Here is a 72,089-nt window from a genome sequence, read left to right as displayed (position 1 = left end):
GGACTAGGCAACTAGGAAATAACTGAACCAGCTTTAAACCCAGATTTGTCTGACTTCCAAGACCCATGTTCTTAATTACTAAGATATCTGAGAAGATGGACTCCAGTGGAATGCATTTCTCTCTTCTAGGGAGAAGAAAAAGCCATCCTGAATGTTGTGACTTGTTGTCTGTCATGATAATGTCATCTTCATTTGTTTGACACGATATTTTGCAGGTCCTTTCATACGCATTTTCTCTTTGGATCTCTGCAACAACCCAGTGAGGGAGCTGGGGAAAGGTATGATTATGCGTTTTTAAACAGCCCTATCTATAACTGCTGGGTATCAGTAAGTACCCGATCAACTCCAGAGGCTAAACAAATAGAAGATCAAAATCTGTATGATTTCTGTATGATGAATGTTCAGGGTAATCTGAGTGACCAGCTGGGTGTGAGGCAGCCTGGGGATGTGGGAAACACACTATTGGGAGTCTGGCTGGCTGTGATAGGGACCTATCTCTCTGTATCTGTCTGGTGACTTAGAGACTTACTAACCTGCCCACATGCACACAGGTAATGAACCCAAACCATCTGTCTCTACAGACCCTGCTATTCCCCATTCCCTTACTTCAGTTATCTTTCATGTTCTAATAACTCTGTAGTCTATATCTCTCTAGCTCAGATCTTTCTCTTGAACTCCAAATCAGTTTTCCCTGTTTTTAGAATATCTAGATGTTCCACTCAAAATCAGTTAAAATTGATTTTTAAATATTTAAATTAAAATCAAGTCTAAAATTGAGTTGACTTTATCACCGCTTCACCCCACTTCAATTTTCTCCACTTTTTTACCTTCCTCCTTCTCTCCCATCCTTTCTCTCTTTCATTATGCAACATGAAATAAGCACCTACTATAGGCCAACCACTATGCTGATGGCTTGGGACACAATTATGTGCAGTAACAGACAATATCTCATCTCGTGGATGAGATAGACATCAATCAGGCAAAGCAAGCATGGATACTAGGGGGGCTAATTAATTAAGGGTTTGCATATTTGGGAAGTCAGGGAAGGCTAGTCTGAGGGAGTGACACTTAGTCTGAAAGTTGAAGGGAGTAGGAGAAAACAGGTGGGAAGAACAGTCTATGAAAAGGGAACACCAGGTGCACAGACCTTGTGACAAGTACACAGAGTGAGAGTTGGCAGGTGGGACTGTAGCACAAAGGTTGAGAGGGAGAGCGATGGAGGCCATGGAGAGCCTGGCTGAAAACCTTCAAGGATTCCAGCAGCTTTTAGAATAAAAGGAGGATATACAGCACCACTTCATTCCCTTTTTCTCATCATGATACCACAGGGCCTTTGCATATACTGTTCCCTCTTTGCACTTGGATCTTCATTCTTTGTTCTTTCTTTAGTATTATCTCTGAATATTTGCTATATATATATTAGGCACTATGCTAAATTTTTTTCATATTACCTACTTTAATCCTCATAATCATATAAATTAGAAAATCTATTATTTCCATTTTACAGGTGAGGTCACTGGGACAGAGAGATTGAGTGACAAGCCCAGAATCACAACAACTTGTGGCGGGTAGAGTAAGGTTTGCAACGGCACTGGGCTTAGTCCAGATTCAACGCGCTGAACTGTTATGTTCACTGCTGTCAGTTCACCTCCATCTCAGCTGGTCACCACCTCTTCATCCTTCTGTCTCTGCTAAACTTCAATTTCCTTAGGAAATTTTCCTGCCCTTCCTGACTAGATCAAATCCTACTATTGCAAGCTCTCGTTACCCTCTTCCTCTCTGGTATCAAAGCTGGGATTTTAAACTCAATTGGTCACAATCAGTCACCAGTAGTAGACTGTGAACTCCATGAAGACAGGGTCTAATTTTTAATCTCATTATTGTAGTCCCTTTTCCTAACAAAGTGCTTGTCAGTTATTAAATGCTCAATAGATATATAGCTACTGGGTGGATATATGGATCCATATATCTTTGACAAGAGTGTCATAGTACTGTACGTTCTTTTTTAACCTAACAACTTAGTTCAGGCTGCTATAACAAAGCACCAGAGTCTGAGTGGTTTATAAACAACAGAAATTTATTTCTTAAGTTCTGGAGGATAGGACGTTCAAGGTCAGGGTGTTGGGACAATCAGGTTCCAGCAAGGGCCCCCTTCCAGGTTGCAGACAGCCGATGTCTTGTTGTGTCCTCACATGGAGGAAAGAGAGCTCTGGCATCTTCTTATAAGGAGACTTATCCCATTCATGAGGGCTCCACCCTCATGACCTAATCACCTCCCAAAGGTCCTACTTCCAAATACCATCACATTAGGATTAGGGTCTCAACATATGATTTTTGAGGGAACACAAACATTCAGCCCATAACATCTAACAATGTCTTTTTAAAGTCAGTAGTACCACTTTTAAGCTTCAGTTATCTCTACATGCCAATCTCATTGCTAAGTGCTCTGTGTTCATGATCTCCTTTGATTCTACATATGAAGGAACTGAGGGTCTGAATGAGGTCCAATAAATTGCCCCAGGACACCCAATTGGTCAATGGTACAACAGGACATGGTTCCAGGTCTGTCTATATCTAAAGCCTTTACTCTACAGCACTGCCATGTTACCTCCACTCCTATAACCATTTTTCCAAGTCACCAATCTACTGCAATATCAGTGCTGACGGCACCATTGTATTCGCTCTAGGGATATAATAACTGTTTAACAGATCCATATTTATTTGCTTTTAGGTTGTTTTGATTTTTTAACATCATAAAGAAAGCTGTGATGCACATTCTTGTATGTTTGTACTCTTGCGTGATTATTTCCTCAGGATAGTTGGTGGTAAAAAAGTCAGAAGTTTTGATTCATATGGCCAAATTGGCAGCAGTAGAATTTGAGATTTTAGTAGTGGATTCTAATACCTGCCTATTTGCCAAGAGGGTATGTTTTGCCATTGGCCAACAAAGAAAAACATGACATAAAAATATTCTTTGCATTTTCATTAATTTATCCTGGAGTACAGAGAAAAAGGATAAAATCCACTGCGGCCCTTTCTTTGTACCTAATTCTCAAGGCTTTTTTTTTTCTTTTTGCGGTACGCGGGCCTCTCACTGTTGTGGCCTCTCCCGTTGCGGAGCACAGGCTCCGGACGCGCAGGCTCAGCGGCCATGGCTCACAGGCCCAGCCGCTCCGCGACATGTGGGATCTTCCCGGACCGGGGCACGAACCCGTGTCCCCTGCATCGGCAGGCGGACTCTCAACCACTGCGCCACCAGGGAAGCCCACAAGGCATATTTTTTAAGTACAGAATTTAGTATGTGCTCCAACTTAAGACAGATAAATAGGAGTACTTGTAGCAAAAACAGGCTGCTTTTGATTTGTTTAGTGTTTACTATGTATCCTGAACACATTTTTCTCTAATGTATCTCTATAAACCTTTAATTGTTTTGCGTAATCAAATTCTTAATGCTGATGAAATTCTATACCTAAAATAACTTTTATGACCAGCATCTCAACTGCATTTTTCATCTTTAAGACCTTTGGGAAGGGGTTAGAGAACATGAATAAACTTGCTACAGAAAAGATTAGATAGATAGACAAGAAACAGAATGACGCCTTTTTATTCCCAAAGATTTAGGAAACTGCTATGTTCTTGGATCTTTCCCCTTTAAAGCAGGTGGATAGTTTTAATTTTTCTGGAATGCTCTTTTTGACCCTGATGAAAAGTAGCTGACTGGAAGAGCAGCAGAAGGTTAACATTTGGTTTCACGACCGATATAATGCTCTAAGTGACAACATTCTGTCTACCAAACAAGCCAAGATTTGTGTTTCTCTGGAGAGGTCAAGAAAGGGCATATTTTCTCATATGATAACCTTTAAAACCCTCTTGCTTTTCACTGAATTTTAAGGTTTGCCTTGTGCCTTATAGATGTGAGTGCTCCTAGGAATTGGAAGAGTTTTCAAAAATATTTTTTTCCTGGAAGTGTGATATTCTAACAAAGGCCAGGCTGCTGATTCCCTGAAGTGCTAGGAATCCTCGTAGGGACAGAAGTTCAAATGTTTGTCCTCTGGCTTGGAGCCAGTGAACACAATGGCAGGGAACTTTGATGGAGACCTTGAAAATGCTTGATGGGGTGGATGCAGTTTAAGAAGCAGGATATGGGGGTTACAGCCTATGGCGGAAATGGCCATCCTTGTCATTCCTCCCTAGGATAGGGCCTAAACATCCTGGAGCACTGACAATCAAAAGTGGAGATATATTGGTCATTCCAGAAACTACATCTTTTTTCCCTAGAGACACTTTTAGATAAGCCATCTAAAACCTCTGGAACTTTGGTTCCTCATATATAGAAAATGGGACTGAGGTATGTGATTTTAAAGGCATTTTCAACTATAAAACTAGGCTACTCTTCAAATTCAGAAACAGAGAATAAGCAAGTCTTCTAGTAACAATACCGTATTTTATTGCTGCTGGAAAGTTGTCAGTATGATAAGCAACCTCTACTCAACTATTACAGATTTTTTCTTTTCCCTCCTGCCCCAACCACTTTAAACACACACACGCACACACACACACACACACACACACACACACACACACACATATACACACACACACGGTCTCTCTCTCTCTCTCTCATAAACTGTTTAAAGCATATTTAATTTTATCGTAGTAAGTCAAGAATCTTAAAACAGGACTTCCCTGGTGGTGCAGTGGTTAAGAATCTGCCTGCCAATGCAGGGGACACGGGTTCAATCCCTGGTCCAGGAAGATCCCACATGCTGCGAAGCAACTAAGCCCGTGCACCACAACTACTGAGCCTGTGTTCTGGAGCCCGCGAGCCACAACTACTGAAGCCCATGCACCTAGAGCCCATGCTCCGCAACAAGAGAAACCACCGCAATGAGAAGCCCGCGCACCGCAACGAAGAGTAGCCCCTGCTCGCCGCAACTAGAGAAAGCCCGCGCCCAGCAATGAAGACCCAACGCAGCCAAAAATAAATAAATAAATAAATAAATAAATTTATTAAAAAAAAAACAATCTTAGAACAGAAAGGGATATAGGGAGATAGAAGAAAGAGATGCCTTGATTGTGGTATCTGAGTTGGGGTTTATAAGACTGTTTCTTTTCTTCTCTCTTCTGATCTTCCTCTTATCATCACTTTTCTCTTTTCTATACTCCCTTCCCTTCTTTCTGCATTCAAAACCTCCAACATGTTGACTGAGATTCTTAATTTAAAAAAGCTACTGGTATTTAGCCAAATCTTTCTACTGCATTTTTCAATGAGGAGAGCTTTGGCTTTTGGCCTAAGTTGACCACAGTCTTTGTCAATAGTTTAGAATTAAAGAGATTTTTGCTTTCTGATGTCAGGGCCTTTCTGGAAACACCAAAAAATAAAGTCTCAGCTGGTACTTGGACCAATTCTAACAGGTCCAAGTTTTTCCCTCCTCTCCTGCTAGTAAGGGAAAGAGTGATGGGAATAATAATGAAAGCTTTGTGGTATTGGAAATCTCCCCAGTTTTAACCTCAAAAGTTTTAGTCAAGTGTAACTTGCTTTTATGTAAGAAAATGTCATTATTATTAAAAATATACACACTGAAAAATTAGAAGTGAAATGTCATAACATCTGTAATTTATATTAAAATGGTCAATAATATTATAATAGCTTTGTACAGGGACAGATGGTTACTAGACTTACTGTGGTGATCATTTCATAATGTGTGCAAATGTCAAATTGCTGTATAGTACACCAGAAAGTAACATGATATTGTACATCAACTCCACTTCAATTTTAAAAATGAATAAAAGAAAATATTTCATAAAAACATGGAAGAGGCAAAATGTGGCAAATTGTTAATCTCGACAGTGGGTATATGGCATTTGTTATACTACTTTTTCTTATTTTCTGTACAGCTGAAATGTTTCACACATATTTCACACACATTTCAAAATTTCATACACATAACAAAAAGTGAATGAAAAAGTAACCTCATCTTCATAAATAAGAAACCAAAGACTTAACTTAATTTGGTATCCTCTCCTCCTATGCAAACTTGCTGGATCTTCAAAATCTCTCTGTTATGTTACTGGCTCCACTTACTCAGCTGATCCAAGAGAAGTAATCACTATCAAAACAAGTTTAATTTTATGAAGGCCTTGACTGCAAGTTGGAAGGCCAATTCACTGGGGGAGAGAAACAGAAACTTCTCTTCACTGTTTTTATCTTGCATTCTCCAACTGATTCTGGCACTCCTGCTGTTCTTTGGGGGAGAAGAGCAAAGGAAAGAAAGGGGAGGCAAGGGAGCATGATGACATCTCACCAGGATGTTCACTTGCCTAGGAGAAGTAAATAAAATAAACTTTTCTGAAGAAAAACAAAACACACCCAACCTAATTAAGCTTAAAAGCTTTTGTACATCAAAGAAAGCCATAAACAAAATGAAAAGACAACCTAGAGAATGGGAGAAAATATTTGCAAATGATGCAACTGACAAGGGATTAATTTCTAAAATATACAAACAGCTATACAACTCAATAACAAACAAACAAGCAAACAAAAACCAAACGACCCAATCAAAAAATGGGCAGAAGACCTAAATAGTCATTTCTCTAGACGAGATTGGGCATGTTCAGGATGGAATGGCTGTAGACAGACATTTCTCCAAAGAAGACATACAAATGGCCAACAGGCACATGAAAAGATGCTCAACATCGCTAATTATTAGAGAAATGCAAATCAAAACTACAATGAGGTATCACCTCACACCAGTCAGAATGGCCATTATCAAAAAGTCTACAAATAACAAATGCTGGAGAGGATGTGGAGAAAAAGGAACCCTCCTACACTGTAGGTGGAAATGTACATTGGAACAGTCATTATGGAGAACAGTATGGAGGTTTCTTAAAAAACTAAAAATAGAACTGCCATATGATCCAGCAATCCCACTCCCGGGCACATATCTGGAGAAAACTATAGTTTGAAAGGATACATGCACCCCAATGTTCATTGCAGCACTATTTATAATTGCCAGGACATGGAAGCAACCTAAATATCCATCAACAGGAGAAGATGTGGTATATATATATATATATATATATATATATATATATATATATATACACATACACACACAATGGAAAATTACTGAGCCATAAAAAGGAATGAAATAATGCCATTTTCAGCAACATGGATGGACCTAGAGAATATCATACTAAATAAAGTAAGTAAGGCAGAGAAAGACAAATATCATACAATTTCACTTATATGCGGAATCTAAAAAATTGATAGACGTGAACTTGTTTACAAAACAGAAATAGACTGACAGACATACAAAACAAACTTATGGTTACCAATGGGGAGAGCAGAGGTGGGGGTGGGAGGTTGGGGAGAGAGATAAATTAGGAGTTTGGGGTTAACATACACGCACTACTATATATAAAATAGGTAAACAACAAGGACCTACTGTATAGCACAGGGCACTATACTCAATATATTGTAGTAACCTATAATGGAAAAGAATCTGAAAAAGAATATATATATGTATAGCTGAATCACTTTGTTGTACACTTGAAACTAACACAACATTGTAAATTAACTCTACTTCAATAAAAAAATAAATAAATAAGATTATTAAAAAAAACAAACAAGCATCCCAAATGGCTGTGGGACAGGTCTTTCCCTATTAATGCCTTGGCACATTTGTCAAAAATCAACTGATCATAAACATAAGGGTTTATTTCTGGACACTCAGTTTACTCTGTCATTTTATGTCTATCTTTATGCCAGTGCCACATTGTATTGATTCATGTAGTTTTGTACTGAGTTCAGAAGTCATGAGGTATGAGTCTTTCAATTTTGTTCTTCTTTTTTGAGATTATTTTTTAATTCTGTATGAATTTTAGAGTCAGCTTGTCAATTTCTTCAAAGCCAGCTAGGATTTTGATGGGGATTATGTTGCAACTGTGAATCAATTTGAGGGGTGTCACTATCTTAGCAATATTAAGTCTTCTGATCCATGAACATGGGATGTCTTTCCATTTACTTAGGTCTTTAATTATTTTCAGCCATCTTTTGTGGTATTCAGTGTACAAGTCTTGCACTTCTTTGCTAAATTTATACCTAAGTAATTTGTTCTTTTTGATGATATTGTGAATGGAATTATTTTCTTCATTCTATTTTCAGAATTTTCATTGCTAGTCTATAGAAATAGAATTGATTTTTTTTTTTTTTTTTGCAGTACGCGGGCCTCTCACTGCTATGGCCTCTCCCATTGCGGAGCACAGGCCTGGATGCACAGGCTCAGCGGCCATGGCTCACAGGCCCAGCCGCTCTGCGGCATGTGGGATCCCCCCAGACCGGGGCACGAACCCGTGTCTCCTGCATCGGCAGGCAGACTCTCAACCACTGCACCACCAGGGAAGCCCTAGAATTGATTTTTGTATATTGATCTTGTATTCTGAAATTTTCTTGTACTCTTTTATTAGTTCTAATAATTTTTTAGTGGATTCCTTAGGATTTTTTATATACATGATCATGTCATCTATAAATAGAGATAGTATTACTTCCGCCTTTCCAATCTAGATGTTTTTACTTATTTTCTTGCCTAATTGCCCTGGATGTAACCTCCAGTACAATGTTAAATAGAAGTGAGAAGTGTAGATATCCTTTTCTTTCTTGTTCCTGATTTAAGGGAAAGTATTTAGTCTTTCACTGTTGTATATAAATGTCTTAGCTGTGGATAGTTGAGGAAGGTCCTTTCTATTTCTATTAGATTGGCCTAAAGTTCATTCGGGTTGTTCTGTAACATCTTACAGAAAAACCCAAACGAACTTTTTGGCCAACCAATAGTTGAATGTTTTTATCAAGAAAGGGTGTTGTAGATCAGTGGAATAGGATAGCAAGTCCAGAAATAAAACCATGTACTTATGGTCAATCTATGACACAGGAGGCAAGAATACACAATGGAGAAAAGACAGTCTCTTTAATAAGCAGTGCTGGGAAAACTGGACAGCTATATGTAAAACAATGAAATTAGAACATTCTCTAGCACCATATACAAAAAGTAAACTCAAAATGGATTAAAGACCTAAATGTAAGGCTGGATACTATAAAATTCCTAGAGGAAAACATAGGCAGAACAGTCTTTGACATAAATCACAGCAATATTTTTTTGGATATGTCTTCTAGAGTAACGGAAACAAAAGCAAAAATAAACAAATGGGACCTTATTAAACTTAAAAACTTTTGTACAGCAAAGAAAACCATAAGCAAAACAAAAAGACAACCTACAGAGTGGGAGAAAATATTTGCAAATGATGCAATCCACAAGGAATTAATTTCCAAAATATACAAACAGCTCATACAGCTCAATATCAAAAAACCAAACAATCCAATCAAAAAATGATCAGAAGACCAAAACAGACATTTCTCCAAAGAAGACATACAGGAGACCAACAGGCACATGAAAAGATGTTCTACATCGCTAATTATTAGAAAAATGCAAATCAAAACTACAATGAGGTATCACCTCACACGAGTCAGAATGGCCATCATAAAAAGTCTAAAAATAATAAATGCTGGAGAGGGTGTGGAGAAGAGGGAACCTTCCTACACTTTTGGTAGGAATGCAAATTGGTGCAGCCACTATGGAGAACAGTATGGAGATTCCTTAAAAAACTAAAATAGAGTTACCATATGACCCAGCAAAGCTCCTTGGCATATATTCAGAAAAGACAAAAACTCAAATTCAAAAGGATACATGCACCCCAGTGTTCACTGCAGCACTATGTACAATAGCCAAGACAGGGAAGCAACCTAAATGTCCATTGATAGATCGATAGATGAATGGATAAAGATGTGGTATATATGTGGTACACACACACACACACACACACACACACACACACAATGGAATATTACTCAGCCATAAAAAAGAATGAAATAATGCCATTTACAGCAATGAGGATGGACCTAGAGCTTGTCATACTAAGTGAGATAAATTAGACAGAGAAAGACAAATATATGGCATCACTTATATGTGGAATCTAAAAAAGTAATACAAATGAGTTTGCTTACAAAAGAGAAATAGATTCACAGACATAGAAAACAAATTTAGTTACCAAAGGGTAAAGGGGGGAGGGATAAATTAGGAGTTTGGGATTAACATATACACACTACTATATATAAAATAGATAAACAGCAGGGACTTACTGTATAGCACAGGGAACTATACTCAATATCTTGTAATAGCCTATAATGGAAAAGAATCTGGAAAAGAACATATATATATATATTATATTATATATTTACAATTTATGTATGAATCACTTTGCTGTACACTTGAAATTAACACAACATTTGTAAATCAATAGAAAAAAAAGTGTTGGATTTTTCAAATGTCTTTTCTTTTTTTAAAATTAATTTATTATTTATTTTTGGTTGCATTGGGTCTTTGTTGCTGCGCACGGGCTTTCTCTAGTTGATGTGAGCGGGGGCTACTCTTCGTTGTGGTGCGCGGGCTTCTCATTGCGGTGGCTTCTCTTGTTGCGGAGCACAGGCTCTAGATGCGCGAGCTTCAGTAGTTGTGGCAAGTGGGCTCAATAGTTGTGGCTCACGGGCTCTAGAGCGCAGGCTCAGTAGTTGTGGCTTAGTTGCTCCTCAGCATGTGGGATCTTCCCGGACCAGGGATCGAACCCGTGTCCCCTGCATTGGCAGGCGGATTCTTAACCACTGTGCCACCAGGAAAGTCCTCAAATGTCTTTTCTTCATCTACTGAGATTATCGTTTCTTTGTCCTTTATTCTATTTTATAGTGTATTATACTAATTGATATTCATGTATTAAACCACCCTGAAATTCCTGGGATAAATCTCATTTGGTCATGGTATATAATATTTTTGTAGATTACTGAATTCAGTTTGCTAGTATTTTGTTGGGAATTTTTTTGCACAGATATTCATAAGGGATATTGGTCTGTATATTTTTCTTCTGATATCTTTTTCTGGTTTTCAGAGTAATTCTGGCCTCATAAAATGAGTTGGAAAGTTTTCCTGTCTCTCCTATCTTTTGGAAGAGTTCGTAAAAAATTAATATTAATTTTCCTTGAAATGTTTAGCCGACTTCACCAGTAAAATCATCTGAACCTGGTCTTTTATTGGTGGGAAGATTTTAAATTACTAATGTGATCTCTTTTCTTATTATAGGCTTATTTTCTACTTTTTCTTGAGTCAGTTTTGGTAGTTTGTGCCTTTCTAGGAATTTGTCCATTTCCTCTAAGTTATCTAATTTTCTGGTATACAGTTGTTCATAGCTTTCCTTATAATCCATTTTATTACATTAAGGTTGGTAGTAATGTGCCCTCTTTCATTCCTGATTTTCGTAATTTTCTTTTTCTCTCTTTTTTTCTTGGTCAATCTAGCTAAAGGTGTGTCAATTTTGTTTATTTTGTCAAAGAACCAACTTTTGGTTTCATTGATTATCGTTTTCCTGTTCTCTATTTCTATTTCTCTATTTCTGCTTTAATCCTCATTACTTCCTTTATTCTGCTAGCTTTGGGCTTAGTATGCTCTTCTTATTCTACTTCGTTAAGGTATAAAGTTAGCTATTGATTTGAAATCTTTTTTTAATGTAGGCATTCACAGTTATATTTTTAGGGAAGGAATGTGGACTATTTTGGGCCTGAAGAAGATGTAATAGTTTGACAGAAACCTACCAGTAAAACTGAATTATAATTTTACTTGGATGTTTTTGCTTAGCCTCTGATTCCATGGCAGACAATCATCCAAAATGCACAGGTTAAATACATACAGCAGTGAGCTTTTGTTTTAGCAGTTACAATTATTGAAAGAGTTCATATAATTTTTAATTTTGAAGGGTGATTTACTTGATGAATATTGTGAAACATTCTCAAACCTGTCACGTGTAGTAATTCTGCAGTCTGAGAAATTGTTACTGGCTTTTGCAAGCATGGCAGAAATTTAATAAACTGTCGCCAAACCATTTGCTTGTTTGAATGCCAAGGTTTCCTTCCCCACATCACATGCAGTGTCCTGCTGCCAACAGTTATCAAAATACTCCCACAGTTGTCACAGAAAGAAATGTTCAGGGAGTTACTATTTCTTTATTCTTGTTGTCCCTGTATTTCATTGCTTTTGCCACGTCTACTTGGAGAGTTATTTGAATAACTCGAGTAATGTCAGTATAGAGCAGTTAGACACTAAGTAATGGACTGAAAAAATAAGAATGTCTGAGACATAGCTATAGATATATAGATACAGAGTGCAGCAAGATCTGGAAGGATGGCTTTCATACTTTACTCTCTATATGTTCCTAATGTTTGGATTTTCATAGAGAGACTATCGTTTGTGTAATGTAAAACAGCAATAAAAAATGTCAAAGTAGTTGAGAGGGAGTCCAGAGGAAAACACTAAGAAAAGTCTAATTAGATCAACTCATTCTAATCAAAGATATGCAATCATTTGACACAAGCCTTTATAATAGGATTTAGAGATACAATCCAGCTCTCTGAACTACAGATTGACAGAAGCTGAAATTATTGGCTCTGAGTTTGCATTTTCTTTGATGACTCCAGCAAATAAATGCCAGACTCGAACAGGCGAATGCCTGGCCAGGTTAAGAAAGCTCTTGCATCTGAAGCACGAAAGGTGCAAGATTGGAGGGTGTGACCTTGGACCTCAGTTGCAAATTCAAAGATTTGGGGAAAGTGTAGCTTTTTACCACTATGATAATATTCGAAACTATCATCTGGAATAAACGTATCTCTGCTTTGTCTTGTATGTTAATGGCTTTGGTGGACACTTTGGAAGCACTTATCAATATTTCAAATGATATACATTTGACCAAGCAATTCCACTGCTAGGAAGCTCTTCTATAGGAATACTTATACCAGTGCGCAGATTTTTAGATACATAGATACTCATTGCTGCAAAATATTTCAAATATCCTAAGTGTATCTCAAAGAAAGTATGGTTATGTAAGTTATGGTCCAACTGGCCCAAGGCCACAGGGCTAAGAAGTGGAGATCTGGGATCTAACTGATGCTTTTACTCCTCACGATACTGTATTTCCTGAGTTAGTCTGTGGGTGAAGGTGGCTTTGGGTGATCAGGACTCAGCTTGTGTGTTTTTCCCAGGGAAGGTCAAGATTGGATGGTGGGCAGAGGAGAAAGGACAGGCAGATGTCATAGCCAAGGGATAAGGAATAAGACGGGGGGAGTCAAGAGTTTCAAACAACAATAAAGAGTGGAAAAAAAGGCTATGTATAATTAAGGGAAAGCGATTCTGGAGGAAAGTATTCTGTTTCATCAAAAGAGCATTGCCTTAGTTAATTTTCACCCCACCACCCCAAGAGCATGAACCCTTCACTCTGAAAAGCTCTGAATTTGTAGGTGAGCTTTCTCACTCTGAAACAGGATGGATGGGTGGTGCTGAAGGAGGAGCTTACTTTTGGAGACGCAAGCTTTTATCTGTCCCTCTTCATCAAAGAAAACACATATATTAACATGTGTTTGAGGGATTAGTACCTCTTTGAAACCCTAAGCAAATGGGAGAATTCTTGCAGTGTCCACAACACTATGCAATGAAGGATTTGGTGTGGCTGCTGCAGGGTGGGATGATCCAGAGCATTCTAAAGAACACATGCCAATTTCAGGAGTCCTGGCATTTTTCACATGCCCTGGTGTTCCCCGTCATCCCAGATGCTACGCTAGCATTCTGTATGACCTTGAGCCAAACACTAGCCTTTCTGTAACTTACTTTCTCTATTAAACGAGCTGGGGGTGAGTCGAGTAAATGATCCTTACTATCTCTTCAACTTGTGATTTAATTTATAGTTTTCAAGACTTACTGAATCATTAGTATTTTAAATAAACATTATCTGGTATCTATTAATAAGAGTCAGAAACAAAAACATTGTGTTACTTTCTTAACACAATTTGTATACACACATGCACATACATACATGCATATTTTTTAAAAATGAAAAAGAAAATAATATTACGTACGAGAACTCTATGGCTTGATGATCTGTATCCTTGGTTCTCTCTTTACTATTAGGAAAAGCACTGAAATGATTTTCTTGTGGTATAAAGAAGAAAGGGATGGTTTAAGGAGGAATGGTAGTGGACTATATGTACATCTTTATATTCAACTGCATTTCATTTCTCCAGAAACCCACCAACACATACAGGCACACAGTCAACCCCCCCCCCCCCGCCTGCCACACACCCTCCGCTGCCACCTCAGCCCATTAGAGAGTTGGTAAGGACTGATGTTGAAGTTTAGCTATGGGTTGCACCTGTTTTTTCTCTCTCGTTATTTCTTAGGGGTAGATTGTCTGTCCTCACCTGTCAGGCCAGGTGCAAGCAGAGGGTATTGTGCCCTGATGTGAGATAACTGTTAGAAATGTGCATGTGTGTGTGTGTGTGTGTGTGTGTGTGTGTGTGTGTGTTTAACACGTAGGAAATGTAAAATGCATAGCAAGTGCTTCTTTAACTTCTTAAACACAGCTTATTTTGTATGCTTCACAGACCTCCAAGTACAGGGAGCGTCACTGACTGAGAGTCCCAGCTGCTGACTCTGAAATCCATGGCCGTGTTTGCAGCCACACCCCCAAAGTCTGCTCCCAGCCAAAGACTGGGTGTGGTCAGGACACTACGGCAGGTCCACTCCTGCGAGACTGGGACCCCTCTGGTGGTGGGCTTTGGCTCAAGGACACCCCTCAAAGCCTTGATGACCCCTCTTTAGCCTCCTCTCTACCCTCCTTCCTTCTCTATTTTATGAGGGGTTAGCTTTACCAGGCTCCTCCCCCTTTTCTCTCATAGTTGTTTCCCCTAATAAAACCCTTGCTTGATTAACTCTGTCTTGGTGGTTCTTAGGGGAAGCAGATGAACACAAACTGATAAAAAGTACAGCTTTTCAAGGTAAAGAACCACATGTTTGCTTGCTTGCATTTTGAGTCAAAAAGGGTGGAAAATAAGATTATTTGTTTGGGTTAGCAGACTGAGGCCTCAAGAACTCTCAAGGGTACATAAGAAATTAACAACAGTGGTAACCCCTGTCAGGTTTTGGTTAAGAACTTGTGAATGGGGAAAGAAGCTGGGAGGAAATTTTCCATGGTATGATATTTTTTTTGATTTTCCAAGTGAGTAAATGTATAATAATTTGAAGATGTGAAATCAACTATTTGGATTTAAAAAAAAAACATGTAAATTTGAGAAACAAGAAAGCATCGGCTTTGGAGGTCGATCTGCATTTAAGTCTCAGCTCATCTCGTGATTGTGGGAGAATAACTGTGTTACTGGATTCTAGATTTCAGTGTTCTGTTTCTCGATGGAGACTTTTATAACCTCATTTCCTGGCTCCCTGCAGAAGGCAGACACCTCCTGCCGGACTCCACTGGGCTTGGCTGTGGGACTTGCTGGGGTTAGGGGACTCGGAGGCTGAGTACCAGCTGGATCTGAGCAGAAGCTCTGAAGGGTCCTGATGAGTCCTTGCTCTCTTTTCTTTTTGCCACAGAATCACAAGTCCCAAGCAGGGGCTGCTTTTACAGCGTGGATTCTGGGATAATATTGCAGAGCCCCAGCGGGCGTGTAGCTGCTGCCCCTGACAGGCAGTGTGCGCAAACCCGACTTTTGTGGTTGAAAACTACTGTGGTTATTCCCCCAACTTTTTATTTGGAAAAATTTGAGAATAAAGTTGAAAGAGGGGGACCATCAGCACCTCACTTAGCTTCACCAATTGGTAACATTTTGCCACATTTGCTTCCTTTCTCTTGCTCCCTCTCTATGCTTACTGGACTGTTTGAGAGTTACTTACAGGTGTGAAGATACTGCATCCCTAAATATTTCAACATTATATCCTAAGAACAAAGCCTTTTTCCTATATCAATACAATAATCATATCCAAGAAATATAACATTGATACAATAATATTAATTAGCATACAGTTTATATTCAAATTTCTTTCATAATAATCTCCTTTGTACATTTTTTTCTTTCTGATCCATAACCCAAGCAAGGAGCATACACAGGTACTAGTTGTATGTTTCTTTAATCTCCTTTAATTTAGAGCAGGTCCCTGACCTTTCTTGGTCCATCTTTCACGAAACTGGTATTTTTGAAGAGTACAGGCCGGTTGCTTTATAGAATGGATCATTTTCTGGATATATCTGATTTTTCTTCCTCATAACCCTTTAGATTCAGGGTCAACATTTACGGTAGGAATACTACATGGGTTATTTGTTTATATCACAACAAGGAGGCACAAATAATGTCAAACTGTCCCATTTTGGGTGATGACAAGTTTGACCATGATGTTAAGGTGGTATCCATCAGATTTCTCCATTGAAAAGTTTCCTTTATCCCTTTATGTTTTGTCAGTAATCTGTGGGGTGATATTTGTGAATATCTTGATCCTCAACAAACTTTCCCCATTGGTTTTAGTATCCACAGATGATCCCTTCTTGAATTAAACATTACACTGGTAGTTGCAGAATGGTTGACTTTTCCCCATTCTGTTATTCCTACTCTATGTGTTACCTGGCATTCTTTTGTAAAGAAAAGGTCCTCTCCACTCTCTACTCCCATTTATTTTTGAGTATCACTATGGGCTCATGGATTTTTAGCATACATAACGTTATAATCCTTCATCATTATTCTTTTTGTAATTCAAACTAAATTTGTACAATGGGAGCCCCCTTTGAGCTGGATCCTGTGTCCTTTTAACATGTTTCTTCCTGTCTTTGAGTATTTTCTTGCCTTCTGGCACAATAAGGTGCTCCGAGTTCACCTTCGATATTTACTGTCACAGACCTGATTCTTTTTATTTGGGAGGGAAATTGAAAGAGTGAGACTAAGATTTGGGGAGAGGGATGATAAAGAAGGGGCAAGATAGGAGATTTAGGGTAAGGAAATATTTGGGGGGTTCTTGGCCAAATATCTAACTCAGGTAGGTCTCTCAAGCTCTCCCAACCTGAATTTCCTCTCCTAGAAGATGAAGATTAATAATATGCTTATTGCATGAGTAGGTTGTGAGAAAACCTGATAGATTGGCATGTTCAACATGACTGGCCATACATTCAGTATTTGTTGGACATTATCATTTCTAACATCCTTCCAGCCAAGTTAATTTCTGTGATATTTGTGACTTCCAATCACTGCTTCCTGTGCAATTCATGATTAAACTTGTTTAAATTTATGTTCTGAGGCTTTGTTTAAGTATCACTCTAAAATGTTCTGCAGGCAACTACATGAGGTTAAATGGGGATAGACTCTAAAAGGCTAGCGAAACAAAGATCACCAAGGGATCAAATTTAAGGAGGAAGCAAAAAATACACATTTTTTGCTGATATATACACATCACACATATATATTGATGTATGCATATTTCGTGTTTTGAGATAGTATCTTAATTGAGAGGTGGTCTGGTAAAATGCAGACTGGGTTTAAATCCAAGTTCGGACACTTACTTACATTCCTCATTTAAAAAGTGAAGATAGGGCTTCCCTGGTGGCGCAGTGGTTGAGAGTCCGCCTGCCGATGCAGGGGACATGGGTTCGTGCCCCGGTCCGGGAAGATCCCACATGCCGCGGAGCGGCTGGGCCCGTGAGCCATGGCCGCTAAGCCTGTGCTCCGCAACGGGAGAGGCCACAGCAGTGAGAGGCCTGCGTACCGAAAAAAAAAAAAAAAGTGACGATAATTATACTTTCCCTGTGCAGTTATTGCGAATGTACAATTTGGGTCAAGGTGACAGATCTAACAAGCACAGAGTCTTCTTTTTTTCTTGCAGTTTTATAAATAATGTACAACTCTGTTTAAGGTGTACAGCATAATGATTTGACATGTGTATATATTGCAAAATGATTGCCACAATAAGTTTAGTTAACATCCATCACCTCATAGAGTTACGAAAACAAAATACTTTTTCCTTGTGATGAGAACTTTTAGAATTTCCTCTTTTAGCAACTTTCTAATACACCATATAGCATTGTTGATTATAGTCATCATGTTGTACGTTACATCCCCAGTACTCATCTTATAACTAAGATTGTGCCTTAGGACCACGGTTCCCCAATTTCGCTGCAGGAGGTAAGTCTCACGGTGCCCATCTGTTCCTTAGCCAGTATTGCCACCTGGTGGTGGTGTCTTTCAATTGCAAGTCAAGGAGCAGAGTAGGGAAAGGCCTTGGGCTGAATTTGTCAATTTACACGATTTAAATAAAGCTATAGCAGTAAACAACTTTGAATAAGAGCATTTCCATACTAAACCTCTGGGATGCTTACTTCAATATCAGCAACATCCTAGTCGGACAAAGGAATCAGACACTGCGCTGAATGCAAAGGCATTCAGTCGTTCAACAAATAACATATTGAGCACCTACTGTGTGCCACGCTGCATTCTGGGTGCTTGGGATCCATCAGTGAACAAGAGACAAAAATTCCACCCTTTAACATGGGATTGTTTTAACGTGCTCTCTATATAGTATATAAATTAATCTAGATAATTTGTAAAACGCTCTACGGATTACAAAGTTCCCTCCAACGTCAACAGGACACGTTTTGAGGTCCATATTACTACGGCTAAATAAATGGAGAAGCCAGGCGCAGACCCACTCCAGCTACCCTAAGAACTCACCCTTGCAAAACCGAGAGTTAAGCCAAGAGCTTGAAGATGCCATCGACGTGGCCGGCCGGGCTGACCACGAAAGTAAGAGTAAACAGAAGTCAGCTTTTCTGTTTTTCTCCCCAGAAACATACTTTGAGAGAAACAAGGGTTTTGCTCAGCAGGCGGGGAATCGAACCCGCGGAGGGTGACGACGCGTGTCGGGCTCTGCGGCTCCAAAGGAGACGCTTGTCCCCCTGCAGAGCCCACCGGGTGGCCGACCGGGCGCCGTGGGGCCGAGGACCTCCGGGTCATCCTGCGCGTGCCGGGAACAAGCCGGGCTCTGGACTCCAGACATCCAGCGACTATCAGCGAGGCGCGAGCGCGTCCCCTGGTGGCGGATGCCGCCCGACAGCCCGGCCCGGAACAAAACTGTCCGACGGAACCTGGGGTGCGCGCTCGGAGTTTCCGGGGAAGAAGACGGAGAAGGACTTGCGCGCGGAGGTTCCTAGCGCCGCGGAGGAGGCAATGGCTGTGGGAGTCTGGGGCTTGCGGCTCTGGCGGGCCGCCCCCGGCGGCGGGGCCAGCTGGAGTGAGTTTTAGCGGCCATAGGGTCAGGGAGGGAGGCTTAGAGGATGGTGTCTGCCCAGATTGGGCCCGAGGCGGGTCCTGGGGGGTCCCGCGGGGTTGGAGGCCGAGGAGGGTCTTTTGAGTCCCTGCTGTGTTGGCCGCCCCTTCCCAGCCTTGGGGTACATATCTCGGGACGCGAGAGGGACGGGGAGGGCAGGGGCGGGGCCGCGGGAGGAGCTTGGGGTGCCCCTGGGAGGGAGACCACGTCCCGGTGCAAACGTGTCCTTATTTTTCCATTGGACTCGTACATGCCTTGCCAAATCCTCTGATTTGGGGTTTGGAAAATAAGCTTAGCATTTCTCTCTCTACATATGGAGAGTTTTGGTGTGGGACCTGCAGTCTCGTGGAGCTTTCTTGTCCTCAAGGCCTTTTCAAAGCGACAGTTTTGCTCACGTTTCCAATGACTGGGCTGGTTTTGACTCCACTTCCTGGTTACTTTTTGCCCCTTATTGTAAAGCCCAGATTGGAATACGACCTAGGAAACTGGTGGGAAGTGGCGACCTGATGGTGAAAGAGCAAACTTGAAGTAAAGGCGCGGATCAGGGCAGGCTGCAGTTCTTTTCCGTGGGCGTTTTAATTATTAATATTAGAAAGGGGTTTAAGTTTACTTCTGAACTCATTTTGGTGAACAGCGTTTAAAGTTCCCTTGCCTCCTATTCTTTCCTTGTTGGAGGATGGTGATACGGGAGGGGAACAGGGTGGGGCAATATATTATTTTTTTGGTCAGTATTCACATTTATTGTAACTTCTGCACAGGATTTATAGCGACATCACCTGCTTCTCAACTGTCACCGACCGAACTGACAGAAATGCAGAATGATCTCTTTAACAAAGAGAAAAACAGGCAGCTATCATTAACTCCCCGAACTGAGAAGATTGAAGTTAAGCACGTTGGGAAATTTGACCCTGGCACTGTCTTTGTCATGAATAAAAACATCTCAACTCCTTATAGCTGTGCCATGCGTAAGTAACGAATCAGGGTACCATTTTGAAGATTTTGCATAAATCAGGAGAAGAACCGGTACAGAGGAGACAAGATGCTGTAATTGCTCCCTGAAGTTCCCGGAAGTTCTCCTTTATCTAGCATCTTACTGAGTGTTCACTGCAGGCTTAGCAGTTGAGGGCACTGTGGGTCTTGGAAGGTTGGTGCTGTAACGCATAGGTTGTCCTGGGACTTGCTGGAATCTGGCTGAGTTTAGAGGGCTGTCATTGTTTCCTGCAGGAGGCAGACCTGAAAGCATTGCTACTAGTGTGCTTGCCTCTTTTAGACACACTGTGGTGTAATGGGAGCAGTCACCATGTGAGTCCCATTAAAGGATTTTGGGGTGGAGGGACTGCCCTGGCCTCAGATGAGCAGCTTTTTTTGGCCTTCTTTTCCTTTCCTGCTCTTTATAGCCTAACTTAAGTCTTTTATCTGCTCACCACTTGCCTCTGTGTGTTGTGTCTTTGTTTACATTTACATGTACATGTAGTAAATGTGTGAGTGCATGGGGTGAATGTGATTGGGGTAAAAATATTTGTTGTGTTCATATCTTAAGGGAGGAAACAAGGCCCTGTGTGTGATTTGGTGTGGAAATGAAGGGAACAAGGCCTCTGTGTTATTTTCGATCAAAATGCTTTTGTAGTAGCTTTGATAGAACTGGTAACGTTTAAATTCCAAAAGAACAAAAAGTAGATATGTACACCTACATGCTCGCTCATATATGATTGGCTGCATTGTTCAGATTTTTGGAAAACTCAGTAATGATTCCACTTTAGTTAAAAGCTTAAGCTGACCTGCCGAGTGTGTACTCTCAATCTTCCTTTACTTTGGCACTTGAATTAGTACTTATAATTGCTTGTTTGGCAAGCATTTATTGAACATCTGCTGTAGGATAGGCATTAGGAATACAGAGGAGGCTAAGACAAAGCTCAGGCTCAGGAGTTTTACACACATCACATGTAGAGATGAAGCCTCTGAACCACTCTTAGCATGACCACTGCCCTCAGACTTGCTTGTCACTCATACCGTCAGTCATTCAATAAATTTTATTGAGTACCTAGTGTATTTCAGGCCTGATGCTAGTCTCTAGCTATACTAGCAAGTGAGCAGAAATAGGCATGACCCCCGCCTTATGGAACTTATTTAGACCTGTGGTTTGACCACTTCTGTGAATAGCTGGGTACTCAAAAAACATCTAATCAGAGTTGGAGTTGCATTCTGGAGTCATATAACAGACCAGAGCTGATTGGTTTATGTGTGAATTCATACTGATAATTATTGAATAAAAACTGGTAACTATGGTATTTAACTTGAAGAGTCCATGTTAGGGAAGTAAAGATGGTTTGGGAGCAAGACCCCAAACCCATCTAGAACAGACTTACTGGGATGTATATTTATATATTTTCCCTTCTAAGCTGTGTGTGCATATAGCCAAATATATCCACGATGCTGCTCTCTGAATATTTAAGGGTAGCTCTTGGAAAACTATTTTATTACTTAATAATTGACAGATTAATTTCAAGTTAGACTTAGCCTTAATGATTTTTGTTTGGGTAATTTCATTAATAATTAGCAATACATTGGATGTGTTGGGAATCATTTTTTTTATTGGCGACAAATCTGTTTTTTCTCCCCAAAAAGGACAGCTTGCAGAATCTTGCCTTTCTGTTGTTTTATTTCTTAACGTAGCGCTTAAACATGTAATTTTTCACTTGGGTTTTGTTAGAGTTAGATCTTCAATCTGTTTTAAATTCCTAGATTTAAGTGAGTGGTACTGCAGGAAGTCCATTCTGGCCCTTGTGGACGGACAGCCTTGGGACATGTATAAGCCTTTGACCAAGTCATGTGAAATTAAATTTCTTACTTTCAAAGATGATGATCCGGGAGAAGTCAATAAGGTATTTCTGCCTCTATGTTCTTTTGTACCCCTCCCCCCAGTTTTTTTTCTAGTCTTTTTTTAAATTAAAATCTGTTTCCTATGGAGTTTGAAATGTACAAATCTGGCCAAGGTCAAATGTTGTACTGTACTAGATAATCAGGGTTTTACTTGGTAGATTAGGCATGTTCATAGTTCAAAAATCCTCAGTGGCATTAATGTCTCTGTATTTTGGTTTGAGAAAACTAAATGACATTCATATCTTTGTTCAGCTTGCTTTTATTAATCACCCTGTATATTGCAGTAATTTCATTCTTGTCTTTCACCATCTTTTCTGGATTATTTCAATAACTTTTTAACTCTCCCACCCACCCCACCCCCTTTTTTTTTTTTCCTGCGGTACGCGGGCCTCACTGTTGTGGCCTCTCCTGTTGCGGAGCACAGGCTCCGGACGCGCAGGCTCAACGACCATGGCTTAGGGGCCTAGCCGCTCCGCGGCATGTGTGATCTTCCCGGACCGGGGCACAAACCCATGTCCCCTGCATCGGCAGGCGGACTCTCAACCACTGCGCCACCAGGGAAGCCCCCACCCCCCTTTTTTAATCTGAAAGTCTTCCTTAATAGTCCTGCAAGAGTTTTATTAAATGATGTAAGGATGATGTCACTTATTCCTAAAGAACTTGTCTACCTGGTAACCGTTCATATAACTTTCCCAGCTCTGCGTGGACACTTTTCTCACTCTCGCCTGGCTTTTGAGCTTCACCTTCCACGGCATCTTTCCACTTCGTCTTTGCTCCAGCCACACTGGAGGACTTGGTCACTAATGGTTTCTGTTGTGTTATCCTCCTTGCTTTTGTTGATGCTCTTCGAGTATTTTCTTTCCTCCCTATTAAAACCCTGTTTATCTGTTATAGTTCAATTAAAATGCCATATGCTCTGTGGAACCTTCTCAGTTTCTTCTTGTCAGAATGAATCCCTCTTTTCTTCCGGGCCTCACAACATGCGGCTAGTGTCTCTAGATACAGTAGTTTGATTTTCCCTTGTAATACGAACTGTTGAATGTACTGGATTCTTGGCTCTGTGAAGACAGGGATCATGTCCCTTATTAGATCTTGTCCTTGACTTACATACAGTAGGTATTTAATAAATATTTGTTGAAATGAAATACTTAAAGAAGGAAATGGTAGACATGATAATAGTAGTAGCTAACATTGAACATTTATTGTATATCAGGCACTGTTTTAGTGATTCACAGGTATTAACTCATTTAATCCTCTTTAAAAAAATTCCCATAAAAGGTGCTGTTATCTCCTTTTTACAGATAAATAAACTGAGGCAAAGAGAGGTGTTGTAGCCTGACCAAGGTTACCAGTTTGCTAAGTGGCTGAGCCTGGATTTGCACCTAGGCATTGACCCTGGAGTTCACCAGACATTAAAAACAGTCAAGTCAGATAGATGAAGAAGTGCATTTTGCTACTGGCCTTCAAGGCCTGGGTTTGCATTTATTTTTAGTATATTTGTGTGGTTGTGTAGAACACATTCTGGAGCAGTCTCTGCCATGTGCAACCAAATGAGCCCACTCTTGTCCTCAGATACGGAGAAGAGCTTAGGAAAGCCACGTGCCTAGTTATAGTAGTGCCAGTACAGAGCTTAAGATGGTGTAGGACTTACATTTCTCTTTATGACTCTGGGAAGGTCATTGCATGGATACCCATATTCGGCATGTCCATGGATCAAAATGCTAGTGAGATGGAAGCCCAGTTAATAGTGAGGTTGCTTTGTTATAAATATGAATAACCTAAGTGATATGTGATGTTAGGTATAGGATAGGAGTCATAAATAATTCTTTTTTTAAATTTTATTTATTTATTTATTTTTTTATTTATTTTTTGTGGTACGCGGGCCTCTCACTGTTGTGGCCTCCCCCATTGCGGAGCACAGGCTCCGGACGCGCAGGCTCAGCGGCCATGGCTCACGAGCCCAGCCGCTCCGCGGCATGTGGGATCTTCCCGGAACGGGGCACGAACCCGTGTCCCCTGCATCGGCAGGCGGACTCTCAACCACTGCGCCACCGGGGAAGCCCTATTATTTTATTTTTATTTGTTTATTTTTGGCTGCATTGGGTCTTTGTTGCCATGTGCGGGCTTTCTCTAGCTGCAGCAAGCGGGGGCTACTCTTTGTTGCAGTGCGTGGGCTTCTCATTGCGGTGGCTTCTCTTGTTATGGAGCATGGGCTCTAGACGCATGGGCTTCAGTAGTTGTGGCACGTGGGCTCAGTAGTTGTGGCTCGTGGGCTTTAGAGCACCAGCTCAGTAGTTGTGGCGCACGGGCTTAGTTGCTCCATGGCATGTGGGATCTTCCTGGACCAGGGCTTGAACCCATGTCCCCTGCATTGGCAGAGGGATTCTTAACCACTGCGCCACCAGGGAAGCCTATAAGTAATTCTTAGAAGTTGGCTTCCATTATAAAGCAATTATATTCCAATAAAGATGGAAAAAAAAAAAGTTGGGTTATCCCTCCATATTTATGTATGTTATAAACAGGTATATTTTAATATATTTATTTTACTTTAGCACAAGTTTGTTAACAAGTTAACTTTATACTGGGTTAAAAGTAAAATTACTACTGATAGTAAAACTATTTATTGGTTGATAAACATTATAGTGTCTGGTATCTTATACAAACATTGCTAACCACATGAAGTTGGTGCTTCATTCTTTTGTGGGTTTTGCTTGGTGGTGGTCATGTCATGGTCTGATGGTAACCATTGCTAAATGTGGAGGATGGACAGATATTTGAGAAATGGTTCCTAAGTCAAAAGTCAACCTAAATTTTATATTAAAGAAATGTTAGTAAATCTTGTGTTTATTATGTTTGTGTGCATTTTATTTTTCTAGGCTTATTGGCGTTCTTGTGCCATGATTATGGGCTGTGTGATAGAGAGGGCATTCAAAGATGAATATGTGGTCAGTTTGGTCAGAGCTCCAGAAGTTCCAGGTGATGTACACATATAAATAAATAAATAAACATATATATGTGTGTGTGTGTGTGTCTATATACATATATATATATGTGTGTGTGTATATAGACACACAGACACTTTCTGTAATCTTTGAATATTTTGGTACATATTTTTGTTGTATAGAGTTCACTTCTAATTTAGTCTAATATAAATTACCATCATACATACATTCCATTTATTATGGGTAACAAAATCCATCCTATTACTGTCATATATACCTTCTATTTATAATGGTAAAAGAATCCATTTTATTTCATTACTGGCGGTCAGTTATTAACATAATAGAATTAGAGGAGAATGTTTCTTTTGAATGTGAATTTCATGTAATTATATTGTGTCAGTATTTATTTCTTAGCATTTTAAGTACTTATTTCCAAACAGAATGGGAGGAGGAGATATGAGTATAAATAGACTTCTGTAGAAAACTGTGTTTAGGTGGTACCATTTCACCAGAAATGACCCTGACACTGGGGAGGAATACCATTTTGGGGAGGTGGAACAGTTCACATTCTTTGTAATTTTCCTAAAACTAGGATTTTGCAACAGTATGTGTAGTAGGATCACAACTGTAGTTTTTTTTAAAAAGGTGGAAGTTTATATACCAAAAAATATTTGATTTGGCAATAAATGATTCCAAGCAAAACAAAACAACAAAAAATGAAATTTAGAAGATATTAAAAAAGAAATTAAACATTTCATGTCCATTTAGTTATTCATCTACTTATTAACTATCTTACTCTTTAGGAATTTTTATATCTAGTAACTAATATTTGAGATCTCTATGGTGGTAATATTCCTGAAGAAAATGTGAATGGTTAAAAAATACTGGTGATGTTGGGTTAACAAAAAGGTGAGTTAGTTTTATGGTGGGGGGAAAGTTGGTATAGCTCTGACAAGCAGCTGGAATAATGGTGACAATTTTATAATTTGTAGTGTTGGGAGAGATTGTTGACCCTTCATTTTATGGTCTAAATATTCATTTGTTGCAAGTTAGTAACTTTCTACCCTAACAGATTTGACTTTGCTTTTTATTTTGGTTGGATTTACAGTAATCACTGGAGCCTTCTGCTATGATGTAGTTTTGGATAAGAGACTTGATGAGTGGATGCCAACAAAAGTAAGTCTACTCTTTGGAGTATTAATTTTAGAGTCTGTGCCTTTCTTTGTTAGAACGAGTCCTGTGTTAGTATTGTTGAATGGTACTGCATGTCGAGGATATTAAAAGAATCAGTCAATCTTTATTGTTGCTTTTTAGTGTATTTAAGACAGATGTATATGATTGAGGGTATTCACAACAGCATGGTACCCAGAATAAAATATAGAAGCTTAACTATCTTGGTTGATGTGGGGGCGAGGGGCCTGGAGCCTTACCTCCTTGGATCTTCAGAGCACCATTTGAAAACCACTGCCCTAAGCCATTTTAAGCCTATTGCATCCTGAGATCTTCCTATCACCAAGGGTTACATTGAGAGTGGGGGAGGGGTGAATTAAAATATCGGGCTTTGACAAAGGTAACCGAAATAGCAGCAAACTAAATAGCAGCAAACTAGCCTCTTCTGGAATGGTCTGCCTTCATAAGGAGGGTGCTCCTTGTTGGTCTGGGACTGGGGTAGCAGCAGGAGCCTGGTTAACAGAGTGAATCTAGATCAGGTGCTGTGTAGGTAGAGGATGCTGATGGCTTGCAAAAGTCAAGCCTAGAGGCTTAGTTATGATTGGGGAGAACAGACAAATGCCTAATTCTTAATTAAGCAAAACTGTATGTCCTACAGATTGGAAGTCTGGAGATCAGAAGAGGGGAGGCAGTGTAGCATACCATTTTATCAATTCCGCTATGTACATTTTTTTCACATTTTAATATCTCTGAAAACAAATGTGTCTTTTGTTCGTTTCTATAACTTTTTACAATTAAACTGTTTTTAGTTGAAGAAAATTATAGATACACATGGAGTTTAAGGAATAATACATAGAGATTCCATGCTCTTTTTACTCAGTTTCCCCAATGGTATTATCTTGCAAAACCATAGTACCATATCACAACCAGGATATTGACACTGATACAGCCAGGAACATTTCTATCACTGCCAAAATTACCCACGTTTCTCTTTAGTCTCCATCCGCCCCCCCATCCTTAAACTGTGGCAACCACTAATCTGTTCTCTATTTGTATAGTTTTGTCATTTCAAGAATGTTTTGTAAATGAAATCGTTCAGTATGTAATCTTTTGGGATTGACTTTTTTCACTCAGTGTAATTCTCTAGAGCAAATGTGACTTACAGTAGATAGCATCTTATGATTATAACTGGTAAAGTTTTTTCTTAGTGGTACATCTTGGATTTAGTGAAATATTGTAGTTTCTAAAAGCAAAAATTTTGGAGTCAGCCAGCAAATGCATGGAAAGATGCTCAACATCACCAATCATTAGAGAAATGCAAATCAAAACCACAATGAGGTATCACCTCACACCAGTCAGAACGGCCATCATCAAAAAATCTACAAACAATAAATGCTGGAGAGGGTGCAGAGAAAAGGGAACCCTCCTGCACTGCTGGTGGGAATGTAAATTGGTACAGCCACTATGGAGAACAGTATGGAGGTTCCTTAAAAAACTAAAAATAGAACTACCATATGACCCAGCAATTCCACTACTGGTCATATACCCTGAGAAAACCATAATTCAAAAAGACACATGTACCACAATGTTCATTGCAGCACTATTTAAAATAGCCAGGACATGGAAACAACCTAAATGTCCATCAACAGATGAATGGATAAAGAAGATGTGGCACATATATACAATGGAATATTACTCAGCCATAAAAAGAAACAAAATTGAGTTATTTGTAGTGAGGTGGATGGACCTGGAATCTGTCATACAGAGTGAAGTAAGTCAGAAAGAGAAAAACAAATACTGTATGCTAATGCATATATATGGAATTTTAAAAAGCCGTACTGATGAACCTAGTGGCAGGGCAGGAGTAAAGATGCAGACGTAGAGAACTAACTTGAGGGCACGGGAGGTTGGGGGTGGGAGGGCAAGCTGGGACAAAGTGAGAGAGTGGCACTGACATATATACACTACCAAACGTAAGCTAGATAGCTAGTGGGAAGCAGCCGCATAGCACAGGGAGATCAGCTCGGTGCTTTGTGATGACCTAGAGGGGTGGGATAGGGAGGGTGGCAGGGAGGCTCAAGAGGGAGGGGATATGGGGATATATGTATATGTATAGCTGATTCACTTTGTTATACAGCAGAAACTAACACACCATTGTAAAGCATTTATACTCCAATAAAGATGTGGGGGGAAAAAAAAAGGAAATCACAAATGACACCTGAAAAAAAAATTTTTGGAGTCAGGGAAGATCCAGATTTAAATGCTGGCTTTGACAGTTATTTCTTGTGTAATCCTGCCGTTACTGCTTAATATCGAGAGAGAGAGAGAGAGAGGAGGGAAACAGGAAGGAAAAAAGAGAGAGAAAGGGAGGGAAGAGAGATATTGGGAGAGATGGGGGCGTGAGGGGAGAGGTTGGAATGGTTTCTTCATGATCTGTGGACTTGTGGCAATATAATTTCTTTTTTTTTCAAGTCTGTCAAGATTCTTAATTCATTGGGGGAGTTAAGTAAAAACTAAGGAGATGAAAATTTAAGTCTCATTATGTATGAAACTTGCTGCCTCCTTTTCCTTTTTTTAAAGATAAAACTTTAAAAAAGAAATGTGCTAGTTAATTGCAGGCACCATGGGGTTTAGAAAGTGGGGGAAAGTTACAGTCAAGTAACAGCTATATTAAACCATGAATGTGCATTGGTTGTACAGAAAATTGTCCATTTAAGAATGGAGAAGAGTCATTTCATTCAAGAGTCTATTAGGAAGTTTATGGAAAGAATTTTATTGCAAAAATTATTTGCATAATAGTGCTTGATCTTTTCTGTATTAGTTATGATTTATAGTGTGAAAACTATAGTTTTTATTTATAGTTTTTATTAAACTCATAAACATTGTTAATGTGTATTATTAATCATTTTAATTGTGTGAAATTGACATTTTCATTAAACAGAAATTTCTAATATTGGATTTATGCTATATTTTGGACATGGCCAATGATGACATTACATTTCCTAGTGAAAGTTTCTGAATCACATAAATAATAATTTTTTCCTCATGCCTTTATTTAAAAAGCTTAGTTTTATACTCATAGTATAAACAAATTTTTGTATCTTACCATTTACTTCTTAGTATTTCTACTTGTTGCACCATCATTTTAATAAACATTTATAGGGCTGTATAATTTGAACGAAATGTTCATTAAAATTTCTTTGTGGGATTATCCATAATATTTCTAATATAGGCGGCTATTTAATTACAAGTTAATTACAAGTTTTATAGTTTGTAGAATTGGGAAAAATTGCTAATTGTACATTTTATGGTTCCAGTATTTAATTGTTGCAAATTAATGCTTTCTTTCCTAGCAAATTTGCTTTTTGTTGTAGTTGGACTTATAATATTAAGCATACAGTTTTATCTGCCTTATAGGGAAATGTTTTTAAGTAAATTGTTACAAAAGGTTAATACTTTCATTTTTAAGGAGAACCTATGTTCCTTCACAAAAGATGCTCGTACTTTAATTTATAAGGATCTTCCATTTGAAACTCTGGAAGTTGAAGCAAAAGTGGCGTTAGAAATATTTCAACACAATAAGTAAGTGTTGGCTTCCTTTTAAACAAAATTAAACCTCCCAAAGTTGTATGTAATGAAGAAAATTCAGCTCTTAATAACTTTCATATTTGATGTATTTATGTAGCACACTTTTTACTTTTTAGCTCTGGGATCTCTTTTCTGCACCAGCCTATTTGCTTTTGTTCATCTCATTATTTCACTGAGAAGAAGTACCCCTGCCACACCTTTGATAATTTTCTTACTTTGTCTTACTTCTCTTTTTCTTTGGCTAGTCCTTTTCTTTATATCACCATAGCAATATGTTTCCCTTTTTTCCTTCCATTGTGAAGTGGTAGCCTACGTTAAGAAATTGTATTATTTTGAATTTAAACTTAAATTTATTTAAACTGTTGCATTTGGCAACCTTTCCTTCCCATCTTTCCACTCTTCAGATGAAAAGGGTAAGACAGAAAATACCAGCTGTTCGGAGGCAGCTAACAGCTGAAGTAAAACGTTCACACAGATCTTAGTCTTCTGCATGGGAATTAGCCATTTGATAGATTTTCTTCGCCAACATGTTAAATCCTGCCTGCCTTCTCAGTTCCCTTTTTCACTCAGAAAACTTCCAATTTATCTTCTACTAATTGTGAGAACATAAACTAAATTTTAATGTTAAACAAATTAAAACTAGAATTAATTAGAAAGGAATACCTGCATTGCAAAAAATCATACAGATACTAGATTCTGAAGCCAAAATGTGCACCTGCAAATTGTTAAAGGTAAATAGTTTGGAATTTCTTTAGCTATTTATAAAATGAGACACAGATTCTCATGGGGCTAGTTTATAACATTTAGCATATTTTGGAACCAGTGTACTTAGAAAGCAGTAGGAATATACTGAACTGGAGTACAAATTATTCTTTACAACTAAATTACCATTAATTCTATAAGAAAATTCCTTAAATTATCAGAATTTATCAAGTCACCTCCCCCACCAAAATTCTAGGGCTGTGTTGTCCAATAGAAATATAATGTGAGTCATCTATATAACTAAATTTATTAGTTAGCTATATTAAAAAAAATTCAGAATAAAGGTGAAGTTAATTTTAATAAAACAGTTTTATTTAAACAATGTATGTGAAACATTTCAGCATGTGATTGATATTAAAAACAATATTTTATAATTCTCTTTTTCATACTAAGTCTTCAGAATCTGGTGTGTATTTCACACTTAAGGCACATTTCAATTAGGACTAATTACATTTAAGTGCTCCATAGCTACTATATTGGGCAGCGTACTCTAAACTTTCATTTCATGTTACACTGAGATTTCCCTTTCCTCCCACTCAACTGTCAAAGTCTAGGAGAGGCTTGTAGGACTTTGATAACTTTAGGTGAATGTGTAAAGGGAGGTGGGAGATCATCTAGGGGCAAGTTTGAGGAGACAAGAGTTTTGGAGGTTGAAGGTGGATCAGTGATGGGGCCTTTCTCCTGTAGGGGGAACTTTCAGTGGCTTTGCCTCCCAGGGGACAGGAGTTTCTCTTAGAAGTGGGTCAAGAGGAACAAGTATTCAAGGGAATTGGCTCCCTCAGTAATCATCAGGGCTCTGGAAGAAGGGGTGTGGCAGTAAGCGGATGTTTTTGCACAAACTGACGCTTCCCAACCTTGCCACACATGTGTAATGTTTGTTTAGCATTCTGGGGTAAATAGGCAAGGCTCTTAATAGTAAGTGGTAAGGTCATGATTTGAACCTGGGCTGTGCAGTTCCATCTGTACTATTCATTATACTGACAGACCCTAGTGGATTTGAGAGACATTTAGGCAGTAGAATTGATGTGACTTGGTAATGAATTGGATGGAGGGAATGTGGTGGGAGAAACAGGAATCAAGGAAATCTCTGAAGTTTTTCACTTGGAGCTGCGGGTAGTTGGTGTCATTTATTAACCTAGGGAATTCAGGAATAAGAATAAATTTGGTGAGAAAAGAGAGGGTAAGTTTTTGTTCAGTTTGAGAACTTGGGAGTGTAAGATGCTTGTAGACACCCTGGTGGATGTCTGGAGTGTTTTGGATATACAGTTTGGGGCTCAGAAGAGGTATGTGGATTGGAAGCAGAGGTGTAGAAGATATAAACACATAAGTAGTAATTAAAACTGTGCAAATCAAGGAGCTAGCCCAGAGAGGATGCTTAGAGTGAAAAGAGTTTATGGACAGAACCCTTGAAGGGCAGGGAAAGAGAAGGGTGACCAGAGAGTTAAAATAACAAGCAGTAGGGAATGCCACAGAAGCCGGTGGAAAAGAACACTTTGAGAAGTGGAGGTGAGCAGTGGAAATAAGGACTAAAGAGTGTCCATTAGGTTGGCACCAAGGAGAACAGTTTGGTGGAGTTGTGAAGCTGTGGCCAGATTGAAGGAAGTGAGGTGTGAATGGGAAGTGAGGAAGGGGAGACTCCAAGTGTAAACCCCTCTTGCAAAAATTACGGCTGAAGAGGAAGAGAAAGGGAAGTGGCTTTAAACACCTTTTTGTACATTTAGGATTAAAACATTTGTTTCTTTGCTGCTTTTTAGGTACAAATTAGATTTCATAGAAGAGAAGGCATCTCAGAACCCTGAGAGAATAGTCAAGCTACACAGGTAAGTAAACATATAAAAATTGACTGCTATGCTAATTTATAGGAAGGTTTAGTTTTATTGTTACCTGACTGGTGTATGACTGGAAAAGATTTGTACCTTAATTTGTTGGTCTTATTACCTTACTTTTTACTGCTTTGTTCAATTTTTTGCTATGGTGTAATTGGAAGCTTTAAGTCATCTTCAGGAACAGTTGTGGTTTCTGTTCCTCATTTTATTGTTTGTTATTTCTATTTCTGAAAGAGTTGGAAACCATTGTAAGAAAATGTAATTTTTAGAGTTAATTTTGAAATTGGGCAAAATACTCATTGTTATGAAATGAACATGATTCATATGTATATAGAAACATGAGTACTGCCTAATTAGTTACTACTTATGTTACATATAAGGAAGTTATATCACAGTGTGCTTTCTGATGCTGGGATGAGAGAGGTAAGAATGCATTATGCAAAAGTGGCTTCACGGCCTGTATCTGTTTTCTCAACTTAATGTTTTCTTGACTCAGATTTAAATTTTTTCCTCTAGGAAGCTGTCTTACATGCTAAATTCTAAACTCTGTTGCAGTTAGTTGTTATAAGGTGATAGGATATCAGTTTTAGACATTGGATCCACTTGATAGCATGATGTGTTCAGTGATCTTAAGAATCTTTAAGGGACTTTCTTGGTGGTGCAGTGGTTAAGAATCTGCCTGCCAATGCAGGGGACACAGGTTCCAGCCCTGGTCCAGGAAGATCCCACATGCCGTGGAGCAACTAAGCCCGTGTGCCACAACTACTGAGCCTGTGCTCTAGAGCCCACGAGCCACAACTACTGAAGCCCGTGCACCTAGAGCCCGTGCTCCACAACAAAAGAAGCCACCACAGTGAGAAAACCGCTCACTGCAATGAAGAGTAGCGCTGCTCGCCGCAACTAGAGAAAGCCTGTATGCAGCAACAGAGACCCAAAGCAGCCAAATAGTTAATTAATTAATTAATTAAAAAAATATTTAAAAATCTTTAAAATTATATTAATGCTAAGTAAGAAAAGGATTCATTGGGTTTTTTTTGTTTTTTTTTGTGGTACGCGGGCCTCTCACTGTTGTGGCCTCTCCCGTTGCGGAGCACAGGTTCCGGACGTGCAGGCTCAGTGGCCATGGCTCACGGGCCCAGCCGTTCTGTGGCATGTGGGATCTTCCCGGACCGGGGCACAAACCCGTGTCCCCTGCATCGGCAGGTGGACTCTCAACCACTGTGCCACCAAGGAAGCCCGGATTCATTGATTTTAATTTCTAAAATTTTAGTCTCATCACTTGCGATTCTTGTGTCGGGGGCTATTAGAGATGGAATTGATCCACATAGATTGTTCTTGATTAGGGATGTAGTGGCAAAAAGAATGAATAGATTTTTTTTAACTATTATAAGTGATTTGATTTTGAGGTTTTATTTGTTTATTTTTTAAATCAAATCAGATTTGGTGACTTCATTGATGTGAGTGAGGGCCCTCTTATTCCAAGAACAAGTATTTGTTTCCAGTACGAAGTGTCAGCGGTTCATAATCTTCAAGCCACCCAGTCGAGTCTTGTACGAAGATTCCAGGGTCTCTCTTTACCTGTGCACTTAAGAGTAAGTAAAGCTTAAAGTTTCAGGTCATTCAGTTTGGGTGTGGGTGTGATTCTGGTCTTGATTTTATACCAATTTGAAGGACATACATTTTAATTTTCATTAAGTTGTGTAACACTAATATTTTGTCAACTTGGGTTTATGATTAAAAATAATTTTACCCAGGATGTAAACAGATAATTTACAAAAGAAGTATTGGTTGAAAAAATTAAGTCAAATTGAGATAGTTTTTCTTTTTTTTATACATTTATTTATTTATCTATTCTTGGCTGCATTGGGTCTTCGTTGCTGCACGTGGGCTTTCTCTAGTTGTGGCGAGCGGAGGCTACTCTTTGTTGCGGTGTGTGGGCTTCTCATTACGGTGGCCTCTTCGCTGTGGAGCACGGGCTCTAGGTGCACGGACTTCAATAGTTGTGGCAGGTGGGCTCAGTCGTTGTGGCTCGTGGGCTCTAGAGCGCAGGCTCAGTAGTTGTGGCACACGGGCTTAGTTGCTCCGCGACATGTGGGCCCTTCCTGGACCAGGTCTCGAACCTGTGTCCCCTGCATTGGCAGGCGAATTCTTAACGACTGCGCCACCAGGGAAGTCCGAGATAGTATTTTTAATACTTCAAATTAGTATAGAGGAGGGTGCAGTGAGGGGTAATGGAGCACATATTGATAGGACCTTCAGGGGTGCCTTTTGGCCTTAACATTTGGCACGTTCTTCTCCCTAATCTATTTTGAGGATCTATTCCATATCATTTTCCATATTACTCCCACCCCTTGCTAATGCTTCTATTTTTTAATTAAAGTTCTGATTTTGAGATAATTGTAGATTTATATGCAGTCCTAAGAAATAATACAGAGAGATCCCAAGTACCTCTACCCAGTTTTTCCAATGGTAACATCTTGCAAAACTATAGCACACTATCACAGCCAGAGTATGGACATTGATACAGTGAAGATACAGAGCAATTCCTTCACAAGGATCCCTCATGTTGGCCTTTCATAGCCACAGCCACTCACACCCACTCCCCTCTGCTCTGCCCCCACCTCCTTGCTTCTGGTAACTTCTCATTTGTTCTCCATTTCTATAATTTTGTCATTTCAAGAATGTCATATGAATGGGATCATTCACTATTGTGATCTTTTGGGATTGGGTTTTTCACTCAGTGTAATGCTCTGGAGATTCATCTAAATTGTTGCATGTATCAATATATCAATAGTTTGTTCCTGTTGGGCTCCCCTGGTGGCACAGTGGTTAAGAATCCGCCTGCCAGTGCAAGGGACACAGGTTCGATCCCTGGTCTGGGAAGATCCCACATGCCGTGGAGCAACTAAGCCCATGCGCCACAACTACTGAGCCTGCACTCTAGATCCCGCGAGCCACAACTACGGAGCCCGAGTGCCACAGCTACTGAAGCTCGTGCACCTAGAGCCTGTGCTCTGCAACAAGAGAAGCCACCCAATGAGAAGCACGCGCACTGCAACGAAGAGTGGCCCCTGCTCACCACAACTAGAGAACGCCCATGTGCAGCAACAAAGACCCAAGGCAGCCAAAAATAAAAATAAATAAATAAATAAAAACCAAAACAAAACAAAGAAAACAGAAAAAAAAATTGTTCCTTTTAATTGCTTAGTGGTATTCCTTGGTGTGGATATACCACAGTTTGTTTAGCCGTTCACGTGTTAAAGGATATTTGGGTTGCTTCTGGCTACTTTGAATAAAGCTATTCTGAATAAAGCTGCAGTAAACATTGGTGTGTAGGTTTTTGTGAATAAATGTTTTCATTTCTTTGGGATAAATGCCCAGGAGTGCAATTGCTGGGTCATATGGCAGGGGCATGTTTAGTTTTTTAGGAAACTACCAAGCTAAGTTCCAGTTTCTGTTCCCACCAGCAGTGTGTGAATAATCAGTTTTTCTAATCCTTGTCAGCACTTGATGTTGTCAGTAATTTTTATTTTAGCTATTCTGATGGGTTTGTAGTGGTTTCTTATTTAATTTTAATTTGCATTTCCCTACTGGCCAGTTATGTTGAACATCTTTTCATGGGCTTACTTGCCATCTGTATCTTTTTTTGATGAAATGTCTGTTTTTCTTTTTTGCCCACATTCTAATTGGATTGTTTGCTTTTTTACTGTTGTTTTGAGAGTTTTTTTTTTTGTTTTTTTGATATTCTGGATACTAGTTCTTTGCTAGATATGTAGTTTGCAAATATTTTCTTTCTGTCTGTAGCTTGTCTTTTCAATTAAAAACAGGTAGCAGTTTTTAATTTTGATGAAGTCCGGTTATCAGTTTTTCCCTTTATGGATCATACTTTTGGTGTCAATTCTAAGAATTAAATGCCCAGCCCTAGATCCCAAAGATTCTCCCCTATTGTTCTTCCTAAAAGTTTTATATTTAAGTTTGTAGTTTATTTTGAGTTAAATTTTGTATAAGGTGTGAGATTTAGGATGAGGTTCCTTGTTTTCTTTTTCCCTATACTTGTCAAACTTCTCCAGTACCATTTGTTGAAAAGGCTATCCTTCCTTTGTTGAGTTGCTTTTGTACTGTTAAAAATCAGTGGTCGTATATGTGTGGGTCTATTTCTGGGTTCTCAATTGTGTTCCATTGATTTATGTGTCTCTTCCAGATATCACACAATCTTGATTACTATAGCTTTAATAGGTCTTAAAATGAGGTAGAATAATTCCTCCCATGTTATTATTTGTTATAAAAATTGTTTTAGCTATTCTAGATCCATTGCCTTTCCATTTAACTTTAGGGTAATCTTTTTTCTATCAATAAATCTTGCTGTGATTTTCTTTTTTCTTTTGCCCTACCCCGGTACGTGGGGAGTTTCTTGTCTTTTGGGAAGTCTGAGGTCTTCTGCCAGCATTCAGTAGGTGTTCTGTAGGAGTTGTTCCACATGTAGATGTATTTCTGATGTATTTGTGGGGAGGAAGGTGATCTCCGCGTCTTACTTTTCCGCCATCTTCAATGGTTCTCCTTTGCTGGGATTTTGATAGAAATTTTATTAAACCTGTATATCAGTTTGGGGAGAATTGATGTCTTTACTGCATTGAGCCTTCTAATCTATGAACACAATATATCTTTTCATTTATTTAAATCTTCTTTCATCCCTTTCATCAGCATTTTTTAGTTTTTACCATACGTGTCCTTTACATGTTTTTTCCACACACCTTCCTTTCCTAGCTTTTTCCATTTCAGTGAATGATACTGTCGTCTAGCCGGCTGTTTGAGGTAATCCTTGATTCTCTGTTTCCCTCATAGCCATGCCACATCCCATCCACCAGCAAGTCCTTTCAACTCTTAACCCTAAAACATATTCCGAATGCATCCACGGCATAGCAGCTCATCCACTACTGCTTCCCTCATCCCTGTCGCTCTTTCTCTTCACTCCCCTTCTTTGCTTTCATTCTTGCCCCCTACAGCACATTCTCTGCTGAGTAGCCAAAACGAAGCTTTTAATATACATATCAGATCATGCAGTTCCTCTGCCCCAGACGTTCCAGTGGCTTCCCATGAACAAATGCCAACCCTTCACTCTGTCTCACAAAGCCCTACGTTGTGTGGCTCCTGCCTCTCTCTCTCTGACTGCATCTCATACCGCTTTCTCCGTTACCCGTTATATTCCACTCACACCTTAAAGTCTCCCACCTGCTGCTCATTCTGCCTGAGCCAGGTATGGTTTTCCCTTTAACATACCATGCTGCTCTTCCTCCAGAAGGTTTGCATGTACATATTTAGTAATTTTACCTTTTATTACAGATTTTACCAGCTCATCCAGTTTGAAATAGTCCCTGACCCACCCATATCCCTCAGTATCACCTTCAACTGAGTTAGTAACATTGATGTGGTCGTTTTGCACCTTGCATTTTTCATTTATGCATTCTGATAATCCTCTGCTACATAAGATTGTTAAGAATTAAGGGAAGTGGTTCTATAACTTTACTGTTGTCTTCATTAGTTTTTACTTGTTCTTCAGGGTAATTTACTAAATCCTCTAGGTCTGCTCTTTCAGTGTGAGATGTCACAGTTGTTTTTTTTTTTTTTAACATCTTTATTGGAGTATAATTGTTTTACAATGTTGTGTTAGTTTCTGCTGTATAACAAAGTGAATCAGCTATACGTACACATATATCCCCACATCCCCTCCCTCTTGCGTCACAGTTGATTCTTAATGAACCTTTCCTTGTGCTTGCTTGTGATTTGAAGAATGACCACTAGCATGTTGGAACTGGCTATTTAAGAAAAGAACGGGTGGAAAAGTGGGACAGATTTTTGCTTCCCATTAGAAGGAACGTGTTCTACGGTGGTAATGATTAAGAAGGACAAAGAGGAAGAATGGCATATTCAGTCCTTAAGTCTTCTTTTCTTAAATGCTAAACAAAGCAGCTGCTCTGTATAGTATGTACCCTTTTTCCCTACTTGAACTCACTTTTGGAACCACTTCGCCTCATTAGTACTGCCTAACTTTTTATGTATTTGTTTTGTTTAAAACCTATGTAAAGACTCAGCCTCTTCTATTGTAACTTTTGTGCTTTATATAACTTATAGTAAATCTTTTCTTCTCAAGGCACATTTTACGATATGGAATAAACTATTGGAAAGGTCTCGGAAAATGGTGTTTTTGACAACAGGTGAGTACATTTCTATGAAGAAATTTTCCTTGAAATTAAGCAACCACTACTACCACAACAACAAAATAATAAAGAAAAAAGAAAAGAGAAAGAAAGAAAAAAGTAATTAGTTGTCTAAATAGCTAAAGCGGTATTGTGGTTGTTGACCCTGTTAGTATTTTGGCAAGAGAAAAGTTGTTATTTGGCAATTCTTTTCATTTTTATTTGTTAGTATCATGGGAATGATATTGTAGAACTTGAAGAAAAATAAGAATATTACTGTATAGTAGTTGTAGTTCTTAATGGTTGTAATGGTGTTAATTAGGTCTTGATAATTTTTTGGTAAACTTAATGAACATTTAAAGATTTGCCAGATATGAGTTAAAGCTGCCTCGACAGTTGACATATTAAATATTCAAATGTCCTGAAGAACCAAATTTGAATACTTGTGCTACTGTCGTTTATTCTGTGTCACTAGCATCTAGATTTCACAAATAGGAATGATTATATTTCTTGACCACGATCATCCCTGTTCACTCTTTCAGAGACTAAGTGTTAACTTTTTACTTACATTATCTGATAGCTCTCCTGTGTAACCTGGCCTCATGAACCCTTCCTCATTACCCTAAGTTTCCACTCTAGTCAAGCTTATAAGTACACATCAAACTTACTTTCTTGTTTCTTTGTTTTAGTTTACCTTCTTCTGTCACTTCATTTTTTTCCAGCTTTATTGAAATACAGTTGCCATACAGCATTGTGTAATTTTAAGATATACTGTGTAATGATTTGTTATATCTATGTATTGCAAAATGTTTAACACAATAAGGTTAGTTAACACATCTATGATCTCAGTTAGCTTTTTTTTAATGATGAGAAGGTTTAAAATCTCTCTTAGCAACTTTCAAATACGTATTGCATATTGTTAACTCAAACTTATGCTCAAGTTTGTTTCTTTATGACAGTTATGTCTAGACTCTGTTTCCCATCCTCCTCCTGTCTGTTTACATCCTACTCATTCTGCAAGACCTTGTCCAAATCGTACCTTCTCCATGTAACATTCTCAGAGTAATCTCTGAACAAATATCCATCCCTGCAATCTCTGCTTGATTGTATCCCTCCTCATATTGTTTTCTGATTATTTTTGCTAGTACATTTACATTGTGTTAACCCATTCAGGGTTGGTTGTATACTATGTGTAATGCCAGAGTTTGAACACAGCACTCGGCATATGGGGGATTACCCAATACATTTTTAGTGATTATTTTGCATGATGATGTGTAAACCTAGTCTTTATCAATGACTTTACAGATAGAATTCACTATTTAGGCACTTAGCTATAATGTTTTTGTGTAAAGGTGATATAAATTTTCTTTTTCTCATGAGAAGAAAGTGTTTTTGAATAGGGAGAGTAACTTTGTCTCTTTGGTTGGTCACAATGTCCATTTTAGATTAAGAAACTAGAGAAAAAAATGAGTCTATAAGAAATGTAGAAAAATAGTAGAGACAGTAACCTAGAGTAGTATCTAGTAGAAATCAGTGAGTAGCTGTTTTTGCAACATTTATTTTGGTTCAGTTTCCTTCTTCCACTGTTTGTTTGCTCGTCTAAAGGGAGTAGGTTAAACATAGCTTCATTGATTTAACTACACAGACTCATTGAATGTTTGTTATGTGCCAGCAACAGTGGGTATAGTAATGAACACAATCTTCTTGCTGTCCTCAAGGAAGTTACTTGAACAGGATAACTAGACTTAGAAGCAGACAATTCAGGTGTACATGTGGGGCTCTGGCATAAAGAAGAGAAGGACCCAAACCAAGCTGGGAGGGGTTGGTTAAGGAAGCTTCCCAGGAATTGATGTTTCTTAAGCTGGTTTTAAGCTACTCGCGTAAGAGGTGTGGAGGAATGGAGTGTGTGGTGAATGTAAGATGAATCTGGATGTACAGTCACATGTAGGGTGGGTGATGAGTCCAGATTAGTTTGTTGGAAATAGAATATGAGGGGCTTGTCTTCCATGATGTGGAATTTGCATTCCCCTCCTGAAGGTGATTGGAGGTAACTGGAGAATTTGAATAAGGAAATGACAGGTAACTGGAGAATTTGAATAAGGAAGTGACCTATTGGTAAACTATTCCTGTGTAAAAGCTCATTCTGGGGGCAGCATGGAAGATAACTGTGACTTAAGCCATAGTAGATGATGAGATCCTGAAGTTCCGGCAGGGCAGTGAAAATGGCTGTGAGAGTTACTTAGGTGGGACTAATAGGACTGTTGATTAAATATGCAGGTAAGAGAACTGTGGATTCTCTCATGCCAGGCTTGGGCACCTGGATAGAGCCGTTCACTGAAATAGATAATGCAGGAAGTAGGGCAGGTTTTGGGGGGTGATGAGGGATACAGTTTAGCTCTGTTTGTTTGCTATGTCTGAGTGACATATAATAGAAATATTAACATACAGATATCTGTTTCTACTAAACCTGTATTATACTGTATTCAAAGTAGAATTATTGATTTTTTCAACAAGATAGATTGATTTAAAATACCTTGTTGCAGCACTGCTGATATTTTTCTTAAACTAATGATTTCATTTTATAGATGAAAAATAAAATGACCATCTTGAGAAGCCTAGATATATGCCTCAGTGTATTTTTAATGGAATTGTTGTACTTGGTAATTTATATTGGGAACTTGGTCTTGTAAGTTTTCTTCTCTTTCTACTTAACTTTCTATAATAATTACTATTGAAGGAGAAAGACAAAGACAGGGTCATTATAAGAGAAAGGCTGTGCAGTGATTTTAAACGGTGGGTGAAGGGTAAAACTAAAAGTGTTTATTAGAAAAGTAAAGCTATTTATGTTTTTACAGGTACCTGAAGATCAAACTCATCCTACAGAGGAAAGTGCATCTGCCTAGTAACTTCCTCAAATTTAGATATGTGTAGTAAATTAAAATAAAAGTTTTCTATGTAATGTTTGTGTGTGCTTTTTGTCTTTTTCTCCCTAAGATGTATACTGATGTTTACTTTTTCCTTTTTCTAAAGGATAACACAATAAAAATTTTACACAGAAACAACCCTGTCTCCTCCTCTCCCCGAATGTAACACTTTGGCCTGTTTTCTCCTTTCAGTCCTTTTTTGTACATGTATAAACATATATGCACAAATACAAATGCCATCTTTTACAAACATAAATAGGACCATCCTAGTTTCCATTTTTCACTGTTGTCAACAGTGATGCAGTAAACAACATTGTGGCAAGTGGCAAGTGTTTGTGGATGGATTAACTATTTACTGAGTAACTGAGTATTTCCTATATACTGGCCATCGTGCTGAGCTTTTCACATGGAGTCTCTTATTTAATCCTCACAACAACCTGTTGAGACGGTGTTTCCATTTTGTAAATGAGGAAACTGGGGAGCATAGAACTGGCAAGTAGCAAAGCTGGAATTTGGACCCAGGTGCTTTCACTGACGTGCTCTTATGTACCACTCTCTTGTTCATGTTTAACAGTTATAGTATGTATTTGTGAATCTTTCTGAACATACTAATAGAGTTACAGTCATTGATTTGTTCATTCATCTATTTCCTAGTCCCTGAATGATCTCGTTCCTCTAGAGTTGGATTTTTTGCTTATCTCAGTCTTTCATGTTTCAGGCTTTTTTTTTTTTTTTTCAAATGTAGCGATTGTTGGTTGTTAGTTTTAGTTGATAATGCGGCTGTAGGGAGGTTGAGTGGTGGCTCTGTGGTATGGACGAGGTTTGGCTTCTCAAGATAAGTAGGTGAAGCTGGCTGTTATGATGGGGATTTTCTAATGCTAGAATGAAGAGATTGTCAGTCTTGGTGACTGGTTTCTATAATGACTAGTCTCGTTCTCCCCAGACTGTTCTTTTATTTTATGAGATCCCTCCAGTATCTTACCTGTGGGCAAATATCTGGATTCAGGTCCTTCTGTATTTGGAGGTAGGGGGTATGGAGTAGAGATCAACTGGTTTGTATATAGACCTTTAGTTGATCCCATTCTCTTTAGCCCCTCTTCTGTCTTCTGTCTTCCACCATCTTTGAGCTTCTCCAGGCCAACTGGGCAGGTTGGCTGTCTTCTGCTGGACTCCTGCATGTATTCTAGGTGGTGACATCCTCTACTGTTGCATTGGTCACTCCACTGTCCATCTTTTAGCAACTGGGCGAAATTTCTTGTCTGCTGCTGTTTTCCTCTCCCATCCCCTTTGTTGTCTGTGGATTTATACTTTGAATTTCTTTTTCTTTTAAAAAATTGTGAAATATTTTGAGCTTACAAAAAATAATTTAACAAACCCTTATTTGGATGGACATTTTTCATGCTTTTTGGGCACCTAGCCCTGCTTGAACATCCACTGTTTGATGACTTCCCCCTTTATGTATCTTACCAAGTGGAGAGTGAAACTTAGTTTCCAAACCTTCCTTGCAGTCAGGGCCCAGACAGGCGTCCTAGGCTCACTAGTTAGACACACCTGTGTGAAATTTGAAAGTGATGCTGTGAAGACCATGGCACACGGGATCCAGTTTGTTGAGGGGAACAGTGACATGTGGCTTTTAAGGCAGCAGCGGCGGAGGGTCCCGTGTCGTGGTACAAGGTGTGGGGCCGTGCTCAGTGGTTTTCTCCCTGCTGCTGCTCTGTGCTGTAATAATGGGCATTTCTTTGAGTCCTGTAACCTGATCTCTGAGCCTTGTGAGCCATTTGTTTTTTGCTTGAACTAGTAGAGCAGATCTTGTTTGCAACCAAGAATGTTGACATATAGCCACTATCCAAATTAACCACTGTTAACCTTCTTCCTTTCGTTTTTAAATAAAGAAAAAGCTTTCTATCCATTGAAAGTTTTCCTCATGTCATTTCCAAGAAGAACTACTGTCCTTTTTTTCTGCATATCCTTACCATTCATGATTTGCAATGTATATTATTCTCTGTATTTTATACTAAACATAATTGGTTTCATGATATGCATATCCTTTTGAAATTTGCTTCCGTTGCTCAGTATTGTGTGTTCACATTTAACATGTTGATACATGTAGAGCTAGTACTTGTGCTGAGCTGGTTAATACCTGTAGGAGTATATAGTATCCCATTTGTATGATTAATCCCACAATCAGTTCATTCTCTTATTGACCATTGAGGTTGGTCTTGACTTTTTAGTATTATAAACAGTACTGCAGAAAATACTCCTGTTTATGTTTCTTTGTGTACACATTTGACAGTATCTCTAGGGTACATACCTAGAAGTAGAACATGCATCTTCAACTCTACTAAATATTGTTAGTCACCACAATAGTTGTACCAGTTTACTCCCTATTAGTAGTCTGATAGTTCCTGTTTCCCTACTCCCTCGCAAATACTTGTCATTGTCAGACATTCAAATATTTGGTCGGTTGGATATGCATGATCCTATCTAATTAAATTAATTTGTTTAATACTGAGCATATAGTGACAATGAGCATTTCTCCCTTTGTTTAGTATCCAATAAGATTTCCTCTTCTGTGAGTTACCAGTTTAAGGCTTTGCCCCATTTATTTATTTTTTTATTGGATCTTTGATCCTTTTATTTTTTTTATTATTTCTTTTAATAAAATTATTTATTTGTTTATTTATTTATTGGCTGCGTTGGGTCTTCGTTGCTGGGCACGGACTTTCTCTAGTTGCGGCGAGCGGGGCCTACTCTTTGTGGTGGTGCGTGGGCTTCTCTTTGCTGTGGCTTCTCTTTGTTGAGGGGCACAGGCTCTAGGCAAGCAAGCTGCAGTAGTTGTGGCACGTGGGCTCAGTAGTTGTGGCTCGTGGGCTCTAGAGTGCAGGGTCAGTAGTTGTGGCGCACAGGCTTAGTTGCTGTGTGACATGTGGGACTTCCCCGGCCAGGGCTCGAACCCATGTCCCCTGCACTGGCAGGCAGATTCTTAACGACTGCACCACCAGGGAAGTCCCCTCTTTGTTCCTTTTAATACGAGTGCTTTATATTTTCAGAAAAACCTTTGTCACTGCAAATATCTTTAGCCTGGCTTATCTTTTAACTTTGTTGATGCTGTCTCTGTGTGGTCAGAATTACTCATCTTTTTCTTTATGATTTATATGTGTTTAGGAAATCTTAAAAAGCCTTCCCTAACTTGAAGTTATAAGGTATTCTTTTGTATTTTTTAACATTTTAAAGTCTTTTCATATTTAATTGTGTCATTTATTTGACATTTAATTTTGCATATAGAGTGAGGGAAGGGATCTAATTTTGAATCCTCTCCACCCCCACATGGATAGTCAGTTATTCTGTACCATTTATTTTCTTCCTACTCTTAGAGGTTATATCATACATGTATCAGATTCCTTTAAATGCCTGGGTGCACCTTGCTTGTCCATTTGTCTATCCCTGCACCACTGTCACACAGTTTTAATTATTACAGCTTTATAACACATTTTAATTTATGGTATGGTGAATTCTTATTTTTTATTTCAAAATTTTGATGGTTGTTGGATCAGCGTGTCAACTTCTGAGTGCTAGTCTGAAAATCTGTTTTTCTGATACCAATACTTCTTTTTTTGTTTGAATTTTATTTTATTTTTTTATACAGAAGGTTCTTATTAGTTATCCATTTTATACATATTAGTGTATACATGTCAATCCCAATCTCCCAATTGATCCCACCACCACCACCACCCACCATTTCCCCCCCTTGGTGTCCATACGTTTGTTCTCTACATCTGTGTCTGTATTTCTGCCCTGCAAATAGGTTCATCTGTACCATTTTTCTAGGTTCCACATATATGCGTTAATATATGATATTTGTTTTTCTCTTTCTGACTTACTTCACTCTGTATGACAGTCTCTAGATCCACCCACGTCTCTACAAATGACCCAATTTCGTTCCTTTTTATGGCTGAGCAATATTCCATTGTCTATATATACCATATCTTCTTTGTCCATTCATATGTCGATGGACATTTAGGTTGCTTCCATGACCTGGCTATTGTAAATAGTGCTGCAATGAACATTGGGGTGCATGTGTCTTTTTGAATTATGGTTTTCTCTGGGTATATGCCCAGGAGTGGGATTGCTGGGTCATATGGTAGCTCTATTTATAGTTTTTTAAGGAACCTCCATACTGTTCTCCACAGTGGCTGTATCAATTTACATTCCCACCAACAGTGCAAGAGGGTTCCCTTTTCTCCACACCCTCTCCAGCATTTGTTGTTTGTAGATTTTCTGATGATGCCCATTCTAACTGGTGTGAGGTGATACCTCATTGTAGTTTTGACTTGCATTTCTCTAATAATTAGTGATGTTGAGCAGCTTTTCATGTGCTTCTTGGTCATCTGTGTGTCTTCTTTGGAGAAATGTCTATTTAGGTCTTCTGCCCATTTTTGGATTGGGTTGTTTGTTTTTTTGATATTGAGCTGCATGAGCTGTTTATATATTTTGGAGATTAATCCTTTGTCCGTTGATTCGTTTGCAAATATTTCCTCCCATTCGAGGGTTTTCTTTTCGTCTTGTTTGTAGTTTCCTGTGCTTTGCAGAAGCTTTTAAGTTTCATTAGGTCCCATTCGTTTATTTTTGTTTTTATTTCCATTACTCTAGAAGGTGGATCAAAAAAGATCTTGCTGTGATTTTTGTCAAAGAGGGTACTTCCTATGTTTTCCTCTAAGAGATTTATAGTGTCTGGTCTTACATTGAGGTCTCTAATCCATTTTGAGTTTATTTTTGTGTATGATGTTAGGGAGTGTTCTAAATTCATTCTTTTACATGTTGCTGTCCAGTTTTCCCAGCACCACTTACTGAAGAGACTGTTCTCCATTGTATATCCTTGCCTCCTTTGCATTAGATTAGTTGACCATAGGTCAGTGGGTTTATCTCTGGGCTTTCTATCCTGTTCCATTGATCTATATCTCTGTTTTTATGCCAATACAATTTTGTCTTGATTACTGTAGCTTTGTAGGATAGTCTGAAGTCAGGAAGTCTGATTCCTCCAGCTCTGTTTTTCCCCCTCAAGACTGCTTTGGCTATCCGGGGTCTTTTGTGTCTCTGTCCAAATTTTAAGATTTTTTGTTCTAGTTCTGTAAAAAATGCCATTGATAATTTGATAGGGATTGCATTCAATCTCTAGATTGCTTTGGGTAGTATAGTTATTTTCACAATGTTGATTCTTCCAATTCAAGAACATGGTATATCTTTCCATCTGTTTGTATCATCTTTAATTTCTTTCATCAGTGTCTTATTGTTTTCTGCATACAGGTCTTTTGTCTCCTTAGATAGGTTTATTCCTAGGTATTTTATTCTTTTTGTTGTGATGGTAAATGGGAGTGTTTCCTTAATTTCTCTTTCAGATTTTTCATCATTAGTGTATAGGAATGCAAGAGATTTCTGTGCATTAATTTTGTATCCTGCAACTTTACCAAATTCATTGATTAGCTCTAGTAGTTTTCTGGTGACATCTATAGGATGCTCTATGTATAGTATCATGTCATCTGCAAACAGTGACAGTTTTACTTCTTCTTTTCCAATTTGTATTCCTTTTATTTCTTTTTCTGCTCAGATTGCTGTGGCTAGGACTTCCAAAACTGTGTTGAATAATAGTGGTGAGAGTGGACATCCTTGTCTTGTTCCTGATCTTAGAGGAAATGGTTTCAGTTTTTCACCATTGAGAGTGATGTTTGCTGTGGGTTTGTCATATATGGCCTTTATTATGTTGAGGTAGTTTCCCTCTATGCCCACCATCTGGAAAGTTTTTATCATAAATGGGTGTTGAATTTTGTCAAAAGCTTTTTCTGCATCTATTGAGATGATCATATGGTTTTTATTCTTCAATTTGTTAATATGGTGTATCACATTTATTGATATGTGTATATTGAAGAATCCTTGCATCCCTGGGATAAATCCCACTTGATCATGGTGTATGATCCTTTTAATGTGTTGTTGGATTCTGTTTGCGAGTAGTTTGTTGAGGATTTTTGCATCTATATTCATCAGTGATATTGGTCTATAATTTTCTTTTTTTGTGTATCTTTGTCTGGTTTTGGTATCAGGGTGACAGTGGCCTCATAGAATGAGTTTGGGAATGGTCCTTCCTCTGCAGTGTTTTGGAAGAGTTTGAGAAGGATGGGTGTTAGCTCTTCTCTAAATGTTTGATAGAATTCACCTGTGAAGCCATCTGGTCCTAGACTTTTGTTTGTTGGAAGATTTTTAATCACAGTTTCAATTTCATTACTTGTGATTGGTCTGTTCATATTTTCTATTTCTTCCTGGTTCAGTCTTGGAAGGTTATACCTTTCTAAGAATTTGTCCATTTCGTCCAGGTTGTCCATTTTATTGGCATAGAGTTGCTTGTAGTGGTCTCTTAGGATGCTTTGTATTTCTGCAGTGTCTGTTGTAACTTCTCCTTTTTCACTTCTAATTTTATGGATTTGAGTCCTCTCCCTGTTTTTCTTGATGAGTCTGGCTAATGGTTTATTAATTTTGTTTACCTTCTCAAAGAACCAGCTTTTAGTTTTATTGATCTTTGCTATTGTTTTCTTTGTTTCTATTTCATTTATTTCTGCTCTGATCTTTATGATTTCTTTCCTCCTACTAACTTTTGGTTTTGTTTGTTCTTCTTTCTCTAGTTCCTTTAGGTGTAAGGTTAGATTGTTTATTTGAGATTTTTCTTGTTTCTTGAGGTAGGCTTGTATTGCTATAAACTTCCCTCTTAGAACTGCTTTTGCTGCATCCCATAGGTTTTGGATCATCGTGTTTTCATTGTCATTTGTCTCTAGGTAATTTTTGATTTCCTCTTTGATTTCTTCAGTGATCTCTTGGTTATTTAGTAACGTATTGTTTAGCCTCCATGTGTTTGTGTTTTTTACGTTTTTTTCCTTGTAATTGATTCCTAATCTCATAGCCTTGTGGTCAGAAAAGATGCTTGATATGATTTAAGTTTTCTTAAATTTACTGAGGCTTGATTTGTGATCCAAGATGTTATCTATCCTGGAGAATGTTCTGTGCGCACTTAGAAGAAAGTGTAATCTGGTTTTGGATGGAATGTCCTATAAATATCAATTAACTGTATCTGGTCTATTGTGTCATTTAAAGCTTGTGTTTCCTTATTAATTTTCTGTTAGGATGATCTGTCCATTGGTGTAAGTGAGGTGTTAAAGTCCCCCACTACTATTGTGTTACTGTCAATTTCCTCTTTTATAGCTGTTAGCAGTTGCCTTATGTATTGAGGTGCTCCTATGCTGGGTGCATATATATTCATAATTGCTATATCTTCTTTGTGGTTGATCCCTTGATTATTATGTAGTGTCCTTCCTTGTCTCTTGTAACATTCTTTATTTTAAAGTCTATTTTATCGGATATGAATATTGCTACTCCAGCTTTCTTTTGACTTCCATTTGCATGGAATATGTTTTTCCATCCCCTCACTTTCAGTCTGTATGTGTCCCTCGGTCTGAAGTGGGTCTCTTGTAGACAGCATATATATGGGTCTTGTTTTTGTATCCATTCAGCGAGCCTGTGTCTTTTGGTTGGAGCCTTTAATCCATTCACATTTAAGGTAATTATTGATATGTATGTTCCTATGAACACTTTCTTAATTGTTTTGGGTTTGTTTTTGTAGGTCCTTTTCTTCTCTTGTGTTTCCCACTTAGAGAAGTTCCTTTAGCATTTGTTGTAGAGCTGATTTGGTGGAGCTGAATTCTCTTAGCTTTTGCTTGTCTGTAAAGCTTTTGATTTCTCCATCAAATCTGAATGAGATCCTTGCCGGGTAGAGTAATCTTGGTTGTAGGTTCTTCCCTTTCATCACTTTAAATATGTCATGCTACTCCCTTCTGGCGTGTAGAGTTTCTGCTGAGAAAAGAGCTGTTAACCTTATGAGAGTTCCCTTGTATGTTATTTGTCATTTTTCCCTTGCTGCTTTCAATAATTTTTCTTTGTTTTTAATTTTTGCCAGTTTGATTACTATGTGTCTCAGCATGTTTCTCCTTGTGTTTATCCTATATAGGACTCTCTGTGCTTCCTGGACTTGGGTGGCTATTTTCTTTCCCACGTTAGGGAAGTTTTCGACTATAATCTCTTTAAATATTTTCTCGGGTTCTTTCTCTCTTCTCCTTCTGGGACCCCTATAATGCGAATATTGTTACGTTTAATGTTGTCCCAGTGGTCTCTTAGTCTGTCTTCATTTCTTTTCATTCTTTTTTCTTTATTCTGTTCCACAACAGTGAATTCTACCATTCTGTCTTCTGGGTCATTTATCTGTTCTGCTGCCTCAGTTATTCTGCTATTCATTCCTTCTAGTGTAGTTTTCATTTCAGTTATTGTATTGTTCATCTCTGTTTGTTTGTTGTTTAATTCTTGTAGGTCTTTTTTAAACATTTCTTGCATCTTCTCGATCTTTGCCTCCATTATTTTTCTAAGGTCCTGGATCATCTTCACTATCATTTTTCTGAATTCTTTTTCTGGAAGGTTGCCTGTCTCCACTTGGTTTTCGTTGTTTTTCTGGGGTTTTATCTTGTTCCTTCATCTGGTACATAGCCTTCTGCCTTTTCATCTTGTCTATCTTTCTGTGAGTGTGGTTTTTGTTCCACAGGCTGCAGGATTGTAGTTCTTCTTGCTTCTGCTGTCTGCCCTCTGGTTGATACTGATACTTCTACATGAGATTTCTTTAGGTTAGTTGTAAATATTTTTCCATTCCTTTTAACTTTTCATATTATTATATTTTAGGTTTTCTCTTTAAAAAAGCACATAGGAATCTTCTTTTTTGTTTGTTTTCTCTACCTTAAATCTATTCTCCTACAATGATTGTGGATTTGACAATTTATATTTGCTTATTTTATTTTGACACTATTTTGTTAGCATTATATATTCTGGTTTGGAATTTTTATAACTTGGTGGCAAATTGTTTCTTTTTTATCAGTAAATAAGGATCCTCTGTATCCCTAATAATGCTTTTCCCCCTTAATCTGGTTTCCTCAATCTATTTTTTCTTTAATCTGGTTCTATTTTTACATTCGATTTTTGTTAGTGTTTATATGGTATACATTTTTCTTTCCCTTTTCAACTTTTTAAATGTTGTTAATGTTTTAAGTCTTTCTTTTATAAACAGCATAAAACTGTTATTTTCTTTTCAAATCCAGTTTTGGAATTACTGTCTTTTAAGAAATAGGTTTTCATTCATATACCCCTTCCTGTGATTACCATTTCTTTGCATTCTTTTCTCTCCTTTCTTGCCATATACTGGATTGATCCAATTTTCCTAATTTTCTTTTTTCCTTTCTGTTTTAGAAGTTACATACATTGTTTCTCTTCTTTCAGTATATAGTATTCTGTTTGTACTGAATACTGTATTTGTGTTAAATAAAGATGTACCATTATTTAGTTAGAACCCTGTTGATTTAACATTTTTGCTATTAAAATAATGCTTCATTTGGTAACCTTGAACATATGATGCTCCACGTGTGCTAGTAGTTCTATAATATAAATTCTTGTAGGTGATCCTATAGGTCAAAGAGTATGTGTATTTTCAGTTTTGACAAATATAGATAACATCCTTTTGAAGATAAATTTATTCAATTAGATTTTAGATTTCATACATGGTTAAATATATTGAAAGAAAGGGAAAATATTTATAGTTTTGGGGGTGGCTACTACTGCAGTGTTATTTCTAAGGGATCGCAAAGTTGCGTGTTATACCAAGCCTGCCTGGAGAGAGGGAAAGGACAAATTTTCATATATATTTTTTTAATGACGGAATTTGTTAAAATGAATATGGAGACTGCCTTCTTGAGCTGCAGAATTTAGGAAAAGCCAAATTGATGTTTGAGCTGTCTGTAATGAGTCCATACAAGTCAACCTGAAAAACAGTCCCTCAGGTCTGGACATACACATATGCCAGGTACAGATAGTCTCCTGCATCAGAACAAGCTGTATTTCCAAAGTCAGTGGAGACTTGGATACGTTTTCCCATTCCACTTAAGCAGCTGTGAGCAAGGCCCTGAGCTGAGTGGAATACAGAAAAGTTTAAAATGATATTTCTTCCCTACAGGAGCTCATGATCTAGAAGAGAGGGCAACATGTACGCAAATAATGGACGCGGGGCACAGTGCAAAGCACTTTTATGAGATACAAAATGTACTTTGGGATAACAGAGGAGAAGGATCGCTTTTGGGTGCAACCCTTTTCAGCGTTCTTTTCCTATGTGCTCAGCATGGGCAAAGGGGTCAGAAATTGCTGAGCTGTCAGCATTTGGGAAAGGGTAGGATTTTCCTAAGTGGAGACTGGGTATAAAGGTTGGTGAGGCCTTGACAGCCCAGGGGTGAGAGGGTGAGATAGGATGGCAGCGACATTTCATGCTTGTTTCTTTAGTCAATCCATTCTTTTGTCAGGAACTGCACCGAATTCCTTCTACTTGACCCTCCCTAACTACTGCTCTAAGTAGCAGCTGATCTGTTAGGCCTAAATAGTACGAGGTCATTGGTTGGTTATAGCTGGTTTCAGTGGGCAACTTTCAAGTCAGGTGGACTTTATTGAGATGGTTAGGATGTTTTTGGCAGGGAAGGATAATGGGACATGAAATTTATTGCTGCTTATCCCCCAAAGAGATCAGTGATAAGGGCATCTCATCACTCAGCCCACATTGCAGAACCTCTCATTACACAGAGTGAATGGTGTGTAAACAGACATTACACCTGTATGTTGCAGGATTTCCTCTGAGCATCATTCCTAGCTGCCACACCAACAGCAGCACTGGGTATAAACTACTGTTTCTCAGAGTCAGTTTATGAACCACTTGCATCTGGATTGCCTGGTTAGCTTGGTAAAAAGGTAGTTTCCTCAGCTTCATTACAGAATAAGAACCTTGGTGGGGGTGGGAGCCTGGGGACCTGCACCTTAACGAGTTTCCAAGGTGAGAGTCACTGCCCTAGCTCTTCAGTTATATGTAGAACTTTCCAGTCATTTGTTTGCTATAATGAATCTTTACCCAAAATCACCTCTTTGAGCCTATCAGTATAAAGTGAAATGTTTATTGTATGTAAACTTATTTCTGTTTTTACAGTTGGACTTGGAATGATAGTGGTGTGATTAAGTCAGTAATCATTGAGTGGGATACAGAAATGCAAGATGGTGGATGGGCCCTCATGGGTTCCACTTCCTCTAGGGCAATCATTCACACACTAAAACAAATTAGTATACAGTGTGTTAAGTGCTAGTGATCTGGGAAACCCCTGAGCTTTGCAAAGAAGGGTGGAAGAGTGATCCAAGATAGAGAAGACATCTTTGGGATGATAGTTGAGAAATCCACCTAAAAAAAATCATTACTTAAGTGGTTAGGAATATGTATGTTAGCCAGCTGAAGACTAATACTGGAACACTTAGATTAGTTAAAATACAATAGTAATAACAACAACAACAACAGCAAACCTTTTATGTGTATATTATTTCTTTATACTCATTGCGTATAAGAGAATTTGAAATATAAAGTGGAAAGCTTATGTGCAAGTTTCATCAGTTGGTTTCACTGTTTTCTGGTCATTGTAAGTGGAGAACCACATAATGGGTCAGCTTTTTTGAGTGCTGCCCATTTATGGGCTCTATTTTCTTCAAGCTTTTTTCCTCTTCAGGTTTCCCCACCTTCTTTGAACAAAGCCCTGCTCATCTCTATTTTTGGGGAAATTCTAATACTCCATGTTTTCTATACATTCTTTAATCCCCTGACTTCACTTTTTTTCTTCTTATTCCTCTATTTCTTTTCTCTTTATTTTATTTAAAAAAAATATTTATTTATTTGGGTGTGCCGGGTCTTAGTTGCGGCATGTGGGATCTTCATTGCTGTGTGTGGAATCCTCATTGCAGCACGTGAGATCTTTTTTCACTTGCAGCATGCGGGCTCTTAGTTGCAGCATGGGGGTTCTTTGTTGTGGCATGCGGGATCTAGTTCCCTGACTAGGAATCGAACCCAGGGCCCCTGTATTGGGAGCGTGGAGTCTTAACCACTGGACCACCAGGGAAGTTCCTTCCCTTTATTTTTAAGCTACTGGGTCTATCTGGCTGCTGACAGTGGGTAGGAAAGGACTGGTCTCTAATTTAGCAAGTTTCTGGGGAAGTGGGTCAGATCCTAGAAAACCATCTTGACATTCTTCAGTTTTTTTTTTTTTAAGAAATCAGGTCCTGCGTAATGTAGTGTTTCATTCAATTCAGTTTTTCTGTGTACAAAATTGGGTTCCTTTTCCCTACACCATCTACCACAGAGCTGACTTCGTCTTCAGCCATCCTTAGTTGTCACTTCAAAACACACACACACACACACACACACACACACTCACTCACTCACACACACACACTCTTTCTTGTCACTTATCCCTTCCTTCAACCCAAACACACACCCAGTCTTACTCATGCTCCGAGAATTTTTGAAATGACTGAATATATTGGTCAGAAGGACTCCATCTAAGACCATGAGATCAGGAACTAGAAGCCTGAGAGGATGGGGCCAAGAGAAAACCCAGTGGCCCTTGCAGTATCTAGGTTCTCTTGGTTGTCATCAGAGGCTTACGGTTAGACTGAAGTTACTGGGGAGATCTGCTATAGTAGATCACTTGATTTAAAGCTGAAAGTTACAAGTTTTAAAGCTAGTGTTTAATTAACACAACGCATAGTGGACATGGTCCTCTTTACAAACACTTTCATTTAAGCCTGTCATCCTTATGAAATATATTCATCATTTTACTGTTGAGGACACTGAGGCGTACAGAGATTAAGTAACTCCCTTTAGTTTCACGTAGGGTAGTTTAGTGCTCTTCAAAGGAAGCATTTCACAGGGCAGTTTTTCTTAATCTGCCTTCTTGTTGGTCGTAGCTTTTCATTATCACAGCAGGAAGGTAATATGAGCTTAGTGTATTCCAGGCCTAACACTATGGGACTTGGTGGCTGTAGGTCGCAAGCAGGGTTTTGAAGAATTGGGACTCAAAACAAGGACTCCTCTTGTAGACAAACAGTGCAGATGAGATGCACAGTGCAAAGAAATACCCTTCAGCGTGACATACCTACATGGGGGCTCCATGGAGCCAAATGTTCACTCCAGGTTGAGGAGAAATTTATCTTGGTAACACTTAACTTGAACAGAAATGGGGGACAGGCCAAGGGGATGCCCTCAGATGAGAATACTGTGTCCTAGGAGTCAGGAATGTTCCCCTTAGTATTCGCATAATTTTTTCCCATTTTTTTTGTGTGTGTGTAAATAACTTCTGAAATTACAGTTTGTACTTTGCAAAAGAAAAAAGGCCATAACAAAAAAAATTCTTTTAAATCAACTAAAGACTCAAGAGATTTATTTGGTTACAGTGCATAACCCCTTTGACAAAATGTTAAGAAGAGTTGCTAATACAAATACACATTAAATATGCTAACAATTACAATTAGCTACATATTTGTAAGTGATAGAGTTCTATAATTATGGAGAAAGGTTGCATAGAAATCCAAACCTGAAAAATTCTGTAAACCAAATCATTAGCTCTTCTCTAACAAAGTAGGGGGAGTAGTTCTTGGATTAATTTTACTATAACATTAATGTAGCACTTTATATTTTACAAACTAGTTCTCTAGCTCATGTAAGCCTCACACCAACATCATAAAGTATTAGCCCAATTCTGTGGAAGGAGAAACAGGCTGAGAGGAAAAGTGGATTCTCTGACCTCACGGTGTTACGTGGCTAGATTTGGGACTTAATTTCAAATATTAAACTTTTGATTAAATCTTTGTATCTTGTAGGGAAAAGACAGGGGTTAGCTCTCAGATGTCAATTACCATACTAATTTGTAAAAATATAAAAGACAAATTGTTGATAATTGTCATAGCCTTTCAGTTCTCCCTTAAGATTCAAATAAAAGTATCCATCTTACACTAAAGTTGTCTAAATAGAATTATAACATGGGGGAAAATACCAATTTCTAAATCTTTTTATACACGTTTCTGGACAATCCATGATGTAACTGGTGGATAGTGGTAGCCCTTTTAATTTTCAACTACAAGGATATTCTAGAAGCTTGTTTCAGAATGTGTTTAGTCCATATTTTTTCCGGTTGAATTATGGAAAGTGTTTATGAACAGTTACAAGAGACAAACCATAACTTCGAATTAAAAATGACACGAATATATTTTCCATTAAAGATAAAAACAAGGATGTGGGCTTGAGGATTAAAGTAAAAATGTTGGCATTCAGGATACAGCTGATAAATCTTTCAAATGACCTTACTCTTAACACTTAATTTAAGGTGGAACATCCCAGTGACTATATTATGATTAACAAAAAATAATAAAGCCTGAAGTCTGAGTTTATCCAACGGAGTGACTCACGCTTCTTTGTCATCCTCCCACGTCGGCCGTTTGTCCCATGTGAATGCTAGTAACAGGCACCGTACCCTGCTAATGCTAACATGTAGGAGTCAGTCAGAGGTAAAAACCCCTATCACGATTAGCATTAACAGCATACAGCCTCCAGCAAGCCTCCAGCCCTCAGAGGATGAGGCATAAAGAATTTAAACCACAGATTTCCCCTTCCTGGTCTGTGCCACCTGCAAGAGAGACAGAAATTGTTGTGTACGCACATGCAGTTATAAAGTTGGAGTCACAGACTATAAATCTGAAAGCAAAGACAGTCTCTTTTTTCTTTAAGGGAGAGGGTTCATTAAATCCTAGTTAGTCATTTGTTCAGGGTAGAGAAATTGTCAATTAAAGGATGATATGTTTACCTTTAAGCGTATTGGAAGACTATTTTAAAATTTATGTTTTCAATTCTAATATAGTTCTGAATTATTTACACATACGGATCATCGTTAAAACAAAAATGCAACCGTTCTTCAAAGTCCCCAAATGCTAAAATGCAAAGGCGAGACCTTGCATTCTGACATAGTACCATCTTTTCTGATTTATATCTCACCTGAAAAGTAGGTAATTGAGGTAAAAGGCCAAAATATTAAAAATGGTGCTTAATGATTTATGAAGATTAAAACAGAATTAACTTATTTTACAGAGGAGTTTGGGCTAGATTTTCATTCTGTAATAAATAGTTGTGGTTTTACCTTTATTTATTTTTTTTCGGGAGATCTGATACAGGCAGTGGAGGTCTTGCCTACAAATGAATCCATCATAAAATGGCCCCATCTTCTATTTAGAGATTCCTTAGGGGGAAGCACTACCCAGTGGCTTTGGTTTTGATCTGCGTAAAGGAAGTATGACTTACAGAGTGCTGTGTTTCAAACTACTTGCCTTCGGCAGAGTGGATTGAAAAAAGAAAAAGGTGAATTTGCTACTTCCTGTTAGAGTCCGATTTTACTCTCTCAGATAAAGTGACATTTCTCCCACAAGCTTCTGGTTTCGGTGTTACTATAGCAGAACCTAGAAGTTAGAGTATCATTCAAGTATGTGGTTGCCTTTAGCACAAGAGGGGAATCACCTTCTCTTTTATTTAATCATGAAGCCAGCTCGATGTGAAATTGTGATTAAGTTCAAAAGAAGTGTATAAAGTTAAAAATTCCCCAGTGAATATATTTTGACAGGGCAGAATATCGTGGTTTGGAAATTTCCAGACCAAGGAAATTTGTCATTCTTACTGATAGTACTTTTTTTCTTTAACTTTGCTGTTTTCTGAGATGAATTAGTTTAATGATGAAGAGCTTTGAATTAAATAATGGATTCTAGTTTACTTATACAGATTTTCAGTCAATAAAGCTTATAAAAATATGGACTTTTTTTTCCCCTTTCACAGAACCTTGGACTCAGTAAATGCTCGATAAATGTATATTAATATCCTAATGTTAGTTCCTCCAGCCAATATCATTCAACCTTCTTTTAAAGAGCTGTGTCTAATTCGTATTTAAGGTGAATTGCTTGCGTACTGTTCTTCCCATAAATTTTACTCCTGTTCTTTAAAGGTGACATCTGAGCACAGGTATTAAAAAAAATGCATTTAGTATAATAATCAGATTTTTTTCTCTCTCATCTTTTTTCACAATTGACCAATTAGAGTGCTCAGAAAAGTGACAATGGTTTTCACAATACTATATTAAAAATTCTAACAGCTTTTATTTTTTTATTGGTTCAAACACTAAAGGTATGCTGAAATAAAAGCACCACACAGGTTCCCTTTTGTTCACAGTGCTCAGACAGAAACTGTGGTACTGTGTTATCTAGACAGACCCCTCAGACATGATGAATTCCTAAAACTGCACAGAATGAGCACTTTGTCTAAATATACTACACAATCTTAAATCTCATTTAAAACATAATGAGAGATGAAAAGCATTAATCCCAATAAACAGAATAAAGGAGAAATTATCCCAGAATAGTATTTTTAAAAGTATAGTCAGTAGACTTTTAGATATTAGAACGACCAGAATGTCATTCAGCCAGCAGTGAAGCCGTGCTCACCTTCACTGTTTTTGCCTGGGTTTGCAAGGAGGACCCAAGTTAACCAAAACCAGAATTGCTCTGTGTGTCTGAGTGGAAATTAGTGACCACAGACAACAAAGGCTAGTCTATTAGTCAAGGCATTGGGCACAGGATGATGTCATGAGGTAATAAGAAAAGAAGTGGCTTATTCTGGAATCAGTGCAGCCACCCAGCTGGTAGGGTGGCAGAAGAATTGTATATAATTATAGGCCCAGCAATCAACAGCTACAGCTGCTAACCATTTGATAAGACTGTAACAAATATAATGTGTAATGTATAGCAATACAGAGAAATTCATATGGATTATACAATATAAATTAGAGTGAGGGTCTTGACTAGGGCAGTTCTAAAGACATACTTTAAACCCTATGACCCACACTACTTTTAGGCCCACAGCATGAAATGTCCATTGTGAATATAAACTTGACTATAGCACAATTCTTTGCAGTAGCTGAAGATAGGTTCCAAGTTCAATGTAGTACTTGACAGAATTTATTACTCAGTAATTGAGGGTCAGAACCATTCCTTCTTGTCTTCAATAAAAATCTACCAAAATGAAGCACTAGATATACTAGGTGAATAACAACAATAGGTATCTTTCATTATATGGCAGATCGATTCTCCCTCTGGTAGTTAGCACTAAACTGAAGGCAGCATTCTGGGGAAAATTTCCTTAAATTATGCTTTTCTGAAGGATGATTTTTGTGTGTGGGGGGGCATATTATTGCAATATGTCCTTTTCTTCTTACCTTACTGATTTGCCAGGAAAGACGTCAGTAGCTGTACATTCAGAGTAGAATATGTCTTAAGTTTGTCACTAAGGATCTCTTCATATATGAATCATAAGTTAGATCCTTCCACAATTTTATATACCTATGTATTTTCTTATTTTGCTGCATATTCTCAGCACCAACCACTTCATATTTGCATACCAAAAGAACTGCATTCCAGGAGCTATTGTTATTATACATCCTAGCTGACTCAAAGATCCATGCTTTTTTCTCCATACTCACTGCCCCTGCCTTCTTATCCTGAAGCCTTTGACTTCAGATTACTCCACTGTTAGCAGGGCATACATGTGACTTGTCTTCCCTCTCCAGCCCATCTCCCATCACACCCACCACCCAGGCCTTCTGCACCAAGTCATTCCAGTGCCTGATCTCTCAGGACTCTTACTTTCCCCTTTGCATATGGTGTCTCTGCTGCCTGGGGTGCCTCTCTCTCCTTTTCCCCCTAGCCAATAACTTCTCATTCGTGAAAACATCACCTTCTCGGGGAAGGTCTTCTGATCTCTCAAGACAAGAAAAGAACACTTCTTCAGTGCTCCGATAATACTCTGCACCTCTGTCATAGAATATAGTACACCATGATTAAATTCCCTGTTTATCAGTCTCTCTTACTACACTGAGACAATCTAATGTCTTATTCATTTTCTTATTCCTATGTTTAACAGAGGTCCTGGAATATAGTAGGCACTCAGTAATGCTTGCTGAATGAATGAATGAATACCAAGCATTTTCAGTATCTTCTTTCATGGGTCCTGCATAACTCTTGTCACTCAGTTTGAAAGATTACCCCTTTCCTATTATAGAAAGCCTCAAGAATTTTAGTGTAATAACTTCTTCTAATAAACCCAAACACACACACACACACACACACACACACACACACACACACACACACACAAAGCAGAAATCTAAATTGTTGATGTAACAGATACGAAGAGTCTGTCAATATAACAAATGTTATAGAGACACAGATATAACGAAATAGATATAGATGGAAATAGATGTGGATTCACAAGATATTTCACTTCACAAGGCTTTTATAATAGGTAATTAACATGACTTTGTAATACATAATATTTTTCCCCTTGGTAAGAAAATTTAGAATACTGTAACCTCTTTCAGAAATATCTCTTTTTTGATGGGAATTATGAATGTGGACATGTTTACAACTCTTATTAGTGTTTGAGTGTGCATATTACTTTCAGATAAACTCAAGAAAAAGGAAACAAATTCAAAGGACTTTAGATGCATAAAAAATTAAAAATAATTGAACAAAAAAAGAAAAAAAAAAACTGCATGCTATGAAATTTTCTTTAAAAAGAAAAGAGTTACAATGATTGACTCTTATAACCAAGCCATCACGAGACAGCCCTGACTTTACTCACCATGAAAGGTATAAATACTTGGAAACTATTAATTTGTTGCTACAAAGTGAATATACACTTATTTCTACTGAAAGGCATGATCCTATATTGATATAGCCTTACAAATCCTAGCTCCAAAGCCATTTTAATAGGTGAAAAGTAATGTAATTATGCTTTTGAAAATTAAAATGATTAAGTTTAGATAACTTCCTTTAAATATTTCCCCATTTTTATTTAATTTTTTTGTGTACCAGTAAAAATCATAATCATTAAAATGGAATTCAATGTTGATTCCTATTGGGATCCGCTCACTGAAAGCGACTAGCATATAATTGCATAAGAAAGCAGCATCTGGCTTTCCCACCAGAACTTACTCTAATTCCCTATGTTCTGAAGTTGCTGTTTTGATTTAGGTCATAAAACTAAGCAGTGAAGATTAACGAAGGTATGTAAAAATCAAGATCCTGAGAAAGTTTGTACTTGTCGCTGTTCATCTTTGGAAGAACAATTTCTTGATGAACTTTTGACTAGGGTGCTTGCGCATATGATGCCCCAAGGACCTGCCCCTCTAACAATTCTACATAGTAGTGCTTCCCTTCGCTTCTACTTAGTCTGAATTTCTTACAATTAGAACCATCTCCTTTGGGTGGGAGAACCACGGTGGCAGGTAATGTTTCAGGTAAAATGTCCTTGAAAGGCAAATCAGTTATTTGGAGAAGGAGGAGAAGGGTGGGGTTGAAGTCCCTCCATGGACACCTCAACTTAGACTTCTTTGTTAGGTTAGCTAGCTAGTCATCTCTGAAAGCAGAGATCAAGGACTGAGGAGGGAGGACCAAAGTGGGTAAGTTTTAATGGGGATAAAGAGTGATTTGGAGGAAAGATGAGGATGTACCCTCAAATCATCCGAGAGTTCATTCTTTTCATGTCCAGACTACAAGAGCCACAAATTAAGTATTTAAAACAGTCTCACCTGAGTTTTAGTTCAGTCCTCTGTGTTTCAACTCCTACGTGTTATAAAACCACATATAAATTGTTCAATTTCTCAATAATTCTTCATAAAGACCTTCAGTATTCAGTGACAAAAAGAAATATTTAAGTGACTGGTTTTCTAAAGTGTGTTTAGTCTTGTGAAGTTTTTTTATTATCGTTTTCTGTAGAATATGATTATTCTGTGTTACATCTCAGTAACTCATTTTAGAGTTAAGTCAACTTCTGTGCTGTCAGGAAATGCAGCAAAGAGTATTATGTTCCTCTTGTATTCACATGAATTCCATCATTAAAGAGGGACTGATGGTGTGACCTGCTACTGATTGAGATGGTGGGGATACCTGTATATGTGTAGCTGATTCACTTCACTGTACAGGAGAAACTAACACACCATTGTAAAGCAATTATACTCCAATAAAAAAAAAGCACACAAATGTATCTTTTGTTCTTTAGAAATAACCCATATCCTGACCTCCTGATAAATGATAAAATTACTTTTCATGTCATTAACTTTACATTTAAGGAAAATTCCCTGTATAAGCCATTGCTGGGAAAAATATTATAAACTCACTATGTCATGATACTTTCTTTCATTTGCTTCCATAAAATATCTAACATCCCTTTTCTTAATAGTTCTAATTAAGAATTCTTTAATGAAAATATCTACTTTTTCTAAATTAAGAGCTCCTTACCGGGAAGACTTGTTTGCACATGAAACAGCTTTAATAGAACATACCTTTCTGTATTTTGAAATTCAGAAAATGAGTTTTTAAAGATATATACCAATAATGATTTTAAAACATAAAACTAAGTACTTCATACTTTTGAACTGTCTCAGAAGAAAGCCAGTGTGGATACACAGGATCACCATGGAAACATTATACAGAGTGACAATTTGATTGTGAATACGCAAATGAGAAAGAATATTGGCCTTAGAGGATTATTCTGCTTTTCCCAATTTTAAAACCAGGAAGTTTTTTAGTGAAACTCCCTTGGAACTTATTTACAAGCTAAGTAGCCTTCCCAATAGTTCTATTATGGACAGAGATTAATACCTTCACTTTTCAGATAAGGATGTGGAAAAAAACAGGTTAGAAATATTTTCCCCCAGAGTCATTCTATGGAGTGAGAAGTAGGTTGAGAGCCAGCCTGAGTCCAGCCTGGCTCCTGGACCAGTGTATCACAGAGGGGACTTCCTCCATGCCCCGACCTCACCCTGGCACAGCTTCAGGCCCGAAACTTTGGGAAAATGTTATCAAACAATCATGGATAAAAACAAGGGTCGGGAAGGAGAGAGCTCAGGGTAGATGCATTCTATTGCTTTAAATCATAGCCGTTCATTCTTCTTTCATATTTACACAAAAGGTTTTCCACGTGCGTACCAACTTAAACTTTAAAGTATCATATTCCAGAAGATAATTTTAATCATAATTTTCTTTTTCATTTATAATTTATTTTCAATGTCTTTTCTCTCCCCTTCCCCTCGCCTCCCCCGCCTCAGGATAAAGGAAGGGTGATGGCAGGTATCAACCCTGGGTGTTTGCCATCTTTCAAGGTCACCTCTTCTAGGCCTCCTCTGTGCATTTGGGTTTATAGTGCCTATTCTCAACAGTGAATTTCAATAAAACGCCTCCTTTGGAACTTACTATGTGTAACCTGTTTGTTGGTTATATGTACATGGTCTCCTGTGTCTGGCATTATAGGAAAAATCAGCTTTTCTACAAGACACAGTTCATAAATTTCTATTTCTATACACCATCACGGAAAGGAAAATTTTGTGTACTGAGAACTATGTTAGACAAACTGAGCAAGTTCTGGGAACAGTTTAGTTTTGCCCGTTTAAAAATTAATTTTCTTAAGATGCCTCGTGTATAGGATACCCTGAGTTACAAGGCAAACACCATACCATTTACTTCTTCCACCCCCATAGCACTTTAGTCAGGGCCGTGACACCCCAGATGAGGGTTACGTCTGCTACTCCACATGAAGTCATCTCTAGACAATCTCATACATACTCTTAGGCACTAGATATTCCTACTCCAAATTTCTCCTCAAAGATAGCCTGTTCTGCCTTGCCTTCTTTCTCTTTCTCCAGCAGAGAGCAAACTCCGGGAGGCTGGGTTCTCTTTGTCTTCTGATGTGACCCTCCCTCCTGCTGTCTCCCCCAAGGTGGTTGGTCCTCTCTCCATGCTCAGTTGGAGCACTCATCACCCAGCACTGTGACTACGTCGTTCACTAGTGCTGAGGTGTGCTTGAGGGCAGGGACTCGGTCTTACCTCAGTCCTTGATACATGGCTCACGCTCAGTAAATGCTTTGAATAAGTGCTTGAGATCCTCCAAAGGCATTTGTGTCTGCACAACTGGCTTGGATCTGACATGGGAGTGTTTCAGTAAGATTTAACTAATATGCAGATTCTTGGAGAGTTAGGGTAGTAGAAGCTTATAAATGTGGAAGCAGATCAGTGAGGTTTGTTGGTATTCCAGATGAGTGATGGACCATTTACATTCAGAAGAGTCTAGGCTTTGATCTCAGTCTACAAAGTATAATCATTATAGGATAAAGCTGGAGAATTCTGCCAGATATAATTATCTGAAGTTGTGGATAAAAACTAGGTTCCATTCATGTTTTTTTTTTTTTTTGGAACCACAGTCGGATGCCATAAACACGTGTTTTCATTGTGTGGGAGCATGTTCTCATTCTTAGGAGATAACATGCCAAAGCATTTAGAGGTGAGATGCCAGGTCTGCATATAGATACAGTCATAGAGAGAGAGGTGGATAGGGACAAAGAGAAATAAAGCAAATGTGGCAGATGTTATGAATCTAAGTGAAAGGTCCAGGGTGTTATTGTTCTGTTGTTTTCAACCTGCCTGGGTTCCATTCCTGATGCCAGCAATGTTACTAGCTGTGTGGTACTTGGTAATTTAATTGACCTCTTTAAGTTTTAGCTGTTTCTCTAAAAATAGAGATAATGATAGAACCTACTGAAAAGGTCGTTGTGAAGATGAAGTGACACAGTGAACGTAAAGCATTTGTCGGGTGCTAGGCTCATAATCACAGTGGGTGTGAGCCACAGTGCTAATGGCATCAGTCATGAATACTTGCCGAGTGCCCATAAGTCTCTGTACATCTATTACATGTTGCACTTGTTGTTTTAAAAGTACAAGTCAAGATACATTTACTACTGTATAACTGAATCATTATATAAATTAGAGGTTATTGAAAAACCTGTAGAAGCCAAATAATCCTTTTGTATCCTAATCTCTAAGTCATAGGTAACTGCTAGAAGGTACAGCAAGATGTTTCCTTGGAAATGATTTTCTAAAATGTTTCATTAGTTTTTCTTTGGGATCAGGAGAGAAATGCATTCTGAAACTGTTAGAAGCTCTTTAAAACAAACAACTTTTTTACTTTGTCAAGAACTTTTAGAGACCACTTTGTACATATATACTTTACTTTCTTAGGCTGTTTTTGTATCTCATTTTCCAAATTTGTTTCCTGAAATATAAAAGATCATAAATGTATTCATAATAATAGCAAACACTCACACAGGGCACCCTCTGGACCGGGCAGCAGTTTGACTGCTCGATGTATGCTAACTGGCTTATTCTTCTTAACAACCTTCAGAATGAGTATTATCACCTGCCCATTTGCACCTGGGGGCATGGAGGCACAGACAGGTGAAGTAACTTGCCCAAGGTTAAACTGCTGGGATACCAACGAGGGCAGTCTGGCACCAGCGTCCATGCTCTGAACCACAATGCTGGCCTGACCATGGCTGAGCCACATAAAAGAGCATAGCATTTTGTTAAGACAGCCGAGAATCTCTACTGCGTATAGAACATTCTCATTTATGGAGTCATGACACAAACGTTATTATCTGTCATTGTCCTTATCCAAACATCAGCTTCACAATTTCATGAAATCAGCTGTTTGATAGCCTTCAGTAATCTTTCCTTCTGCCAGTGCCTTAACCCCATGTACCCACACATGGTTCCTGTTTTTCAGAATTAGCACAGATGTATTCACAGTCTATTGTAGTACCATGCCCCCTGACTGATGTTAAGCCCCATTTTCTGGCTAGTGTGTCATCTTGCGTAAGGGTGGGAGCTGTGCCTTTTGGTTCAAAGTGTTTTTCCACATTGCTGTGAGTCCTGGAGTTGTGACTGAGGGTGTGGAACTGTTCAGACACGTGGCATATTTATTTAAGGATAGATGTGCTTTGGGGGTGGTCTTGCTTGAGGCCCCGGGTATTGTAAGCGAAAGACAAGATTGATGGACAGAGCTTAAGTATTTCGTGGCAGATGAAAATTATACAGCAGTGATCAAATTAAAAATGCTGCATTTACCTAAGAGTCTGAGATAAAGATGTATTCAAAAGGTGGGATAAAGAGCAGCTTTTAAAATTTTAATATTTTTCCTTGAGAAAAATAAGTTTCACAATATTCTTATTCTAGCCAATTTCAGCCAATATGTGACAGTTCTGAAGCAGTAAGATCAGTGAAAGACAAACATATATTCTCTAGTCAATTATACTGGTACTTACGCTCTCGTTGGACATAGAGGATATGAATTCACTGAGCCCAGCTGTGTCTTAGGAGCTATAGGAAAATGAAGTGGTAGTCACGCTGGAATCATAGAATTTCATCAGTTTAAGAGGCTTCGGAAATGACTTTAATCCCAGCCACCCATTTTAGAGATAAGAAGAATGAGGCACAGGCATTTGCTCAGAGCTTGGGACTTAGAAACCTGCCATGATTCCCAGGCTGGTGCTCTTTCCATAATACCAGGCTTCGGAGGCCTAACACCAAAACAACGAAGGTATAAAAATCAATGGCTTCAGCTGAGCAATACCCAATGACCTCACAAAACCGTAGAGACGCCAGCTTGTCAAAGACAGGGGTGCTCAATCCAGGGGCAAGGTAGAGTCTACCCACCAGTCTCTACCACTCAAGCTATTTAGTCCTACTAGGTTTAGAATAGAGATTATGAAACTCCACCCCCAGGAGGATCATGGCTGAGATTCAAGGAAGCCTGGAGCATCCTGACACTGAATGCAAAATTGGGTGTGAACATGCACATTAAAAAAGAAAAAAATCTGGGAAAGGCATACATAACTTCCATTAGATTTGAGATTGGAAAAAAACAGTTAAGAACTATTACTTTGATATGAAAAACCTCCTTTCAGTTGAGCGGTAGCTCTTAGTCATGACATAAAACAGCTGATGAAAAAAACCTTTCAAAAGTTAAAACTTAGGGCTTTTTTGGGTGGCGTTTTTGATTCACAGAAGACTGATTTGACGACAGAAGCAGAAAGATGAAGGTTATTAATTTTCCATGTTTGCGACTGGAAAGTACAGAATGACAAAATCCACAGCACATTCTAACTAGTTATGTTACTGCAATTGAATTGCATGCACAGCAATGGCATTCAGGGATTTTGTTTGTTTGTTTTGTTAAGACCAAGAAGTTACACTTTTTTTTTTTTTTTTTTTTGCGGTACGCGGGCCTCTCACTGTTGCGGCCTCTCCCATTGCAGAGCACAGGCTCCGGACGCGCAGGCTCAGCGGCCATGGCACACGGGCCTAGCTGCTCTGCGGCATGTGGGATCTTCCCGGACCGGGGCACGAACCCGTGTCCCCTGCATTGGCAGGCGGACCCTCAACCACTGCGCCACCAGGGAAGCCCAAGAAGTTACACTTTTTACACATGATTAGTTAGGTAAAAACAAGACTAGAAGTTTGTGCCAATGCCACTGACCTGCCTTGAAAGAGAGCAGGTTTCAGCCCGCACTCAGGTTTCTCTTTGTTAATATACGTGGTTCAGAAGCTTGGTCCGGTGGCCAGGGAGAGCTGACCCACTGCATGAGGAAACTTGGTTATTACCAGCCATTACCCACTAGTCCGTGCAGCAGAAGTAATTACTCAGTGTGCTTTGGCTCCCTGCAAGAAATCAGGGGGGCAGCAAGTATAATGGACATGAGCTTAAATGGAGTCAAAAGGCTCCTGGGCTGCACAGCCCCACGCCCCACATCACACATCCCACATCCGTCCCTAGAAGCAGGCTTTATACTAAGGACCTAGTGACCTTACCAGAGAAAACATAAATTCTCCAAGCCACAAGTCCTCATGGGCAAAATGGGATAACACCACCTACCCTGCTAATTTTCTATTATGATGACTCTATCAAACTAGACAATAGGCAGGAAATTGCCTTGGCAACTTTATAGCTTATATTACTGTTAACATGGATAGACAATTCAATACTTTATACATAACCATTTTTAAAAGCTCAGTCCCATGATTATTCAAAGTTCAGCTGCCCTACAGTCATTTAGAGTATACATTATGTTAAAGCCATACATCAGAGGCACTACTTCTTCAGAGAGATGAATGGAGAGAAAGAGTAACTCCGGCTTTATGTAATCTTCTACATAAGGTCACATGAAAAGAATATCTCCACTGGACCTCAACTATTTGACATAAAATATAGACTAAATTATGAGCATTATTAGATACCTTTGGCCTCTTCAAATCACATGGTGTCTTGGATCTGCTGTGTGACATTGGAAAAGTAACTTCACCTCCCGCGTCCTCAGTCTTCTCATTTTAAAGGACTGGATTCTGGCTTATATGTTTGTCAGCTGTCAACTTCAGTAATTCCAGGTTAAATTTTATTCATAATCATCCCAATATGCCTGCTTTAGATGACAGAAAACTCAAAGAACTGGTCCACCCTTGGGACGTGGAGGACAGACACATACGGGGGGTTTGTGGGAATAAAGAGAGCTAACCAACGTGCTCTGCCAAAGGGCACCCTGGCACGATGGGAGCAAGTAAAAACAGAAGCTCACAGAACGTCTGCTCAGTCCTCACGTCGATTAAATAAAGACCTTGATATCTAAGACGTTAGGATTCTAACTTTATAAAATGAAGGTATATTATTTGTTATTTTTCAAAAGAAAATAGAAAAGCCTCCTATCCTGAAGGCAGTCCCTTTTGATCCAATCCACCCTGCCCCTCAAGTCTGTCCTGCACACTTGTCTGGCCGCTCCATTAACTAAGCTCGTCCAGGGCCACGTCCCTGGTACCCCTCCTACCAACCAAGGGAAATTTGGGGAGAAGCCGAGGGCCGGGTCTTGAGCACCCCTCCTTCCCCTTCCCCCTTCCTCCCCAGAAATCCATCCCGAGCCACCTGATGGCCCGGGCGAGGTCCCCCGGACGGCGCCCCTCGGACGGACGCTCGCGGGCTCGGGCGGGGCACTAGGTGGTGGCCACGTGCGCGCCGCCCCCGCCCCCGGCGCCCGGCAGCGGGGGACCCGGGAGCCGCCGCCGCCGCCGCCGCCGCCGCCCGCCGAGTCCCGGCGCGGAGAAGAGTGCAAAGTCGGCGTACCTTCCTTCCTTCCCCGCGTCGCGTGATCGCCGCTGGGCTCGGCTCCGCTCGCGTCCCGAGGCTGGAGGCGGCCCGACGGGACCTCGGGGCTGCGACCCGACTCGGCCGCGCACAGGAAGCCCGCGCCTGCGAACGTGCGACCCTTTTATAACCCACTTGTGACTCATAACCGACCAGGCGCCTTTTCTGTAAACCCCCGCCTCGCCGCCCCCCCGCCCCCCCCGCCGCCTTCTGCCTGTTCTTGGAACCTACAGCTTGAAAACTTTTTTCTTTTTAAAGGAAAAGTCGAAAAAGCCCAGCGCGGGATTGGTGTTTTCCCCTTTCCCTTTCTCGTGGGTCATTGTGTGTGTGTGTGTGTGTGTGTGTGTTTGCTCTCGACACACGTCGTGTACTTTCCGGCCCCCGCGCTGCGAGGCTCGGACTCCAACCTTTGTTCTTAATGAAAAGGAAACGCATTCAAATGAGCGTTCAGTCGGCGGGCAGAGGGGAAGTTGCTAACTGGGTGACAGGGGTGTCTTTACACTATCCTTGCAGATGAGAAAGAATAGGGAGCAAGTGGGAGACCTTTTCTTCCCCAACGGAATCAGCTGGAGGCAAGCGGGTCCCAACAGAGGTAGACACGGTCAAGGGACCCCTCCATGTGACCCCCTCCCCTCAGTACCCTTCAGGAGTCAGTGTGTGGTTTGGGATGTACACCTGGGGTCTGAGTGCATTCGTGCCTTGCCTGTTACCCACATTTATACTTGAGGGTGGTAGGATATAGGGCCCCGACCTTCTTTAATTTTGGCCTCACCAATATTTTTTCGCCCACACCTCCTCCAACCCCCCATTCCCACTCTAAGGTTATATTCCTGGAGCACAAAGGACTTGAGTTTTAATTTTGCTTTCATTGTCTCTCTCTTCACTTTCTCTCATCCTGTCAAGAGCTGGGGGGCATTTTCCTGGAGCAGGTCCTTTGACACATTGGATGGAAATGAATAAAATCAATCTAAAACATGACACGTGTATACCGCAAGCCTAGTTGAGTAACTCATTTTTGAGCCTCAGTTCAATAAACTTGTAGACCATAAGAAGGAAGAAGAAAGAAATTTGAGGGGGAGGGAGGAGGGGAAAGTCAGGAATAGACTTGGCCCCATAGCCACGAGACTTATACCTTTTTGTGGCTAAGACAGGGCCAGGGCTGGATTCCAGCACAAGTCACCTATAGTGGGATCTCCAACCCAAGGTGGGGCAGGAGACATTTTAGAATAGTTTGTATTAAGCTGATATCAGAAAATTAGTTTCTAGAATGCCTGATGGCATGGAAGCTAGAAATGATGTAGTCAATTTACAGATGGCCCAGGTTGGTTAAGGAAGCTGGAGACATTTTAAAACCCTCTGTTCTGAATGCTTACATTTTCCCTATTCCTTGTAATTCGAAAAAGAATGATTATAATAACAAATAACATTTATAAAGCATTTACTATGTGCCAGGCCCTGTTCTAAAACTCCTTACATGTATTCATTCTTTTGGTCCTCAGTGTGATCGTAAGAGGGAGGGACACAAAGGCACAGAGAGATTAAGCCCTTTGCCTTAGGTCATAGTAAGAAGTCAAAAAGAGATTCAAACCCAGCTCTGCCTCAGGTGTATGTCTCCACAGTCCTGTCTCCCTGCCAGATCCATGTTGGTCCAGGAGCTGGAGAAGAGCAGTAAAGTGTGTGGTGGGGAAAGGAATCATGATCCCCACCAGGGTGGGCCATAACTCTGCTGCTTGTAGACACCTGCAAAGCCTGTCCAAATTCCCTTTTCTCATATTAGGTCCTAGTCTGGGATACACGGTAATGGTAGATAGGTAAATGTGTTTTTTTGTTTATTTAATTTTAATTATTTATTTATTTTTGGCAGCGTTGGGTCTTCGTTGCTGTGCGTGGGCTTTCTCTAGTTGCGGAGAGCGGGGGGCTACTCTTCGTTGCGGTACATGAGCTTCTCATTGTGGTGGCTTCTCCTGTTGCAGAGCACGGGCTCTAGGCGCACGGGCTTCAGTAGTTGCAGCACCCGGGCTCGATAGTTGAGCCTTGTGGGCTCTAGAGTGCAGGCTCAGTAGTTGCGGCTCATGGGCTTAATTGCTCCACGGCACGTGGGATCTTCCCGGACCAGGGCTCGAACCCCCGTCGCCTGCATTGGCAGGCGGATTCTTAACCACTGTGCAACCAGGGTAGTCTGTTAAATCTTTTTTTGAAATTGAACTGACTGACATTTTACAGTAGTTCTAGCTGTGGGGCCTGGGGATTAACCTCTCTGTGCTTCAGTTTCCTCATCTGTAAAATGAAGATGATAATGTCTTCCATTAGGGATCGCTATGGAGTGAATTGTTTCCCTCAAACTTTTTCCCCCAAATTCGTGTGTTTAAGTCCTAATGTGACTGTATTAAGAAATAGCGCCTGTGAGGAGGTGATAAAGGTTAAATGAGGTCATCAGAACCTAATCTGATAGGGCTGGTGCGCTTATGAGAAGAGGAAGAGATCCCAGAGCTCTCTTTCTCCACACTCACGCAAAGAAAAATTCAGCCAGGAGGAGTCCTCACCAGAAACTGAATCCTGCTTGACCTTGATCTTGGACTTTCCAAGCCTCCAGATCTGAGAAAATATATGTCTGTTGTTTAAGCCACCTGTCTATGGTATTTTGTTATGGCAGCCTTAGCAGATCAAGACAGGGATACAACGATTAAATAAGATGATGTATACACAGTGCCTGTTTCAAATGAGAGCTTGAGAAAGTAGGAGCCACTTGCTGGCACAAGTGTTGTTTCATGGATGTTGTTATGGGTTGAATTGCATCTCCCCTGAATTTATACATTGAAGTCCTAACCCCAGTACCTTAGAATGTGACCTTATTTGGAAATAGGGTCATTGCAGATGTAATTACTTAAGATGAAGTCTTAAGGTGGGCTCCTATTCCAATAGGACTGGTGTCCTTAAAAAAAATTGTCATGTGTAGAGAAAAAGATACACATAAAGGGAAGATGATATAAAGTGACACAGAGAGAAGATGACCATCTACACACCAAGGGCAGAGGACTAGACCAGATCCTTCCCTCACAACCGTCAGAAGGAGCCAACCCTGCCAATACCTTCATTTTGGACTTCCAGCCTCCATAATGGTGTAAGACAATAAAGTTCTGTTGCTGAGGACACCTAGTTTGTGTTACTTTGTTATGGTACCTCTAGCAAACTAATCCATATGTGTGTCCAGGGCTGATCTGGCTGGCATCCTTGTCCTTCTCCTCATGACTCACGTCCACCAGAGGCTGAGCAGACCAGTGACCTCCCAGATCACAGTGGTACTTGTTGATATTACTTATTATAGATAATGATGAATTGATTGTGGCAACTGACACAACTATATACCAATGAAGAAGTTTTGGTAAACACACCATAAGTTCATGAAATTCTGCAGAAACCACAACAATCACAGGGAATGATTAGGAACCAACCTACAACCTCTCTCCTTAAAAATTAATCATGGAAAAAATTAAAAATAATTCCAGGAAGCTTAGTATTAAACTCATCTTGAAG

General features: G+C 39.1%; 1 protein-coding gene across 4 annotated transcripts; it reads left to right on the top strand.

Moving 5' to 3' along the window:
- Positions 1–19,094: 19,094 nt before the first annotated feature.
- On the top strand, positions 19,095–41,898 carry MRPL39 (mitochondrial ribosomal protein L39). 4 transcript variants are annotated; one of them, XM_079922845.1, is made up of 10 exons: positions 19,095–19,193; positions 19,988–20,194; positions 21,972–22,111; positions 24,986–25,085; positions 26,160–26,227; positions 29,691–29,803; positions 32,326–32,391; positions 33,836–33,989; positions 38,546–38,609; positions 41,447–41,898. In XM_079922845.1, the coding sequence occupies exons 1-10, from the start codon at positions 19,130–19,132 to the stop codon at positions 41,452–41,454; spliced, it is 984 nt and encodes a 327-aa protein (XP_079778971.1). In that variant the 5' UTR covers positions 19,095–19,129; the 3' UTR covers positions 41,455–41,898. The 4 variants fall into 4 exon arrangements, with proteins under 4 accessions (XP_079778971.1, XP_079778970.1, XP_079778972.1 ...); XM_079922846.1 differs by having other exon boundaries at positions 19,128–19,214; XM_079922847.1 differs by lacking the exon at positions 19,095–19,193 and adding an exon at positions 19,287–19,350.
- The last annotated feature ends 30,191 nt before the right edge of the window (positions 41,899–72,089 follow it).

The sequence above is a fragment of the Stenella coeruleoalba genome (genome assembly GCF_951394435.1).
Source record: "Stenella coeruleoalba genome assembly, chromosome: 5".
NCBI lineage: Eukaryota > Metazoa > Chordata > Mammalia > Artiodactyla > Delphinidae > Stenella > Stenella coeruleoalba.
Note: the sequence above shows the minus strand (reverse complement) of the source record. Positions and strands in the feature narration are given on the sequence as shown.

What these genes read in the sequence shown, in the direction of transcription:
- MRPL39 (XM_079922844.1), top strand. Translation starts at nt 19,130, where the DNA reads ATGGCTGTGGGAGTCTGGGGCTTGCGGCTCTGGCGGGCCGCCCCCGGC. An exon ending in CGGCGGCGGGGCCAGCTGGA is followed by an intron (nt 19,194 to 19,987) that starts GTGAGTTTTAGC and finishes ACTTCTGCACAG; the next exon opens with GATTTATAGCGACATCACCT. An exon ending in AGAATAGTCAAGCTACACAG is followed by an intron (nt 32,392 to 33,835) that starts GTAAGTAAACAT and finishes AAATCAAATCAG; the next exon opens with ATTTGGTGACTTCATTGATG.